This window comes from Rhipicephalus microplus, unplaced genomic scaffold (genome assembly GCF_043290135.1).
Source record: "Rhipicephalus microplus isolate Deutch F79 unplaced genomic scaffold, USDA_Rmic scaffold_19, whole genome shotgun sequence".
In the NCBI taxonomy this organism is placed as follows: domain Eukaryota; kingdom Metazoa; phylum Arthropoda; class Arachnida; order Ixodida; family Ixodidae; genus Rhipicephalus; species Rhipicephalus microplus.
In genome coordinates, this window is record NW_027464592.1 from 2337338 (window position 1) to 2409426 (window position 72089).

Here is a 72089-nt window from a genome sequence, read left to right on the forward strand (position 1 = left end):
ATGTTATGCTTTCGTAGAACTTTCCCAGACCATTTCTTTCTTTCGACTCAGTCATAATACGGGTAGACAAATGCTTCGGTTGCAAGGCCTTAGCAAGGGCTTTCTTCTTCTTGTGTTTTTCTTTTGTAGGGCGAGGGCTCCTACCTCCTTTTTTGTATGTTCGTGCACGTGTTCGCATGTGTGCGTGTGTATAGGCGAATACCAATTTCATTAAGTTGAACATTTTTGGGGAAGAGGGGGGGGTGATGTTACTGTAGTAGTTTAATTCTGCGTTACCTTAATATAACCAGTGAGCTTGGAAATGGCTTGTGTCAGAGAAGCTTTCGCTTATGGCTGCGTTCTGTGTAACGTCTAGCATGCTCTAAACCACTGGCAAATATGCGCACGAAATGTTTTCGAAGTAGCCATGCTCACGCTACGTGGACTCAAGGGAACACCCGCAGTAATGTGTATGCTTTTTATAATAGAATGCCAACATTATATCATGAAGTCGTTTTGATAATCACATGTTCTGAAAACCGATGGCAACGCAGACTATCATTCAGTATCACTGCGGTATTACATTTTGCATTGTGAAGCCTGTATACAGGACCCGTGTTTGTTAAGCATGAAAGTTCTTTCCAAGCAGAGGAAGCTATTTCAACTGTATTTCCGAGCAGGCGCGTGTCTGTGTGTTGAAACACCAGCTTGCTACGCAAGCGTCCTGGGTTCGATCGTTACTCGTATTCGGATAGTTTTACTGTTTATTCCTTTAGTTTTTTTCTAGATATCTCGGTCACACACAAACTGGTGTTTTTTCGCTCGCAACTAATGATGCCGAAGCTGAAACAAGTGTCAATGCTAAAATTTCTGCCAATGCTTGTTTGGCAGAATTTTTTTTTGTGCTAGTGCACAAATAGTGCGTAAATACAGCCAGAGTGTTCGCTTGATGATTCACAGGAAATGTAACAAGCCGGCACGTGAGATATGAAGTAGTGTTAACAAAACTTGCCTAATTCTTCAACTGAAGCGTTTTTTTTTGTTTTGGCCATAACGAGGGCATGAAAAGACACGCTTGTATCGTTTGCAAGTCAGGCCATTGTCGTAACAATATTCTGCTCAGTTAGAAACGTAGTCTTAGCAATTGTCATGATTCAGCCATCTGGTCTACTTCTGATACGAACGACTCGGTGCCGATAATGGTGAGCTGTATGTGGTGGCTACATAAATTTATACTACCAGGACCATGACGCGCCTCTCCATTCTGGCGAATCGCGTATATGAGAAATGCAATCATAGTGATTTAACCCAAATGGAGCTTTCACTCCACGAAACACACTTGCACACTAACAACAGCGTTGTGAAACAAGAAAGAATTAGGAATAGTATTGCACTTCATTTTACGATGTTTTACATCAAAAAGGCAGGGCCAGCGTCCCGGTACACCCATCTCTCTTTGTGCCATGGCCAGCTATGAACCAAGCGTCACAACTGACACGGGAGCTAGAATAAACTTGTGCAGCGTGCTTTGCAGCAGCACAGATATTGCGGGTCATTCATCAAGCCGTCACCTGGTCTCCTGCTGCACATATTTCACGTTTCGCTGTCAAGCGGAACATGCTAGGCCCTTGTCGTTATTGTTGATGCTTGCTGGCGCCCTGCTTTCACTCGACGTCACTTTGCCATGCTTCATCGTCGGGTGAGTCCCATGTAAGCTTTACGTTTTCTGGTAGCTGATATGACATGCTTCTTGTTTCTGCAGTGCGCTAGAGCAGCTACGCTTTTCCGATCTCCTGGCATGATTGTGTATTGTCTTACTCTTCCTGTAATAATATCGAATCTAGCACAAGAATATCTTTCACATATTGTACATTTCAACGTAAAGCGCTGATCTTGATTTTCTCATGTAGAAAAACAAGGGATTTAGCGCAATAAAAAAAGCAAGGTAGTACATCTCTTCCCAAAAACAACAGATTTAGAACACGAGTTGAAAAGTGCCAGGAAAGAAAAAAAAACATACAGACAAACTTTTTTCTCGGAGCTATTTTTTTTTACCTCTAATGTCGGTAGTGATTCAAAGCCGTTCAATACACTCGCGTTTCGCGCACTGCCTCTGCATAGTCACGCAGTGTCTCTATTATTGAGCATTAACGGTTTTTGAAAAAGAAGAGCATCATTTACGCATTCATGATAGGTATTGGTGCAATGGCAGAAATAATGGCGGCAGATTGTTATTTTGAGATATAAACACACAAAAAATAGGAAGAGCAGGCATTGAAGAGAAAGGCATGAAAAATGTTTCGTTCGTCTCGCCTATGTAGAAAAAATAAAAACCTTGCCAGTAACTTTGTTCACGGCAATAGCTATCATAAAAACTGCATCTTGAGATGCTCTTTTTTATGTGTTCTCTACTCTAAATTTTATTGTGCTTCAGTAAGCATTACCTATGCATATAATAGCAATATATAATCTATACATGGTAGAGAAATGATTGCAATAGACGACACAAAAGTGGTCATGTTTAGGCATTATTTTATTGTTCAATTTGTATATTTCACACACTGGGTATTCATTTGTAATGTCGTCTAAGGAATGCTTTGTGTGTGTCCGCGTTCTCGAAAATCAGCTTCATTACAATAGGAGACCACATCTACACTGCAGTAGGAGCAACTCACTTCTTTTTTCTAATTACACCATTCTGATGAACTTGCCGTCATGAGTCGAGTCCCGACTGCAGACGTAGCATGCGTCCGTTGCTCGGGACTGTGAAAACTCCTCGTCTACTTAGTACATTTAATCCACGAAAACCCCACATGGACAAGATGATTTTAGATGTTTCTCAATCTACGTCTTGCCTCATAGTTAGATTCTGCATAAAAGGCACCTGAAATCTGTGAGTGGCGTTATCGGTCAATGACAGTCATGAAATTTTCATTGTTCGTGCTCATCACGTCCAAAAGGTTGATTGATTGATTGATTGATTGATATGTGGGGTTTAACGTCCCAAAACCACCATATGATTATGAGAGATGCTGTAGTGAAGGGCTCCGAAATTTTGACCACCTAGGGTTCTTTAACGTGCACCCAAATCTGAGCACACGGGCCTACATTATTTCCGCCTCTGCCGGAAATGCAGTCACCGCAGCCAAGATTCGATCCCGCGACCTGCGGGTTAGCAGTCGAGTATCTCAGCCACTAGACCACCGCGGCGGGACATTACGTCCAAAAGAGGAAACGTGCTCGAAAATGACATCTATTTCTTGTCTCTGCGCAATTTATGCACGCCTAGATATAAAACGCGCTCTTAATTGCTAGCGCAATAGAAAACGGCACTAAGATGACCATGCGACAAGCCGAAGATGCTCCAGCACCTAGCACCTGGACTGCTGGTGCTTATCATGCAAAAGAAAAAAAAAGAACGGTGCAGACGTCAAGATTCATTAAAAATGGTGACTAATCAATCTGAGAGCAGCCTCTGAAGACGCCATATGTGGTATCAATTCTAAATTAATAAGCGCTTGACTAGACATTAAAACCAAAATGGGTATTGGTACTTGAACAGCTTAAAAAACCCGGGATATACAGTTAATAATATTGACGCGTAGGTACTGGTGGACCGAAACGACGATAAGGGGATTTGGCGGACACCAGGTAGTGGAGCTCTGGCTGATCGAAGGTAATGAAGGTGATCTTGCTGTTCGACTGCTGAGAGTCGCTGTGTCAACGTTTATCTGCCTTTGGTTCGCGCTGTACCGCGACACTGGCGGAGGAGCCGGAGTTATTCGGTCTGCTACTCCTTCGCCATCAAACTGTACAGCGGCTGCCACAGAAACAAGCGTGCATGACCGAGGAGAGACAACCACATCGTCATCAGTTAGACGCTATTGGTTTGGTCATGCCTGTGTACAATTAGGTGCGCCCGAACTGTTGCAGAATTAATCAAACTGTCTGGGATATTGATGACGGCACCATACTCTCATAAGAAGTTCATACCAATAATTAGATCTTTGCAGCATGCGGCGAGAACGACGAACGACGCAACGAAAGAAGAACCTCCTATGTCGATTCTCGCTGTGCATCTTCCAGAGGGCATCAATAACTGACCACCTGCCGTCCTTATTTGAGGGCCTGTCCACGGCGTCTTCACTTTCTTGAGGTGGATGGCAAGGTCCTGACTGATAATAGAAAAGTCGGCACCGGTGTCGACTAAGGCTGTTATTTTCTGGCCGTCAAGAAAAACACTCAGGTCGGTGGTCACAATTTCGTCGCTCTCAGGTTTTGTCGGATGTACAGCGTCGTGTAATGGGGGCATTTCGTCGTCATCCTCAAGGCCTGCAACCTTACCCTCGGAGGTCGCCGCCCTCAGTTTTCCCGGCGCGGGCTGGGTGACCTTCTTGCGTGAAGGTCCGCGGAAGTACGTCGGTGTGACGAAGGTGAATGAGCGGGAGAAGGAGAGCGGGATTGACGTCCCAAACCTGGCTGGCGGGTAGGTATTACCTCCTTGTCAGAAGTATGGTATTCGTAAAAGTGAGAACGGGCTCCATGGAAAGAGGCATCCTCCCGGCGTGTTATGTATTCTTCGTTCGCACGTCGATCGCCAGACCATGTTCGAAGAGGGCGGAACGAATCACTGCGGTGCCAGCAATAACGGGCAATATGACCTGCACCTCCGCAGTTAAAGCATAGTGGACGTCGATCAATTCTGCGCCATGCGTCTGTTCTTCGCAGCGGTGGACGTCTGAGCCTTTCTTCTTGCGACGATGTCCACGGTGCTGCTGTGGACGCCTGGTGGTACGTCGGTTCGCTTGGTGGTCGGCTCAGAGTCTGCTCTTGCGGTGGTGACCATGGGGCCGTCGGCACTGGGTGATATGGCAGCGATGTACCAGATGGTGAATTTCGCAGAGCATCGGCATAGCTAACGGGACGGTGCTCGCCACCAGGACCAGTGGTAGAAAATACGTGGCATCAGGTATGGCGGCAGCATTGATTGTGGTGCTGCTAGACATTCGATGATACTGCCTGCATTGTGGATGGAGGGCCCTCTCGATAGCAGTAGCCTCCTTGATAAAGTCAACTAGGGTCCTTGGAGGGTGGCGCAGTAGCCCGGCGAAAAGTTGCTCCTTAACGCCGCGCATGAGTTAGCTCAACTTCCTATCTTCACTCATCTTCGGGTCAGCTCAACGAAAAAGACGAGTCATATCTTCAGCAAACATATTAACGCTTTCATTGGGTTTTTGAACCCGTAGCTCCAACAACTGCTGCGCACGGTCGCGTCGATCGACATTGGTGAACGTACCGACAAGCTGTTGTCGGAAGTCGCCCCAAGTTAGCAGACTGGCTTCTCTGTTCTCATACCAAATTTTCGCACCACCGTAAAGGTAGAAATAGGCGCTTGAGAGCTTTTCTTGTTCAGGCCACAGATTAATCTTGGCGACACGCTCATAGTGCTCAAGCCAGTCGTCCACGTCTTCATGGGCACCGCCACTAAAGTGATCGGGAACCAGCGGTTGAAAGATGGTTACCTGTGAAGGGTGTGTTGGCGGGGGGCCTTGGGACGCCGGTCGTGGACTGGCGTTGGCCATTTGGAGAGGAAATCGGGACTTGCGAGGTTCCGTGGAAGGTGTGAACTCTGGAGCGAGGCCTATCAGCCGCCGACTGAACCGGTGCACGGGAGTTGCATTGGGTGACAATGCTCCCGAGCTAGATGAACGGCTCCCAGTTGGAGTATGGAGCATTAGGTACGGTTGCGCCCCAGCGCTTCCACCAGTGTCACGCGCGTTATTTGTGAAATATTCCTAAATATTTAAAGAAAATTTGATAAGAATCTTTAGATATGTGGTAATTACACAATGCTACAGATAAGGAGCACGAATGCTTCGTGTGTTTTTTTTTTCAAATTTTGTAGACTGGGTAATAAAAGAGATTGCTTCCGACAAGCAGAGATGTGGAGGATTGTTATTTTTTGTGTAGCACACTGATCTTCACAGACTCATGATGACTACGCATGCCGCGGGGTTTAACCCCTGCAACACCCATTGCTTCGTTGAAATATCGCGACCAGTGAAGCAACAGTTTTAAAGAAAAGTTTAAAAATAGCTTGGCTGTAGGTCACATGACGAAAGAAAGTGCTGATGTACTATTCCAAAACTGGAGCCTCACATTCATCGTTTTGGCTAATCGTTTCACGGCTGTTGTTCTACAGGCTGCCGCCGTTTTCAATGTTCTCATTAAAAGGCAGAATATTCATCCAAACTAAGAACACCGTTCATGCGTTTTTGCCAATTTTAATGATCATATTGGAAATGAAGCAGTCCTATGGTCAGTAGTTTGAATTTGATGCCATATTCTTATTGTAGCGGTCAGTCTACGCATTCTGATTTCACCAGGATGCAAGTAAGGAGTTTACAGCGAGAGGAAGTTATTCGACAAACAAACACGCAAAGAATGCTTCACCGTATTTCTTGAGGCCCTAGTCATGCACTGTGATAGAAAGGCTTCCAACGCAAACAAAACGAAGCTGCAAACACGTAAAAAATATAGATAGCAGGCGCCACTTGTGCAGAAGAGCTATTTTTCAGCTGTTGCCCCAAAATTGTCCTAAAAGAAGAATTTTTTTCTTTTTACGGCGTTAAATTGCCTCCTGTTTTCTCTTTATTTTGTGAGCGTCTGCAAAAACACTGGATATCAAAGTTCGGAAAAGTTTCGGGTGATTACAAAATAAACCGTGAAGGTCGTGCAGAAACAATCATCAGGGTAAAAGAAAACCCTGGGCTTGCACACGAGGTAGGTTTACGCGGCAGAATGTATCAGCAGAACAAAGAACAAAAATGGCACTGCTTGCACGGAAAACCTCATTACTGGTGAAGTTTAAAGAAAAAATAGAAACGGTAGTTTGGACAAGCATTCGCCTATGAAGCAACAAAAAGTGGTACTTGCCACGGGCGTTGGTAATGGCGTTGATCGCTAAATGATGAGATCTAAAGTCACTACCCGGAACAAACCGGAAAATTGTGAGCTATAAACGCTTTCAGGTCTTGAAGTTTGGTAAGTATAAAAAAAAGTATGGCGAAGTTGCAGTAACAATTGTGACTCCCACAACTTTTTGGCTGGCCGTTGGGAATTCGGTCTTCGATTGCAGAACGTTTCAAAGGCGTCATTTATTGTGTCTGTGTCGTTGTGATTTATTTCCGCTACAATGAAGTCACCCTGCTTTTTGTGTTACTTCGTTATTGTCCTAAACATAGAGATACAGAACTCTAAGCGGCGAAAAGTAAGTTACAACAGTGCATCACCAACTGTTGTTTGAATGCCTGCTGTGCCTGCTGTTTCAACATTATTTTTAGTTATTTACCGGGGTAGGTAAATGGCCCTTATTCTAAATAAACATATCCTCCAACACCTTCTGTGTCCAATATACTTCTCAATTTGAACCACAACCATGTATAAAGTTGAAGATCTATTTTTGAACGCACATCGCTTGCATATTCGAGCAAATTGAAGGAGTGGTCACACGGACGCGCTTAGGAAAGCTACGAAGGCGTTGCTCGTCACTCGTACTTATCAAAACGTACACATGCGAAGAGGTATAAGACACCAAATGTTACAGGAAGAGTGACACACAAGCACCCTTACACACGGCACCTCGCACTGACTGGAAGTGATAGATTGAGAAAAATGAAATACAATGTTTTCTCATAAAAGCGAATGAGTTGAAGAAAAAAACTACTTCCCGTATCTGTTTTCTCAACAGAACTGCCACAAAGAGCCCGTGATAAGAGGCAGTTCACGCGCATTGTTGGTTAGATAGAGGACCCACGCGGCCGAGGTGAAAATGTCGGTGTGCATTCCCCAAACCTATCGTACAAGTTGTTTCTATAGAAACGCCACTGAATTTGGCGGTGAATGTCTGGGTGTTTTTCTCGAGCGAGAAACCGTCGCACTTCGCTCGCGTACTTTTATTTTGGCTGTCTCTAAAGGCGAGACAGCCATAAGAAATTGATTAGCTTTTTTTTGCATTTGCACTTTCTCTAGAAGCCACTCATACCTTTGCATGTTTTCTGATTCTAAGAGTTTTTTTTTTTCTTCTCATGACAGATACTGACAAAATATTGCGAGAACCATTGCGTCATGGTCTGTATTATAGAAAATTGATTGGTGTTGGCTGTACTTTTCAACAATTAAGTCACTTCATTATCGTTGGACATCTTTGAGTCAGGAGGCCACCTGCAGCAGTTGCTTATATGCGAGGTATTTTAAGCACGCACAAAGCTTTAGTTTAACGGCAGTTGAGGCGAGGTCAATTTTTAAGTCATAGCACATAACACGGCTCTCTTTTTCTGGTTTGTTATGGGAGCGTTGTTTCGCTTTGAGGGAGTGGGAATAGTACCATAGCTTCTAAAGGTCAATTTAGTTGCACAATTTGATCACTTATTTGGTACAGGCGACATAGAATCTCGGCAATACACGCATTCTGCTCGTATACTCTGGTAGCCTTTTGCACGAAGAAAGTGTAAAAAAGAGTCGTTTTGTGGCCTGTGCAACACTTCCTCATTTCTGTTGTCGCACAGCTGCTCGTTAGCAATGACTTTATTTTATTGTCTCTTTCTCTTCCTAAAGATTTAGATTTCGCAAAGACGGGACTCTTGCTTCAATGGCACCATGCATGCTGAGTACGCCTGCAGCCATAGCGCACATTTAGAGTTGTCAAATTGACCATTTCAGGTAGTGGACTGACGTATGGAGCTGCAAAAGACTATTTGGACTGATTGTAGGAGAGTGTACGCTCGAAGACATGGGGCAAGAAGGGTAGTGCAGCCGACATGTGCTTGTACTGCACACCCTTTTCGTTCGTTTGCTCTTAACACGCTGCTTCACTTAAGCCAACTTCAACCAGCTAAAAACTGCTAAATTTGTAGTGCTGAAATGGACGTGACGTAGAGTAAGATAAAAGTGTGGTGCTTTGGGCTAGCTGTTATGACATGACGGTAATAATAGAGCGTGATCAGAACAATGACATAGGTCTGCTTTTCGCTTCTTTGTCACCATTCTGTTCTCGCACTATAACAACCGTAGCGTAAGACACACGATTCACAGGGCAACTGGCCCAGCTGTAAAGTTTGTTTCAGCCAACTCGCCCTGCTTATCAACTCCGACCAATAGGAGTGTGTTTAGAGAGGTTTTAATGCCCGATAGATCTCCGCAATCACATATTGCTCGACTTGTCACTTTTTATTTTTGCAACGACAATGATCACTGGAAGTTTTGACCTTCCTCGAACTTCCCGCATTGCAAAAACAAATCATTTGCGAAAATTTTTAAATACACATGCCTTGTTCTGGTTTTATTCTCCGAAACTACCACGTTGTGTTTAATGCCACAAATAGTCGAGAAATCGGGATCAACTGGTGTTTTTAACGTGCACCTAAATATTAGTACGCCATCGTCAGTCACTGCGTCTGCATCACGGTGCGACATTCGCTGCCGTGATTTGATCTCACACCCTCCCGCTGAGCAATCAAGCACCGTAGCATTTTAAGAATTACGCAGGCATATATTTATTGACATGCACTATCTGCACAAGTATTTATAGTGAAGTATGAAAAAGACAGGAGTTTAGAGATGGCCAAGACGATGAAGAATGTGTTGGAGATCATCGAAGTCGCGCACCGAGTAGAAAAGTTGAGTTGAACGGAATGATAGAATAGGGAAGAAAAACAGTGCAGTAAAAGGGTTTTCTCGCTAAAGAATGGAGGAGTCCGCTGTGCAAATTCACTGGGAACCGATGTCAGGCGGTTGAAAGCATGCGGCAGTAACATCGCAGCTTGCTTGGCTGCGTTCCCGAGTTGAGGTTTTGTACGTGTTCGTGTCTCCTATGTGCCCGTTGCGCGCACTGTTTGTGGCAGTATACACGAATCAAGGAATGGTTGTTTCTGCGTAGGACTGCCTTGCGAAGGGCGTTGAAACGGGAATATGAAAACTGAAGATGAGCAGAGTCACGATATCAAAATGCCCAGAGGAATTTCCTTTAGAAGCTGCACCCATTGTCGCTGAGGAAACTGTGTACGAGCTCCACCATCGTTTTTTTTTTTGCCTAGAGATTTAGTGATGCCCTCATCTAGGATAACATTTGTTCGAAAGTAATCTTGAAGCAGAGTTCCAGTCACTGAACAAAGTGCTTATATTTCTCTGTCATGTAAAGGAACCCTGCGACACTTTTTCAAGTAGCAATAGAATGAATTGTAAGGCGCACATTGTGTCACAAATTTACCGTTGAAGTAATTTTTAGAATCCGTTCATTACGAGCGCAGTTACAAAAATTTGTCGCACGCTGAAATTACATTCTCTCTTCTCTGGTCTCAACGAAAGCACTGTAAGCCAAGCAGGGAAGAATGACACGGTGCAATAAAATACGTCACGTGCACCTCTTGACCTTAAGCACCTTACGTTTTTCCCCTATCAAATTCGTGGTTAATCAGTCTGATCGTGCGCCCACGCGTGTAAAAGTCATGGTCTGCCACGGCGGCCCCAGTAAGAACCGAATTGGTCATGTCCAAATCATATAATGGCTGATAGATTGGCTGTGACGAGTGACTTTTGAGCTAGTAGCGTCGTCTGTTGAGAGAAGAGAGCAATTTAACTAATTTTGAGATTTTACTGTGTGTGTATTTTTGCGTGCTGTGCTATAATATGTCCATCACATGTTCTCCTGAGCCTCCGCTACCGTTCAGCCACGCTTGCTGATAATGCTGAAACGTGTTGCAGGGCACCTTCAGGAATTATATGTAAAAAAATTCAAAAACAAAGAGTCTATTTTTCTGCGGTATGCATATTAACAATGAACAGAGAACACTAACACACAAAGATTTCAAACAAACAACTCTTAGTAGTATTTGTAATGTATATGTGACGTAATAAAAGTGGACAAAACACAACACTGACTTCGTTGTTTGTTAGTTTTCATTATTATTGCGTGTTAACATTGTGTCAATTGTTCATGCCAGTGTTTCAGGCTTTTCCTTTTTTGTTTCATTTATAGCACAGTAGCAAATCAGATTGGAATCGGGGCAACCTGTCAATTTTGCCATCACTGTCACTTTACTGATGAAGTTGTGCCACACGCTAGGGCCTGAAAGAAAATAAAAAAGTAAGTAGGAGTCACTGAATCTCTGACTTTCAAAGTCTATGTATTCTTCTCTTTTTATTGCGAGAGCAATGTTATGGACGCTCTGTTGGATTTTACCACCGGCGTCACCCTCACTCACCGTATATATATATATATATATATATATATATATATATATATATATATATATATATATATATATATATATATATACATTATTAGCATTTGTTACTTACATCGTCTCTCATCCCTGCATGATCACAATCACTATCATCATCTTGTATCTTTGTCCTCATTGCCACTCTGGGTCATCATCGTCGTCATCGTCTGTGTACTGGCTCTGCCCGTTCGTTTTGCGAGGTCTTTCGTCAAATAAACGCTGACGCAGCCAAGACTACCAAGACTTCATACGTGGTGGAGGTGGATTTTCGGTCCTCTGACATCCCGCAGCCCGCTATACCCCCTGGAGCTTCGTTCAGACCGCCGCTTGCGCCCTGTCAGGCAGCATGTCCCAGACCGAGCCTGCCGGCGCTGATGTCATCAACCAAGCACCGCCGCAAGCTGCCCCTCCTACTTACATACACGGACATCAGCGGGAACTCCCGCTCTTCGCTGGTCTTCGGTGAGAAGACGTAGACGACTGGCTCGATGACTACGACCGCGTAAGTGCCGCTAATACGTGGGACGAGGCGGCCAAACGGTGTTACGTGCCTTCGTGCGAGCTGCAGCCTGAGAATTTTCTAATATATAGTGTTGCCTCGGTGAAAAAATGTGAAATTTGAGCCTACTAGCCATAGCAACATTTTTGCCGCACTCTCCATCTTTCGGTTACTTCGAAACACTGGAAACAATCTTCAAATCTGATAGCTGTGTGTAGATACTGAAGCGCACGTTGTTTTCATACACCACGCAGCCGCATTGCCTCTTTGGAGTTGTGCACCCCTTATGCACCCCTTATGTATTGGTGTTTCAGGGGCTGCACGCAACGACTCGCCAGTGCTGCTGAGTGCAAAACTTCATAGAATTAGGCTCCGAAGTGAGCCCGGGTCAAGTCCCTTCAAAAAAATATTCACCTTTGAGATTTTTTTTCAATTCAAAAGACTGCCACTTGGCATAAGGGACAGACATAAGAACATTAGAAGCTCATCCGACATAAGCAAACAACTTACACTCGTGCAGAAATTTTATCAACGATCGGTGGAATGATTCCTTTATTGTTGCTCCGGAGGGTGACTGGGACGGTAACTGGTTGCTCGGCGATGCCGAAGACACGCTTGGTCTAGGCCCGGGCACGACTAGAGGAAGTGTGTCACATTCACTGCACGTATAGGAGCGTTGGAAAAGGGGCACGTGCATCCGTACGTGGCCTGGTGGTGGTTTGGCCAGTGGGTGATCACGACCCGCTTAAAAGCAACCCAAACTCATAGTCTCGTAAGGGCCACCTCTTCTAAGAGGGTAAGCCCAATTAACTAAATTTTTGCATAGAACCCATGGCAAGAAAATCAGAGATTTTTACTTGTTCACTATTTTGAAATATTCGGGAGACAAATTTCCGTACAAGTGACAGCTTACTGTACTCAGAAACACCTTTTTTATAAGTAATATTTTGTCACTAGCTTGCTTCCTAGAGCTCATATTTGTAGCGAAAATGGCTGAAAATTGTTTCCGCGAACAATCCTACCCCACCTACGTGATCAAAAACCTGCCGCGGATACAGAAAGAAAGCCCGCAGGTACTGTAACGCTATCAAGACGCCGGTGCGTAATATGTAGATTATCACTTTCAGTGTATCTTGTTTTTTAACACGAAGATAAGCCCAAGGAACAGCCCTTTTTTAGGGAGTTGCTGACTAAATTTGGCCACTAGGCAGCCGCTTCCCGCTGCATTAGCGCCACGACGACAGCTTCCACCCACATCGAGAGGTTTTCACCATGGCATGATGTGCAGTGAGGCAGTGTAATCAGCCCAGGTTACCTCTGCGCACTGCACAAATTAGGTTAGCGCAGAGGAAAACGGTGTGGCCTGTAGCGAGGCGACTGTGTCAACACCCAGCCCCTACTAATTTTCCCCCTGATGGAATTAGCTGCTGGAGGCGAATCGAACAATTTGTTGGCCTTGGCTTCGTAGCATCAATTTGATGTGGGCAACGTAATCATGCTTGTAAGAATATAGGGTTAAAGATGCAGAATGTGAAGAATGTATGTAAAGGTCGGCCATATAACAATCTCAACAAAGCCAGTGCTCTCTTTGAATGTCAGCTTCCCTGACAAGTGACGTCTCATGCATTGAAAAAAAAAATGTTTTGGTGTGCTTCAAGATATTTGTGCAGCAAGCAACCAGAGCTGGCATGAAAGTAACAATTACCTACTTGCGTATATTACCATATTTGATGAAAACGTATTACACTTATGAATCGAAATTTCTTACGAAAATCGACAGTATGTGAACTTTTTCGTATTCTTAGTTAGAAATGTGTATTCTAGAAATGTGTATTCTAGAACTTTCTCGTATTCTTGGTTAGAAATGTGTATATTGGTGCGGAGTTTCCACACCAATATACACTGCATGTGGAGTTTCCGTGCAGCGTCCGTTTTGAGGAGCGAAATTGATATTTGATCGCTTTTAGTATGGGCAGAACGGGCAGCTCGATCAGCCCGTTATGGCCAGTTATTCCACATTGACTTGAAAGCCATAGAAAGAATATTTCATGTTCTTTCTCAATGAATTGGTAAGTCTTTTTTCGTAATCTCGAATACCAGCAGTTCGTACGGGCCGTGGTGTAAAGGTAATAGAAGGTATTGCAAAGCCGTCTCTGAGTGACTGAAAATTGTCCATTTTTGTGGCTGTGGATCGCTGATAAGTTGCAATGTGGCACGAAGAGCTGTGAGCTTTGCTCCCGTTGATGTCGTAAGGTGGGAGGTCTTATATTTTTTTATTGTGTCTTTTATTGGTATAAGAAATGATTCCGTTGAAATCTTCTGTGAAACAGAGCCGTTGGTGTATACGTGTATACAGCCTTGATACGTCTCGTATAACCAGAGCAGAGCGAGCTGCCTAAGAACAGGTGACGACATATTTGCTTTTTTCTGGACGCCAGGTAAAGTTAGCCTGATGTTAGCCTGAGTCGGCACCAAGGAACAGTTGAAGGCCCGGTGGCGGGTGTGAAGCATGTTGGCAAAGAATCGCGATACGTGGTTACCATTCCGCAAAATGACGAACGTGGTCTGTCTGCTGGTAAAGAGGCTAGGTGGAGGAAGTGTGTCCGAGCAGTATGAGTGCCTCACCGTCGATATATGTCGTGATGAGGTGGTCACCGGCGATTGCTATAGTAGCCATTGTCGACGTACTACGAGGGAAGCCGAGGCAAATCCGGAGTGCCTGGGACTGAACACTCTGTAGCGTTTGAAGGCTTGTTTTGCTTGCATTGGTGAATGCCGGTAAGCTATACCACAGGAAACCGAGAAAAAGTACCCTGTGAAGCTGCAGCATTGCACTGGGAGGAATTCTCCAAGTCTTCTCTCCAAAGCACTTCAGTATATTTCAGATGTCTAATAACCGTTTCTGTACGAAACGTGATCGCTTCATGATAGATTCCTGTCAATTATGACGCCCAAAAACTTGTGCGATTAAACGTATTGTACAGTTTGACCAGTGATGCTTATGGTGTTTTTATCCATAGGATTTTGTGTAAAAGCTTTGAGGGCGCATTTCTCGGAAGGAATTTCAAAGCCTCGATTTTGGAGGTAACGTGATACTTCAGTGGCCGCTTTTTGAATTCTCTCTCACAACTGCAGGCATGTTACAGTCGATGTCCAAACGCCGATATCATTTGCGTACATTGATAGCCTGACTGTGCTTAGCAGACGCTCAGTGAGAGCAATTTGCATAATATTGAACAGCACAAGGCTGGGTATGCCACCCTGCCGGACGCCGCGGTGGCTGTAATGTGGAGGGGTTTGACCGTCTTCAGTGCTCACAAATAAAGATTGCATCGACAAATAACTACGTATGCAGCGATACATCTGACCACATACTCCTACATCTTCGAAGGGTGAGAACAGCTTCATGCGTAACGTTTTCATACGCCCCTTTGACATTTAGAAACAAAGATGCACAGAGACGCTCACGGCCTTTCTCGTGTTGGACGTAATTGACCAGGTAGACTACGTTGTCAATCGATGATCGACCACGCCGAAATCCTGCCATGGCATCTGGGTAGATGTTGTTGCACTCCAAGTACCACTCCAGGCGCCCCAAGATGATCCTCTCCAAAACTTTGCCTACACAACCAGCCAATGCGATCGGGGGATAATATGAGAGCTCCAACGGTGACTCTCCTGGCTTCAGAAGCGAAACTAGGAGACTTGTCTTCCAGCTTGTCGGGAGCGTTCCATTTTGCCAGGATTTGTTGTACAACTCACGGAGCAAGATTCTTGCGCGTTCACCCAGATGACACAGGGCCTTATAAGAAATTCTATCAGGCCCTGGTGCCGACGTGCGTCCACACAAATCTAGTGCTGCTCTGAGTTCAATGTTAGAAAAAGGCATACCCATGCGGGAATTGAGTGCTTGTGGACAGTTAGTCGAGGGCAACTGGCCATTGGGCCCATCGAGTGGCCCAAATACTCTGGCACGAAAGTCGTCGGTCACGTCAATGTCCCATCTCTGTTCAGAAAGTGCGAGAGCCCTGAATGGTAACCACTAAGTGGGTTTTGTGCGGAGACCTCGTACCGTCTTATACTATTGGGATAAAGGTTTTCGTGGATCAAGCGACTCACAAAAAGCTGTCCAACGTTGAGACACAAGTTCATTTATCCGGCGCTGAGTCTTCTTTTGTATACGTAGAGCAATCCGTAAGTCTTCCATTGCCTCCGTGCGTTGGTATTTTCGTTCAGCACGCCGTCGGATTGGTCGAAGTCGCTCTAACTCGATGACGAATTCCGTTACTTTGGGAGAGCATGTGAGGGTACACGTAGTGTCGTGTATTGCACTTTTCATTATCTCCTCTTTGTCGACGGATCTCTGCTTCACATCGCTCTTCCATGCGAGACTGAAATTTCAATGAATCTACTATCTGAACGATATCGCGCATCTTAGAATGGGAGAATCCTTCGATTTTGACGTAAGTTAGAATGTGGTCACTTTCATGCGTTTCTAAATCTGGAAACCACTCAGCATGCTTGACGAGGTCTCGTGAGACGAAGGCAGTTTAAGGCAGCTACAATACCTTGAAGCACGCAGGGACGTTCGACCACCGGCATTCAGCAAGAAAAGTTTATTGTTGGAGGCGAGGGACACCAACTTTCTCCCTTTAACATTGGTCTTCGAACTTCCCCAGATTGACGGTGAGCATTGAAGTCGCTGATTATAATGCATGGGTGAGGAGTTGCTGACAGGACTCCTTGTAGTCTTGTATGGTCGAAACGGCTTGACGGAGAGAGGTAGGCACCCAAAACCGTCACGGTAAGTCTCTTGTTCACTGTTATATAATAATTGTTGTCGTCGGGTGACACCAGATGATGAATGTAGGTGAGGTCGCGGTAAATAAACATCAGAACTTTGCAATTGTACGCAGTTGTAGACAACATGAATTACTCATAACCAGAAAATCTGATTTCGTTGTGCAAATTTGGCTCGCACATGACAATGATGGGGAACTCAATGGTGTACACGAACCGACAGAAATCGGCGATGCGTTATCTCAGTCCCCAGGCCCCAGTCCCCATTGAAGAATCGCTGCCTTTAGGACCTCTTCTCTGAAAGAGAGTGGCTGGTGAGCCATTATTTACTCAAGCGCTGTGAGTACTGAACTCAAAGCGTCAAGTAATTGCAATGCACTCTTGCTGACGTTGTGTGCATGTGGCTTAACTACAAGCGAATGGCGTTAATTAGGGTCGCAGAAAAACTATCACTTGCTGTTGTGAACAGTGTTCCGCAAGTCCTCCATTGCAGCAGCTTGCTCTGAAGAAGACGGCGTCTGCGGCGGCTCTTCTGCACGTTGTGTACGCGTAAGTGGCAGCCACTCTTCTCTAGACACTGATCTGCACATTTGCTCGTTTCCAACGTCTGTGTTTACCGCGTTTGAAACTGCAGCTGGCAATCTTTCCTGATACGTCGACTTACTGCCTGAAATCGGAGCTGTCCGACGTGATGACTTTTGACAGTGACGTCGTCTACGCCGGATTTTTTCAGCAGCTATTTTGTGGGTTGAGCTACCTCGTACCATTTGCTTCAGAACAGAATGTTCTTTCTTTATACGCGGACATTCTTTGGAAGAAGCTTTGTGAGCACCCCGACAGTTCGGACACTTCAGTGTCAATGCGCTACAGTTGTCTTCAGCTTGTGGTATGGCGCACCGGGGGCACGCTGCGGAGCTCTTGCAAGCACCTTTCACATGGCTGATCTTCTGACAGTTGAAGCATTGCACGGGTTCAAGAATAAAAGGGTCGAACTTGTGGTCGAAAATGGCCAACCTTCACGTGTGTGGAAAGACAGTCACCTTTGAACGTTACTCTCACACAGCATGTGTTACTAAGGTATCCAACGCTGACAATAACGTCTCAAAGTGACTTAAAGGCGGGCTAAAGAATTTCCGGCAGGAAGGGAAAATTTTCAAATAGACGTATGGGGATGGCACTGCCAGTAAGTTGTTGACGTTCATGCAGAGCGGTTTTCAGCGTCCTTTGTTTGATTTTTTAGCTTGCTAGTTTGCTTTTCCTGAACGTTTAGAGAACTGCCGTTAGACTTTGAGACTGAAAACTGAACAGCGATGGTTTGACAACAAAATTAGAAAAATGAATAAAGTGACAATGATAACTATAATAAGTAAATTACATTTATTACGTCTGAGTAATTGATACTACTTAATGAATTCAAAGCAGTACAATACTAATATGAATGAAGTTATGAATGTAAATACACGGTATGGCTTTCAATAGTTAAAACTGTGTATTTTCTACTTAAACTTTTTACGTTCTGTCTATAAACGCACTCGTAATTTGTCTCATATTTTGTTCTATCATTGCTCCCTGAAAAAAGCTGCCATGGCTCACTTCAATAATTATCGGCCTCGCTACTTTTCTTCGTCAAAGGTAGAAAGCTTACAGGACCGTAGTTTGAGAGAAGCCTTGATGAGCTCAAATGGGATGATCAGTTAAGGCTGGTGACGGGGGCCCAAGAAAAGGCAAGGTCTGAGGACCTCCTGTTATATGAATGCTTCTTCTTGGATGCCTCGTAAAAAAGTGTTTGTTATCTCTCGTTTCCGCAGTTTTTGAGAGAAAATGTCACTTTAGTTCGAAGTTATCATAAAACAATATCCAGAATATCCGGGTGGCCTTGTCTTCGCCAGATTTTTTCAGCAGCGTTTTTGTGAGTTGAGCTGTCTCGTACCATTTGCTTCAGAACAGAAAGTTCTTTCTTTATATGCGGACAATCTTTGGAAGAAGCCTTGTGAGCACCCCGGCAGTTCTCACACTTGAGTGTCGTTGCGCTACAGTTGTCTTCCGTGTGTGGTTCGGCGCACCGAAGGCACGCTGTGGAGCTCCTGCAAACGCCTTTCACATGGCCGATCTTCTGACAGTTGAAGCATTGCACGGGTTTAAGAATAAACGGTCGAACTTGTGGACGAAAATGGCCAACCTTCACGTATGCGGAAAGACAGTCACCTTTGAACGTTACTCTCACACAGCGTACGCTACCAAGGCATCCAACGCTGACAAAGACGTTTCTTGACTCGCTGGTTTTATAAGTATTGGAAGGTCAGCGTTTGGGATTTCCGTGTTAATATTTTAATAGACTCCTGATGTGGTCGCACTATCGGCTGGTATGATGGTACTAACTGCAATGTTTTCCTGTTGTGTTACTTGTTGCAGCGTGCTCAGCGCACTCGGGTGCAGCACATCGACAGCCAGGATGTTTCTTCTTGTATTTAGCCGTACGTATTTGATCTCGTTTGGCACAGTGTTATCAAAATGAAGCGAAAGCGCCTGCTCAGAACACACAGACTTTCGGTAGCGTTCTTTGTCACGAACCGGATGTTATGGGGCCATCGCTGGGGCGCCGTTTTAACGGTGGCGGTACTTGACACTGACGATGGATTGACGATTCGCCGCTTGGCCTTGCGGTGCAGAACAGGTTGAAAGCCGTCATCTGAGGACTCGCCGCAAGATGCGGAGTACAGCTCAGTGTATTCGCGCTCGCTGGATGTGTTTCCTCACTTTCTTGATGTAGTGGAAGCGCCGGAACCAGAGTCGGACGTCACCTCGTGAGGTTGTACATCAATTGCCGCAACGTACAGGGCAATACACTCCTCAACTGCAGCGAAAATTCCGGTAAAGCACTGAGACGAGCGAGATGTGCACTACAAAGAATCACTTCGTTTATGAGCTGCCGGGCGATCATCCAATGACGCTGAAAAACCCATTGGTGCAAACCAAGCCGTCCATTGTTGTTTATTGTAACACTTACTGCGTGGTACATGCCGTTTTCTTAAGTTACATAACTTATAAGGAAGCTGCCATCACCATTCACAAAGTGGCATTTCGTGCCAAAATGTATCTTTATATGATGAAGAAGCAAAGAGGCATAGCACAAAGAAATGGCGACCTTTACGTCTTACATTTATTCTGTTTCAGTAAAACTGCATTATGAAGACCTGAAAGACCGCAGTACACACTGGACCACCAAAAGAACACGCAGAAGTATTGATTAGGATATGAGAGAAACTAGATTTCTTTCGCCCGGCTGCTCAAAATAGAACATTTCAGAAACTTCCTTAAGCTTTTTAGTGTAAAATCGGCTCGTCATACCAGCACGGTATCTAGCATGCTGTGGTGTACATTTATCGGCTTCTTCTATACAAGATTACTTGCGGAATTAAATACTATGCTGCTCAGCTGCCATTACATTTCATCGAAAATTGAGAAATATGAATGCAGCGTGCGCTAGAAGAAAAACTAAATGAGCTATCGTATCTGGCACGACAATCTTGGTTCTTTCACTAGAATAAAGACGCGGCAAGGTACGTTGCTCGAATTCTCTGGTGTATTGTTCTTAAACCCAGTTCATCGAAAAAGAAGTCTTCAAATTATACATTGGTGCCCAAGCCAAGGCCGATTTCGACGCCGGACCATAATATGCCTGCCGAACACGGGAGCAGGCATATCGATGGTGACACAATACTAAGATCATCAATGAAGTTGACGAGAGTCTAGTCTCCAAGAAGTTCGACTTTGTGGGGCTTCGCAGAATTTTTCAGCGCCTGGAGAAAAACGTCGACGAGCTCATCACGGCCAACAACCACTGCAAGACGAGAAGGCTGGTGATGATGGTGTGATAGTCAACATGAACTCAGTGCTAGAGTACGAAGACCAACCAGCGTGGAGAGTTGACCTCCTACAACATCCAGGAACAAGATCTCGGAGCTTCAGGGCCATTAAGGTTCAACAGTCAGTCTCCGACAAACTCTTTTGTGTCAATAGAAACAGGTGCCGCAATATAGGCGACTGAAAAACAAAGTGCCTCGTTACAGTAAGCTCGAGGCTGTAACCTTCTGGCGTTGAAAAGTTACCAATATTATTACACATATCTTCGAGTTTACCCTGTCATTTACGCTGACGTCCGCCCAGTGTATAAAAACTTACTTTACATGCAAGGCCATTTCGAGATGTGTTTGCAATATGCTTGTGCTTGTATATATCCACGGGGGTCCGTAAGAGAAGCCTGCTTTTATAAGCCGATGAACCTAGTCAAAAGAATAGCTGCTGCATAGGTGAAGGAACTGATTTAAAAACAATTATATTGAAGGTGCAAAACAGGCTTGGGTCAACAGAACGTCACGTCAGAATAGGCTGTCGTGGCTGGCTGAACACATGAATACGTGCGGCATTATACGAGAAAATGCGGCTTAATCTGTTCGCCTTGTCACGTATCTGACACTGACGGCTTGACGGAAAATATCGAAGAAATTCAGAGGCCTGCTATGCAGAGGGACGCGATAGCGTGCAAGGGGACGTTCCAAACATGGGACGTACTAGCTTGAGGCGCATTAGCAATTCAAATAGGTGCCGAGCATTCCGGGATGTTATACTGCATGTGTATGATACGAGAGAAAGTGACTTAAAGATGGGCTAAAGAATTTCCGGCAGAAAGAGAAAATTATCAAATAGACTTATGGTGATGGCACTGCCAGTAAGTTGTTTACGTTCATGCAGAGTGGTTTCCAGTGTCCTTTGTTTGATTTTTTTGCTAACCAATATTCTTTTCCTGAACTTTTGGAGAACTGACGTTAGAGTTTGAGACTGAAAACTGAACAGCGATGGTTTGACAACATAATTAGAAAAATTAAATAAAGTGACGATGAGAAATATAATGAGTAAATTATATTTCGAACGTCCAGGTAACTCATACTATTCTCAGTGAATTAAAAGCAGGGTCATATTGATATAATAAGTAATGCTTGTAAATACAAGGTATCGCTTATGCTAGCTAAAACTCTATGTATTTCCTACTTCAATTTTTTATGTTAGGTCTATAAATGCACTCATAATCTGGCGCTAACTGTTCCATCATTGCTTCTTGAAAAAAGCTGCCGTGGCTCACTTATAATTATCAGCCTTGCTACCTTTCGATGTCAAAGGTAGAAAGTTTACACTCACGTAGTTTGAGAGAAGCCTTGGTGAGCTCGAACGCGATGATCATTTAAGGCTGGTGATGGGGGCCTGAGACCATCCTCGTTCATGAACGCTTCTTCTTGGCTGCTTCGTAAATAAAAGTGTTCGTTACCTCTTGTTTCCAGTATTTTTGAAATAAACATCAGTTTCGTCCAAAGTTATATTAAAACAATATCCAGAATACCTCCCGGACAACTTTCCTGGGATTATAATAGCTTTTTAAATGGATGCTGGCATAACTCCTCTCTGTAAAATTATGGCCTGTTGTTCGCATTGTTTTTCTTAAAAGAACGTGCCTCCACTGAAAGGCACTTGCAGGAATGAAAGCATCTTGCAGGAATCGTTCATAAGAAATCGTTCAAGTAAACAAAGTGATACAGTGCTGAAAACGTTGCAAATGTCAAGATACATCGTATGGAGAATGGCGGACGTTCGCACTATGAGGAACCATTGCTTCTTTTGTTCTTCAGACAATATTCTTCTGGGATACTTGAACGCAGAAATTTTAGGCTGGCATTCTTTCTGCTTGTTTGCTTTTCCTTGTGTGGAATCAAGACGTAATGGTATAAAGCGTGGTCTCGTATTGTGAATGGGAGCTGAACAAAATTACAACTCAATAATTTTCGGAGTCATTTCTTCAGAAAAGTGTGCCTTAAGGTTATCAGCACACAAACACAACTCACGTCGTTTTTTCATCGTTGTGAATGAGTGTCATATTTTGCTCTTTGATAAAAAGTAGTGATAGCCTTCCACTAGAAAATAGGCCTAAGAGAGCGTCACATTTCGTGCCCTTTACTTGAGTAGCAAACAGAAGAATCACCTAATCGTGATCTTCTATTTGAGGCTGTGAACACGCTGTTAGTGCTTGGAAGTACTGTGGGTGAAGAAAACTGAACGTTATCGCGAATTCGAGCAAAGTTATGTGACCATATACATGGGTGTTATATATTCGGGGCTGCACCATTATTTAGAGAGCACTTTCAAAATATTAGGATCATAGCGTAGTGAAGGGAGTGTCACTCCCTAAGATATGTAATCTGCACCAAGCAGTAATGTTTGCAGGACGTTGGCTGCACCGCAAATATGGGTGTTCGCTCTATCAATTTATTGTGCTTCTAGCCAAGCTGATTTGATTGATTGGTGGGGTTTACCGTTCCAAAACCACTATTTGATTATGAGAGACGCCGTAGTGGAGGGCTCCGGAAATTTTGCCTCTAGCCAAGCTGCTGATTAGTTATGGTGCAATGCAAACTAAGCACTGGGTCAATTTTTTGGAAGTTACGTTTCGAGACAAACCGACAACGTAGATTTATCAACTATTTCGCGTTCCGCAGATATTTGTTCTTGGGTGTACCTCAGCAACTTTTCACAAGATGGATCTGAGATAAGCTCTTCTAACGCTTCAAGCGACGTCATACATTTTCGCTTATGCAGTATAATTAATGCAGTGTCTCTTCAATGTTGAAGGAAAAAATGAAGACCTCTTTATAAAGTACAAAATATTAATGGCCTATATAGACGGCGAACAAAACTGCACATGCGCTGGCCGCTGTTCGTGCATGCATGCGGGTGTGTGTGTCTCTGCGTGTTTGCTTACGATAAGTGCACGATAGTGCATTTTTTATTGTTTTATTCGCTTACGAAATAGGTTCTTAAAGTTTACAGAATATTTCATAGTTTATGACAAAAAAACAACAGTTTGAATGTACGAGCACTGCCAGATCTTGTCTTCCTTGAAATATAAGCTCCCTCTCGTCAGTTTTAGAGTCTTGCGACAAAACACTCTAACATTTTTAAATATAAAAATTTTCCTCATCTACCTTTTACAGCTGAATTTCTCCGTGATATTTCTCATGATTGATACAACGACCTGGATCTAATCTTCTCATGAATCCAGTACCTGAAAATCGATCATTGCGTATGCGTTTCTACCCGAAAGACTTTGTGAACGTGTCTGAGTTATTGTCAAAAATCACCAAATGCATATAATTTAGTATTTTGAAAAGATTATTAACATTCATGATTGGTTATTCTTAGTATTACAACCTGGTGTTCTTATTCTGTTTCGTCTCACAACATAAGAAGCCTGTTTTAAAAAGAAGCTTTACAAAAGTTTAAACCAAAGACTTCAAAACAAACATTATATGCATACCCACGGTTCCAAGGAGGCTTAAAACTACAAAGAAACAAAGAGAACACGTTTTCACCTCTGTGGTGGCTTTTTTTCATGAGTGAATTTGAACTATATGAATCGGATCGCACCCTTCAGGTGATAAACTATCGTCATTATCAAAAAATACTTTCCACAAGAAGGAGTATACTGTAAAGCAGTTTGCACGCTCAAGTGTGTTTTTCGTGTATATAACTAACACCCTACGATATGGTTGTTAGTTATAGATACGCAAAACACCATTAAAAGTACAACTGCATTTACAGAGTACTTTTTACATCAGCCTGCACATTCACCAAAATGCTGTGGTCGGTAAGATCAGATTCAGTGGAACGTTGGTGAACAATAGAGCTAAGCTTTGGTCTACTCAAGTCCAATAAGAAAGTGAAATGTGTAGTATAAGCACAGGTAGTATACATAAGTTTTTAGGCTGCTTCTGAGTAATGATAAAACAAATGTAAAAAAAGGTCATTACCCACTTTTGGTTCCGACGTGAAAGAATTACCATTCCCCGTTCCTCCAAGAAACCAGAATATTATTACAATTATACTTTCACCATAATTCAGATATTTATATTTTGCAGGTGTTTTGTGAGGGTTTTTAATGGTTTCATCAATGTCAAGTCTTTCGAAGAAAATCAAAACAATTGGGGCAATCAAGCTTGAGAATGACACAGATAAAAGATGCCAAGAATGGCATCACTGGGATTATTTTGTTTATGTCGTATTAGGATGTTGGCTGCTGGTGAAAAGAAGAACAATTGTCCAGCACGTAAATCAAATAAACACCTGAATCAATAAGGATCTTACTATAAAGGTGAGGAAGGTACAATAAAGTGGCGTAACAATGGTGGACCTAATAAGGAAGTGGCATTTTATATTGCTTATTGCAAAGACATTATGTTTGTATAGCTAAACAAACGTAGAAAAGAAGAATGGTTCAAAAGACTTAGGATAATTAGCAACAGCTTGTACACACAGATGTTTTTTTTCTGTCTTCTTGTCATTTGCAATAGCAGTTAGTCGACAATAATACTTATTTGTGAATAGTTTTGAGAGTCATTACTGTTTGCATGTCTGAATACATGTCATGACACAGGAGGCACTAATAGGACGCATATATATATATATATATATATATATATATATATATATATATATATATATATATATATATATATATATATATATATATATATATATATATGTATATATATATATATTTTAATCAATACAAGACTGCCTTTCTCATGACCATGTATATTTGTTTATGTTTCATATTCTCGGCACATACTGCTAATATCTATGACTGTTAACCAGTTAAATTAAAGTCGTAGTAACCAACGTCCTCTACGCAACAAGGGTCGCTATGTTGTTTTGAGAGATCCTAAGATGTTTCTGGTTTACTTCAGAAAAGGTATAAAAGATGCTGCCCACGCTTTTCCACGTGCCATGGCATCCTAATGATATATCTGCTCATTGTGAAAGTTAAGTCTAGGGAATGAGTAACACGTCTCTTCATGACAACTCATGTCAATAAGCTCCTAACTGACAAGCATGCGTGGCGGTAGACGCTTCTCTGTTTGATTAGGCGTGTCAAACACATTAACAGGCAGCCATGTTTCATGGCGTTGTCAACGTAGAACGCTGACATTACTGTTTACAGGAGTGGTGTCTGTAGCAATGAATTTAAGAGAAAGGCTTGGGCTTGTGCGGTGTCTTTGACAGTTTAACCTTGATTGACGTTTCAACGGACATTGAAAGACTAAATATTAAAGGGAATTGAGCAGAAAGAGGGTGCTGTAAGCTGAGCAAGCTGACACTTAGCTGTGAGCGAACTTTCTGGCTTTTTCTTCTTGTGCTGAAGAATTACATGTATCTGCTGAAGTTTCTGAGGAAATGAACATCAAGAAACGAAAGTTTTCAATAAGGTAAATAAGGGAGAATGAAACATATTAGCAATACGGCACCTAGCTAAACAGCTGTGTCATTATTTTGTTGTTGTGTATCTGTTTCCGACATCAAAAAAAGCTGGTCCTTTTATCTGTGGTAGAAAAGATTGTCCTGCTCAAGAGCAAAGGGGAAAGCTTAGCGCCTCGAATGGCTGCACTGAAATTACGGCTCAATAAATTTGTGGACCGTTCACGTCGGGAAAATTTAATATTTTACGGCATAGCTGACACCGCTTCTGAAATTTGGGCACAATCGGAAAAAAGTTGGCACATCATTAAATTCAGCATTAGGCCTGAGCTTAAACAACAGTGATGACCGGGTTTTTTGGGCCCACAAACTTGGCCGTTTTGTCACTAAAATTCGAGAGCTATTATTGTTCGGTTTTCATCTTGTAAAGTAAGAAAAGCGATTCTGTCTTCTCAAAGTAAGCTGAAAGCAATTGGTGTTTCCGTAAGCGAATATTTTTGTAAGGCTACCAGAATTGTCAGGACAAAGCTATACAATTTTGGCAAGAAAAGCGGCGAATTTTTTTCTGTGCGGTACAAGTTATACATCAACAAAAAGTGTTACGTCTACTCCCCCGACACAGACAGTGCCTGTGAATTGAATTTTGACAATGCTTTAAGTAACACGCAACGATCGTCTGCTGCTGCTAACTGCCGTTCTGGTGGTTCTTTTACTTGACAAAGTTAGACATCAGTCACGAAGACAGTATTCCGAAGGCTTTTCCTTTTTGTTGTCAAATGTACGCAGTATCACCAATAAACGTCTTGCTCTAGCCCCTATTCTTGATTCATGTGCCACTGACGTAATTGCATTGACAGAGACCTGGTCGACCGATAAACTTTTGAGTGCGGAGTTGTTTCAGTGCGAGAAGAATTATGTTGTGTACTGTCAAGACCGTGATAAGAACTGGGTGGTGGCGAACTGATTGCCGTCGCCCATATTATAGTGTCTGCTAGGATTGCATTTACCACATCCTTAGAATTATTATGCGTACGTGCTGTCTTAAATCAACAAAGCCTATTGCTCGATGCTTGTTATTGTCCGCCAAATGCACCAACTGCTTTATGCGATGAACTTCATGATTGATGATTGATATGTGGAGTTTAACGTCCCAAAACCACCATACGATTATGAGAGACGCCGTAGTGGAGGGCTCCGGAAATTTCGACCACCTGGGATTCTTTAACGTGCACCCAAATCTGAGTACACGGGCCTACAACATTTCCGCCTCCATCGGAAATGCAGCCGCCGCAGCCGGGAATCGAACCCGCGACGTGCGGGTCAGCAGCCGAGTACCTTAGCCGCTAGACAACCACGGTGGGGCAATGGTGAACTTCATGGGGTTATTATTTTCTTGTCTTGGAAATTCCCCACTCTCCTTTGCTTCTGCTGGGTGATTTTGATTTCCCTAAAATAAATTGTGCTTCACAATATCCCTCTGTTGTTGGCTCTTCTACTGAAAGCGACAATTTTATTAATTTGTGCTCAAATTTTAATCTTACGCAACTTGTTTCTAGGCCTACTCGAACTAGCACTAATTCGTCGAATACTCTCGACCTCGTACTTGTCAACAACGCTAACTTAGTACACTTGATAACGTATTTACCCAGAATAAGCGATCACTGTCTTTTACATTTTGCCCCGCCGCGGTTGTCTAGTGGCTAAGGTACTCGGCTGCTGACCCGCAGGTCGCAGGACCAAGTCCCAGCTACAGCGGCAGCATTTCGGATGGAGGGAGAAATGTAGTGGGCCCGTGTGCTCAGATTTGGGTGCACGTTAAAGAACGCCAGGTGGTCGAAACTTCCGGAACCCTCCACTACGGCGTCTTTCATAGTCATATGGTGGTTTGGGACGTTAAACCCCACATATCAATCAATCTTTCACATTTTTTTTTGTAAAGGGCCACGTCACACGCCAGCAAAGCACTCCAAAATTAATCAGAAATTATGCGAGAGGTGATTACACAGCAATTAATAGTGAGCTTGCACTGTTCATTCAAGAGTGAATGCCAGATTTTTTCAGGCGCACCATAAATTAGAATTGGATTTCATTTAAAACAGAAGCCACGCTACTTGTTGCTATATATTCCACTGCGCAAGCGTCTCGAAAAGAAATGTTCACCGTTGTTTTCAACAACACTAAAAAGATTATCAAACAATAAAAAACGGCTGTTTCGCCTTGCGGAACGCATTCAAACATCTATTCGTTGGATTGCTTATTTTCACGCACTGCATGCATATCACATCGCGTTAGCAGAGGCAAAAGCCGTATTTTTTATACTTATTTACCATCAATTCTTTATAATAATCCATCGAAATTGTGGAGCACTATTCAAATCAAAAAGAAAACTAGCATATCTTTTACAGCTTCTGATGGCTGCGCTATGAGCAATGAACTTTATTTTTTAATACTTTATTTCTTTGCGTAGGTGTTGGGGGGTTAGCTTTTGCTAATAAACATGCTATTGAAGTACGACCAAAACTGTTATAAATAAACCTAACAGCTCTTTTTTGAATTTTTTCCAATTCGCTGATATTTTTTTCGGGTGTAAGGGTACCAAATTATGGATGCATAATCTAAAGTAGGTTGAACAATTGCATTAAATGCAACAAGGCGATTGGCAGCAGTGGAGTGCATAAGAGCTCGTCTAAGATAAAATAATTTGTAATTGCACGAGCTTATTAGAGCGTTAATATGTCTCGTCCAGTTAAGGTCATTCGAAATCCAAAGACCAAGGTACTTGTAGTGCTGTACCTCCTGCAAAAAAACATAATTGGCTTAATATGCAAAATGAAGAGCTTTACGTATGTGAGAAATTTTCATGAAAACAGTCTTTTTAAAGTTAACTGACATCTGCCATTTATCGCACCAACGAATGAACTTTTGAAATGCATCGTTTAAATGAATTTGATCAGTATGGTTTTTTATTTCCGAGTACAGGTTGCAATCATACGCATATAACCTAACTTTTAAAGGTATATTATGTGATATATCAATTATAAACAATAAAAAGAAGAGGGGTCCGAGCAAAGAGCCTTGGGGAACAACCGAGTCAACCGGTACTCTACGAGAACGATGGTCATTGAAAAAGACGTACTGTTTTCGAGTCGAAAGATAACCGGAATTTCAATTTAGAAGCTGAGTATTCTTAAGGTATAAATCCAATTCGAAGAGTAATTTATTGTGAGAGACCGTATCGAAAGCTTTAGCAAAATCCATAAAAAATGCATCTACCTGTTTTCCGGAATTCATAGATAGTGCGAAATCATGAACTGTAGTTACCAGCTGAGTACAAGTAGAAAATCTTTTCCTGAATTCCTGTTGTGAACCAGACAAAATATTGTGCTTATCTAGGAATTCTGAAATATGCTTATGCATGATATGCTCAAGTAGTGTACAGGAAGTTGAAATTATTGAGATCGGCCGATAGTTAATACCAGAATGGGGGTTTCCACTCCTATGTAGGGGCTTGACTTTAGCAGTTACCCAGTCATCCGGAACTTGACGGTCTTTTAGAGATTTAGAAAAAAGAATGATTAGGTACTTTGAAACCCATTGTGCATAGCGTTTCAAGAACTCATTCGGTATTCCATCAGGGCCTGAAATTTTTTTACCATCAAGCTTCAAAAGTAAATTAAGAAGTCCCTCTTCACTTATGACAATATCCGATAGGGGTGGGCCTGCCACATCAAATGTTTCCAGGACTCTATTATTCTTCTTGTAGTTGATTTGCGGGTATTTTAAAATAATTCATGGTTTCAAACTCTCGTCTTCCTGTGACGCGGAGGAAATTAATTCCAAGTTCTTGAAAAAAGCTGCTGTGCACTTTTCTGTATTTCTTATGTACCTTTTCACCCAGTTCATTGAGTGCTCGTTTGTGCCTGCAGATAGGAAAGTGGGAAAGCTGGTGCCTCTGTTTAAATCAGGTGATCCACATTCTCCTATCAATTACAGACCCATCTCGCTCACTAGCATTCCTTGCAAAATCTTCGAGCACGTCATATTTACTAACCTCGTTTTATTTCTTGAATCCAACGCATTGTTCACTTCATTTCAGCATGGGTTTTGCAAGAACTATTCCTGTGAAACACAACTTGTATCGTTCATGCATAACATTTCATCCTTCCAAGATAAAGGACAGATTATTGACTGTATATTTTAGATTTTGCTAAAGCTTTTGACAAGGTGTCTCCCTGTTTACTACTTTCTAAAGTCAGTACTTTTAATATTGACTCTAACTTCTTGAAGTGGTTAGAATGTTTTCTAATTAACCGTACTCAATTTGTAACTGCTATTGATGGCGTATCGTCCTACTGTGACGTAAAGTCTGGCATCCTTCAAAGCTCTGTTTTGTGTCTCTTGCTTTTTCTAATATATACTAATGACTTACCTTAGGTTATTAATAGTTCCATTGAACTTTTCGCTGATGACTGTGTTGTATACCGTGAAATAACTAGTCTGCATGATAACCTCAATATTTAGTCCAATGTAGATAACTTATCAAAGTGATGCTACCAATGGCTACTGTTAATAAATCCGACGAAATGCAAGAATAGGACTGTTTCACGTTGCTCTGATGCATCCATTCCTCTCAGCTATGCTATCAATAGCATCAACCTTGAATACATAACGTCGAATAAGTATCTCGGCATTCACATAACGAATAACCTTTCTTGGCATACACACATTCATTACATCACTAACACTGCCTATAAATAACTCAGTACATACAAAAAAATTGCTACTTTTCAAAACACTCATAGCACCAAATTTCGAGTATGCGTTTTCTGTTGCGACCCCAGTCTAAAAACATCAAAAATCATTATTGAGTCCATTCAAAGTCGATCAGCACGTTTCATTATGTCAAACTATTCCCTCTCAGCTAGCGTTTCATTAATAAAATCTGATCTCGGACTACTTGAATTGGAGCTTAGAAGAAAAATTTCTCGTTTATGCCTTTTTCCAAAAATTCTTCGCTCAAACAACTCAATTAAACAGGAGCTCATATCACAAACGTCATACATATCGTCACGTCTAGATCATGAGCATGAAGTTTTCACTCCTCTCTGTCGCACTAGTGTTTTTTCCGACTCCTTTCTGCCAAAAACCAGTGCCGAGTGGAACCACCTTCCCTCCTTCATCACCTGCATTGAAGACGCATCATCATTCAAAACTGCATTGACATATTGCCACAGAGACTGTTTACAATATCCGACATTATTAAGAATCGGCGTCCACAGTCTTGTGCGCACTCTTGCTTAAGGCCGCACGACTCATGCCTCTTGTTCACAGGCACGAGCCAGTGTGGGTTGGAGATGCGAAGAAGAAGAAGGTGCGTTGGCAGATAAACAGTTTTTGTTTTGGAACACTCTAGCGGACTCTTCCATCTTTTCGCACATAATTTTCAGGGCACAAGTTCACCCATAACAAACTAGTTTTTTACTTTTATTTTCTTGCACCCGTTACATTCTGTTGGAGGTGCTGGGTATAATTAGAAGCCCCCTCGGCGCAAGAGAGCGAAGCCCCGATCCTCAAAGAATGGAACCTGGCAAACTGATACCGGTACACCAGCGTTCAAGCCGCCGCCTCTGAGGAGAGCCGCCTGAAATCGCACCCCTCCCCAGTGCTCCAGCAACACAAGCAGCGTCCACAGACAACGGAACGATGGCTTACCAGGTGACATCATCGGAACTTATTCTGTCCCCACCGTGCTTGCCTGAGCCCTTCCACGGCGACACGTTCGAGGATGTGGAGGATCGGTTAGAACACTTCGAGCGGGTTGCGAAAACCAATGGCTGGGATGAAGCAAGGAAACTGCGTCGCGTGTACTTTGCATGGAGGATGCAGCGAGGACGTGGTATGAAAACCACGAAGCGCTCATACCGACATGGGAAGAATTCCGACGACGAATAGTAGCTACATATGTCAGCACCGATCGTCGGGAGAAGGCGGAGAACGCTCTACAGTCCAGAAACCAGCGCACGAACGAAAGCGTTGGCATGTATATTGAGGACATGTCCCGCCTTTTCAAATGCACTGACCGGAACATGAACGAAGAGAAAAAGCTGCGTCCCTTGATGCGAGGTGTCAAACAGGAGTTATTTGCCGGTTTTGTACGCAACCAACCTCGTACAGGTGCTGAATTCCTCAACGAAGCCACCTCCATAGAGCAGTCATTGCAGCAGCGCTCCCGTCACTACAATCATGACACGAGTAGTGTTCCTGCGGATGTCCTCTCAGCAAACCAGGAAGCATCAGCGAAGCATTGAGGGAAATTGTGCGATCCATTGTGAAGGAAGAGCTCCAGAAGCTGCTGCCCCGACAAGTCGCAACGCTAGTTTCGTCTATGACTAACATGATCAGAGATGAAGTTCGCCACGCCATTCTTCAAGCCGAACCCGAGGCGCAACCTGTTCGACTTGAACAGCAATGGCAGAAACGCCCCGTACCAACTTACGCCGATGCCGTACGCCAGCCCGCCGTGCATACTGCTTCGTTTGCAGCTTCCAGTGGATACCGACTGGCTTCGCGTGGCTCAAACTATCCAGCTAACTCGAGGCCACGAAAAAGCGACGTGTGGCGCACACCCGACGGGGCGCCTCTCTGTTTTCACTGCGGCGAAGCTGGACACCTGTACAGATTGTGCCCATATCGACGAGTTGGTCTCCGTGGGTTTTCTCCAAACGCGCCATGCCCCCGAAACGGCGAAAGACCCGTTGAAATTGAAGATTACTTGTCCGGCCATCTGTTTCCAACTGCCGGTTTCCAGCGTCAGCCTAGATCACCAGCGCCTGCTCGCTATCGATCGCCAAGTCCTCGACGATTTAGTTCACCTTCTCCACCTTTAACATCAACACACCGTCGTTCAAGCAGTCCCCATCAGGAAAACTGAAGCCAGTGACCTATGGAGGCAAGGCCGCTGATGTCCGACCAACTGAAGATCCTCCGTCAAGGTCCCAGTGCAGCAACAACGAGCGGAACACTACAACTAGGTTAGGTAAAGACAAAATTTCTTCAGACTTACGCGTTACCGTAGGCGGGTGTGAATTTACCGTTTTAGTTGACACAGGTGCTGATTATTCGGTTGTCAGTTACGCTGCCGCAAAGCATTTAAAGAGAGTCCTGACGCCTTGGAGTGGACCCCAGATACGCACGGCTGGGGGTCATCTCATCACACCTGTGGGAAGATGTACCGCATGAATCAGAATTCAAGGTGCTACTTACGTTGCTGACTTTGTCGTACTTCTGGAATGCTCTAGAGATTTAATCCTCGGAATTGATTTTCTGCTAGCAAACGGAGCTATAATCGACCTGCAGAATTCTAGTGTCTCTTTTTCGACCAAACTAGCCTTAGACACAAATGAGCCAGAATACACTGCATTCCGTGTTATGGATTGTGATGTTACCGTGCCGCGAGAATGCAGCGTAATAGTCGGTGTATGAAATGAGGCATTCGTTGACTCTGAAGGTATAGCGGATGCAAACATCAAACTACTGCTCAAGAAAGGCATTTGTGTAGCTCGAGGCATTATTCAATTACGTGGTGGATGTGCCGATGTATTGCTCACGAATTTCGGAAACGAAATTCAGCACGTTGCAAAGGACACTGCTATCGCCTTCCTGCACGGTTTTCAAACAGTGACGGACTTATATGGTCTGGTGTCAGGGCCACCTACTTTGGAACCTGCGCCCGATATTGTGGCAAGAGTGGCGATCAGCCAAAATCTATCCCCAGCCGAGAGCAAAATCATTCAAGACCTCCTAAGAGACTTCACCGGATGTTTCTCTACCTCGTCAAAAGTACGGCGGACCCAGGTTGTTAAACACCGAATAATAACAGATGAAGCTTCAAGGCCGGTACACAAAACCCGTACAGAGTATCACCGAAGGAACGTGAGATCATAAAAAGCCAAGTCAAAGAGATACTGGAGGATGATGTCATACAGCCATCCAATAGTCCGTGGGCATCGCTTGTAGTCCTTGTGAGGAAAAAGCACAACACGTTGAGATTCTGCGTTGATTACAGAAAGCTGAACAGTGTGATCAAGCGGGATGTCTACCCTTTGCCACGTATTGATGATACGTTGGATCGGCTACGGCACGCAAGGTATTTCTCTTCATTGGATTTAAAAAGCGGTTATTGGCAAATTGAAGTGGACGAAAGGGACCGTGAAAAGACAGCTTTCGCAACCCCGGATGGTCTATATGAGTTTAAAGCACTCCCATTCGGCCTCTGTTGTGCGCCGGCAACATTCCAGCGCATGATGGACAGCGTCTTTTCAGGCCTCAAATTGCAGTCGTGCTTAGTCTACCTGGACGACGTTATGGTGTTTTCAGCAACGTTTGAACAGCATGTAGAGGGACTACGTTCGGTACTTCAGGCTATCCAGTCAGCCAGCTTGACGGTTAAACCAGAAAAAATGCCAGTTTGAATTCGAGAAGCTTTGTTTCCTCGGTCATGTAATCAGCGTTCAAGGTGTTGGCCGGACCCGGAGAAGACTGTGGCCGTGGGGCTGTTTCCCAAGCCAAAAGACAAGAAAGAAGGATGTACGCCAATTTTTGGGTTTATGTGCTTATTAGAGGCGGTTTGTGAAAAATTTCGCGAAAATTGCCGAACCTCTAACAAGACTCACAAAAGAGGACGTGCAATTTATTTGATGCACCGAACAAGAGAGTGCATTCAACGAACTAAATAAACGTTTGCAAGCCCCACCTATCCTGGCCCACTTTGACAAAACCGCAGATACGGAAGTTCGTACAGATGCCAGCAATCTTGGCCTAGGTGCGGTCCTGGTGCAATGGCAAAATATGAAAGAGAAAGTGATAGCATATGCTAGCCGCTCCTTCTCAAATGCGGAAAGAAACTACTCTGCAACCGAAAAAAAGTGCTTGGCAGTCATATGGGCGATCAGCAAGTTCAGGCCATACCTCTACGGCAGGCCGTTCCGCGCTGTCAGCGACCACCACTCACTTTGTTGGCTGGCGAGCTTAAAAGATCCATCGGGACGGCTTGCGAGATGGAGTCTCAGGCTCCAAGAGTATGACGTTACGGTCGTGTATAGGTCTGGAAGAAAGCATGATGATGCTGACTGCTTATCACGTTCACCAGTCCACTCGACTCTTTCAGAAGAAGAGGACTTCCCACTCATTTGTGTGATAAAAACCTCAGAAATTGCCGAACATCAGCGGGCTGACATGGTACTGCTCCCATTAATAAAGTATCTTGAAGGGCACGACGAACAAGTTCCTCGCGTATTTAAGAGATGGTTATTCTCATTATTCCTGCGAGATAATGCACTTTACAAGAGGAATTTTGAACACAACAAGGATAAATTCTTACTCGTTGTACCATCAGCCATGAGGCATGAAGTGTTAGAAGCCTGTCATGATGAACCGTCTGTGGGTCACTTGGGCGCGAGCCGAACTTTCGCCAAAATTCATCAGAAATACTTCTGGCCCAAGTTGCTAGCGTCCGTGAATCATTACGTCAAGACATGTCGCGAGTGTCAAAGGCGAAAAACACCACCCTTCAAGATGGCCGGCCTTCTCAAGCCTATTGAGCCACTTGCGACTTCATTACAACAGGTTGGAATGAACCTGCTCAGACCATTTCCAATGTCGGCATCAGAAAAAAGGTGGATAATAGTTGCGACTGACTATTTCAGATGATACGCTGAAACAGGCTGCCTTGAGCGAGGAAAGGCAACGGAAGTCCCGAAGTTTTTCATTCAGAATATTGTTCTTCGCCATAGAGCCACACCCATCATGATTACCGATCGAGGAGCAGCGTTCACGGCTGATTTGGTGCTGTCCTTAATGACAATGACTAACACCAGACATAGGAAGACCACTGCATACCATCCCCAAACCAACGGGTTGACAGAACGCCTGAACCGCACCATCGCTAAAATGCTGTCGATGTACGTTGACATTGAGCATAAATTGTGGGACGAAATCTTGCCATACGCAAGTTTCGCCTACAATACGGCAGTGCAGGAGACCATCCGCGTCACAGCATTTCAGCTGGTGGTCTACGGTCGCACTGTCACTACGACACTCGATGCCATGTTGCCAGTGAACAACGACAATTACGAGCCATCTGAAATTTACGACTTTCTGCAAAAGGCTGAAGAAGCATGCCAGTCGGCACGACATCGACTACATCAACCGCAAAAGCAGGACGCAAGCCACTACAACCTGCGCAGCAGAAAAGTTCAGTACAACCCCGGAAAGCCAGTGTGGATATGGACACCACTCCGACGCCGCGGCCTATCAGAAAAACTTCTTTGTCGATACTGTGGCCCTTATAAGGTTCTCCGATGAATTAGTGACCTAAACTACGAAGTTATCGCCGATGGACACATCTGTTTCAAGTGGCAAAACAGCGCAGAAGTCATACACGTCATTCGTATGAAGCCCTATTATGAGAGGGAATGAAAGTGCTCCCTTTTTCTGTTTGCCTCCCTCCATCGCTCATCGGACGGCGCGTATTTTGAAGGGGGACTAATGCCACAGAGACTGTTTACAATATCCGACATTATGAAGAATCAGCGTCCACAGTCTTGTGCGCACTCTTGCTTGGGGCCGCACGACTCATGCCTCTTGTTCACAGGCACGAGCCAGTGTGGGTTGGAGCTGCGAAGAAGAAGAAGGTGCGTGGGCAGAGGAACAGTTTTTGTTTTTGGAACGCTCTAGCAGACTCTTCCATCTTTTCGCACATAATTTTCAGGGCACAAGTTCGCCCATAATAAACTAGTTTTTGGCTTTTCCTCTCTTGCACCCGTTACATTCTGGTGGACGGTGCTGGGTATGATTGGAAGCCCCCTTGGCGCAAGAGAGCGAAGCCCCGATCCTCAACGATTGGAACCTGGCGAACTGACTCCGGTACACCAGCGTTCAAGCCGCCGCCTCTGAGGAGAGCCGCCTGAATTCGCACCCCTCCACAGTGCTCCAGCAACACAAGCAGCGTCCACAGACAAAGGAACTATGGCTTACCAGGTGACATCATCGTAACTTATTCTGTCCCTACTGTGCTTGCTGAGCCCTTCCACGGTGACACGTTTGAGGATGTGGAGGATTGGTTAGAACACTTCGAGCGGGTTAGAACGCTTCGAGATTTTACCACCGGCGTCACCCTCACTCACCATATATGTGTACGTATATATATATATATATATATATATATATATATATATATATATATATATATATATATTGTGGGCATTTGTTACATCGTCCTCATCTCTGCATGATCACAATCCCTATCATCCACTTGTCTATTTGTCCTCATTGCCACTCTGGGTGATCATCATCGTCATCGTCTGTGTACTGGCTCTGCCCGTTCTTTTTGCGAGGTCTTTCCTCAAATAAACACTGACGCAGCCAATACTACCAAGACTTCATACGTGGTGGAGATGTATTCTCGGTCCTCTGACCTCCCGCAGCCCGCTCTACCCCCTGGAGCTTCGTTCAGGCGGCCGCTTGCGCCCACAGTCAGGCAGCATGTCCCAGACCGAGCCTGCTGGCGCTGATGTCATCAACCACGCACCGCCGCAAGCTGCCCCTCCTACATACACGGACATCAGTGGGAACCCCCGCTCTTCGCTGGTCTTCGGGGAGAAGACGTAGAAGGCTGGCTGGATGACTACGACCGCGTAAGTGCCGCTAATAGGTGGGACGAGGCCGCTAAACGGCGTTACGTGCCTTTTTGTCTGACAGGAGTCACAAAGACATGGTATTTTAACCACGTGGTTGACTTACCCGACTGGGCTACCTTCCAGCAGCATCTGCGACACGTCTTTGGGACACTGGACATTCGGTCCACCGTCGCGAAGAGGACACTCGATACTCGCCGACAACATCCCGGGGAATCGTACACTTCATACATCGAGGATGTCCTCGCACTGTGCCGGCTTGTCAATCAATCCATGCCGGAATCGGACAAAGTGCGCCATATATTGAAAGGCATTGGGCCTGTTGCCTTGAATGCCCTCGCTGTGCAAAACCCAGCTACCATCGCTGATGTCGTGACGACATGCCAGCGCCTTGATGCGCTGGACTTCGTTCGCCTCCAACCGGACATTGGCGACCCCCGCTCCACGTCACATGGCCATATGCGTCACCTCATCCGGGACATTATACGTGAAGAATTGCGGTCCATCGGCTTCACACCTCCTACACCGCGTCCAACTCAGCCTACGGGAGTGCCCTTACGTGACATCATCAGGGAGGAACTTACATCCTGGCCCGCTCTGCGCCCGTACAGCCACCTTTTTCTCGCCCTATATCCACGTACACTCATGTTGCTGCCATGCCTCCCAGCAACGCCCACGCGACTTTGCCGCGTCCATCCTACGCGTCAGGTGCTGCCACTCCCCCGGTGAGCTACCATTTCATGCCCCCTGACACATCGGCCCACCTGACCGCACTATCTCAGGCGCCCCGAATGTCTTCTATTCCCTACCGTGGCGCTCGTTTCGCTCTGTCTGCTACTACTGCGGCTATCGCGGCCACATATCTTGTTTCTGCCGAAAGTGCCAGCAAGATGAGCGTCGGAACGACGTGCGCGAACGGGATTTGTACACTGGGGCGTCTTATCAAGTTCGGCGTTATTCGTCTCCCCCGCACCAGTCTCCATCTCCTCCGGCATCGACTGCACCGCGAAACAGCCGAAACACGAGACGCCGCTCGCTTTCGCCTTTCCGCCGTTCCACTTCTCCGCTTCGGCCCGTCTCATTCTCATCAGATATTCATTCGGAAAACTAAGTGATGCAGTTTGTGGAGGAAAAACTGCATTCGGAATTTGAACTGAAATTCCTCCATCAGGTCCGTGTAACATGGTTTCTGTGGAAGTGGAATGAGTGCGAGTCGATGCTTTGGTGGATAAAGGTGCGACATTGTCTTTGATTGCTGATGATTTGTGTGAACATTTAAGGAAAGTAATGACGCCTTACGATGGCCCTCCGTTAGTTGCTGCCCAGGGGAACGTCATTCGCCCTTCCGCGTTTTGTACTCTGCGTGTTTTCATCGACGGCATCCGCCATCATGTCCAGTTTGCTGTCCTGTCCCACTGCTCTCACCAACTAATTTTAGGGTGGGATTTTCTATCATCTGCTTCCGCGGCGATTTGTTGTGGACAACGCGTCGTTCACCTCGCTGACACCGACTACATGCTTGACGACGACAATCAGAAGCCACTTCGTCTAGTCGCTGCGAAAGACACCGAACTGCCGCCACTACAACAGCAAATTGTCAGCATTACGTCCAACGACATCTGTCACGGTGATCTATTGGTCTCACCGTCACCACTTTGCGTTCGTAAAAGTATATTTCTTCCGTCCGGCGTCGTTCGTTCTTGTAATGGCTCTGCACTTGTCACCGCTGTTAACTCTACACCGTAGAAGATCCCACTGCCACAGCGCACTACTGTGGCCCGTGTTGCCGACTTCGAGGCTGTAATGGTAGCGCCACTTCAGGCCATCGCATCCAAAGACCCTTCCTTTGGTGAACATGTTTCTTCCTCCGCCTTTACCACCACTATCAGCAGCGAATTGACATATTCACAGAGGCAGCAGCTGCTCGCATTGTAACAGAAACATGCAACTTATTTTGATATTTGCTCGTCTAAGCTGGGCCGCACTAATACTACAGCACATCGAATTCGAACTGTTGGGACATCTATCGTACACCGCCGACCATACCGCGTGTCTCTAGCTGAAAGAAAAATTATAGAAAAAAAGTTGCTGGCATGCTTAAACGGGAAGTCATCCGTCTCTCATCAAGCCCTTTGTCGTCTTTTATTGTTTTGGTACGTAAAAAAGATGGCTCTGTACGTTTTTGCGTGGACTACCGGGCGCTCGATGTCCACCAATCATGTACCAACAATTGATTTCGAGAGTGCTTGTTTGCACGAGAGTGTTCAAGTTCTATCAATATATCTATGAAAAAAAGAGATTGTGCTCAGAGCTGAGGAAATAGTGTACTGTAAGAGCACCACAAAAGATGTACCAACAACAAAATTGTACAATGCATGACTAAAGCTTATTTTCATAGAATCGGGCCTTTTCGATCTGTAAGCACACACCAAATAAGTGTTTCTTTAGCATATATGTTCGCTGCATACTCAGCAGAGCGGTCATCACCCGCGACGAGAAATTCTAGCTGTAGTAACTGTGTAACTTAACTCTAACAATAAATGTAGCAAGCCTGAAATATTTTAGGCCCATCACGTAAATAAATATTACCTATAATATGGGGTGATGGCTGAGGATTAAAAGTAGTGCCTATCCTGTCGACAGGACACGAAAGTACTCAATGCATTGCAGAGTGAAAAAAAATCATAAGTGCACGCATACGCAATCGCTTATTTAACAAATTTAGCAAAACTACATTGCTCTCACTGCGGGAGCTCTCTTTCTGCAATGTAGAAGTATACTTCCCGATTCCATATCATGCATTCACTTCACTTCGAGGTCAGCACTTCAGGGCGAGTGCCGCATCTGACGGCAGAATCGGATCCTTGTCCTGAAGCCACGCTATTGAAATCGAGCGCCGCAACCCAATGAGAGCGACGTTCATTAAGCGATCTTGATGTTCAGTTATATGCATATGCTTGTTAGCTTTCAAGAGTCTTTACGCATGGGTTGAAAGCTGTCGATATGTACAAGTGACTTGTATTGTTCGGACCTGACCGTATACATTGATTGTACCGGCTTGCACAATTGAAATAAACGATGCAAACCTTACTTGATTGACGTTGTTTTTTTTTTCAGTCGAGGCCAGCTAGGTTACCTGGGGATAACTATAGACGCGAAGCGCGGTTTAGCAACGAAAAAAAGAAAACCAGAGGAAGCCAGCAGCGCGAACCAGTGGCGGGCCCCCCACCTGCAGCAAAAATTGCTTCTGTTTATTGATGATGATAGTACTACCAGCGCCATCTCGCCCTGCGGTATTGCAGTTTAGTACGCCGATGCTACATATTTGCATGTTATTTTGATACAACAGCCCAAAGATACACTTTCCGTTCTCTAAACTGGTAGGTGTTCTGTGGTATGGCCTTGGTTTCGGCGTAGCGGGTGATGTAGTCAGTAGCTACCCCGATCCATTTGTTTCCAAAATAGGACTTCGGAAAAGAACTCAGTAGGTCCATCTCGATTTGAGTAAACGCTTGGCGAGTAGGTTCGATGTCTTAAACAACTGAAGCGCAAGAAGGTGTTAACAAACTAAAGAAACAACGGACTAAGGTGGGTCGATTGTCTGAAAAAAGCCTGCTGGCCTTGTCAGCGTTGCCTTGCATCGCTGACAGTCTCAGCAGGCTTTGACTAAGTGGCTTAGGTCAGCAGTGAGGCGGAGCCAGTAGTGCTTTTCTTGTATTGTCGCCAGCGTGCGGGAAAACCCAAGGTGCTCAGTTGCCGGGTCATTATGGAGAGCATGAAAAATTTCTGTACGTAACGGCAAATTACAATTATAAGGTAGTTTGCCGATGGGGCGAGAAGTTTTCTTGACGAGGATGCCGTCCTCCCCCAAAAAGAACAATGACAGTCCTGGCTTTAATACATGGCACTACGGCAGCTTTGCCCCTGAGGTATTCCACAACGCCCTTGGTTTCAGGGTCGGCTCTTTGTGGTTCAGCAAAGTCATCAACGCTAAGGTTTCCAAGAAGTAGTCAGTGTCTTCGTCATTCTGTGGTGGTGGTTCAACGGGGTCGGTCGGTCGGTCGGTCGGTTGGTCGGTCGGTCGGTCAGTCGGTCGGTTTTTCCAAAGACCCGAAGTGAAGTGTGCCTCGCAATCATAATGTGGTTCCAGCTCATAGAACCCCCGCAATAATTTTAATTACAAAAAATTACCAAAACAATTCCTTCTGAATGAGTGGGCTAGACTCTTTTGCTGCTTCGGAATTCCTTGCTAAGTTTCTGTAAACACCGCGGCAGCTGATGACATAAGATGTCACAGCTAGACTTTTGGACGACTGCCCCATTTCAGCTGACAGCCGTGGTTACGAGAGCACCTGAGGGGAAATGCAGAAACATTGGTTTACTTTATATTAGGTAGATGTTAAAGAACCATGAATGGTCAAGCTCTTGCAATGCAGCACCAATATTTTAACACTGTGGTTGCTGCTGCAGGCGGTGCCGTCGCCTGCAAACTTTTTTTAAATACTGCCGGTGTGGCTGCCTTATTTTGGCGAACAAGCTGATAACACAGTTGCGGACAGTTTGCCCACGCAAGTTCACTCAGTGTCCTGACTTTATCTCTCTAAATCGAGGTTGGAGGTCGTCATTGAAAGAGCCGTCATGCTCGCTGTTCTCGTCAACACTGTAATTGCTGAAACTGTCAAAGCCTACGTCACCTTAAAAACAAAGGTTGTGCACCACTGCGCATGCAGCAAAAAATACTGGATGAACGTTCCGGTGAGTAGGGGGGGGATGTACGGTGCCGCTGAATGCAGCGACAACGGCTCTTCAGTAGCCCAATACAATGCTCCACTACGGAACGCAACGACGCATTTGCAGAGTTGTGTTGACCTCTGCACAGTCCGTGTGAGGACGACCATTTATCAGGGCCATAAGCCAAGGCTCGAGCGGGTAGCTATCGTCACCTCCAAAAAATGAATTGTGCTCTAAATACTGCTAAATTGACCGTGATCTCTTGAGGCTAGTTGGCCCTAGGATACAAACAACTGAATCCGTGGTACCTGTCTAGCCTGACATGCAAAACATAGCTGCTACGATGAGGTTGTCGTGACATAGCGCATCACTTAAAGGGCCACTCACCAGGTTTGACAATTTTGGGCTGACAAGCGCAATGCGTAGACGAGGTGTTCATTATCACGTCTGCTAAACTTTGCAACGCTACACGGCTTGGAAATGGGTAAAATTTCAAGATGAAAGCTGCTCCCTCTTCCCTCTGCCGGCGCACGCGTAGAGAATGAGGGCATGACGTAGGCGTAGGATAGCCCTACGTAGAAGGCAACGCAGTGACGTTGGTCCTGTACGTAGACGAGTCTGCTCTCACGTTGTCAACATTATACGACGTGGCATGGCAAAAAGTATTTAACACAACATGCGTAGTTTATGTATTTGTTGCTTTAAGAGATGAATAAAACTGGAAATAAATAATGAGGTGCAATAAAATATTGTGCTTGTTTTTTTTCATTTTTTCCCGTGAAATGCTGCGAGATGCGGGGCTAATGTGCCAGCGTTGCGCAAGCGTTCGTGTCCCCGCGGTGAGCGCATCGAGCAGACGACAGCCGTGGAAGCGAATGGAACGCTCCTACGCGTTCGCGCACTCATTTTGCTCATCTACTCTACCGCGTCTAAGCCAGCGTTTCCATACAGTTTTGCAGAAACAGGCAGAAGACCAGAAAAATAACGCTGGTCAACAAAGCAACGCTGTTCGTGTGCACGGGGGCTGGGCTTGTTCGGGCACGTCATGCGCATGTCACCTCATGGTCGAATGCCAGAGAGGGTGGGGAAGATATTTGGCTTGTGAAGGCTACCAACGCCGACTGAATTTAGTCGGCATTGAGGCTACGCGCAGGAGCGGCAAGGGTTTCGAGCTCGCCTCCTCTCACCCTTGTTTCGCGCCGCTTCAAAAAACCTGTTTTCTCCGCTCGTAATGAAACGATTCGAAAAACTTTTGTGGCACAACGTTCCTCATCGGACACCCAACAACTTCCACTGTCTAACTAAAATTCGATATGGGGCCTGGTGAGTGGCCCTTTAACAATACTGCAGCATTAAGCCACAGCTGAGAGATTGTGCACCGGTGGCATGCGACATAATGCCACTTGTCAGTGCGCTAAAGTTTTATCAATACCGCGAGAATATATTTGGATGTACAAGAAACTTGCATCAAACGTAAAAAGAAGAGGATATATCTACTTCTCACTGAAAAAGGTACTCGCCAAACAGATTCACGAACCCACGCAGATGTGACTTTCGTCGTCCAATACTGGTCGCAGTTCGTCCACGGTGAGGATCGGCATGATCGGCATACAGTAGTTAAGGAGTCTGTTTCGGAGCTTGGAGTTGTAAATGAAAAAGGAAAAAAAGAAAGTTTACGGTGCCTTCAAAGATTTGCTTTAAAGGTTGTCCATCTCGCGAAGAAGAATATTTTCAGCGCATCGTCTCATAGTCTTTTATAGTTAGTGTGTTTTTGTGCGCCACAAGTTTTGAGGACGTTTTACCACCAAGAATTTTCACATCCCTTCAAGAAAACTTTCTGGACTGTCAGAACGGCGCATGCTCGATCTCAGCCATGATGGTGCTAGTTAAACCGCTAACCTTTCATATGCGTCCGTAAACTCTCCATGGTCACCCGAGCACTTTCAAAATCGGGTATGTGCTCCCGACACTTTTTTTTTTCAAGTCAAGTCAAGTTTATTTCTAACAACTTCAAGTCGGTGGTCCTTAGGCGAAAAGATGTCCGGGACATCTTGAGAGAGCCCAAGAACCCTTCAAGAGCAGCAGGCCTTTTGCAAAAATATCGCGTAATTCGCTGTACATGCATAAGCAAAATAAAAGATTAGTTGTTTTTCCTTTTAGTGAACAAACTAAACACACAATTTCACATATGTCACAAATCTTGTACGCACATGCGCAAAAACAACAATTTTTATACAAAGAAGAAAACGTGAAAAAATATAATAACATAAGAGCGCTAGTGCTATTTGAGCAGTTTCCATATCTGTAGCAACATCACGCAGGTTTCTTGAATTTACGTTCAGGCAGTTCGAAGTCAATACCAGTTAAAAACTTGTTCAATACTGTTGGTATCTGATGGTGTAGAAGGCATTCTCCGTAACGTGCGCGAGAAAAGGGAACTGGTCTTAGTTGATTTCGGAGAGTACATGTATCGGCATGAGCTGTCAACTAAATGCCGATGAAGTTTGTTTTTCTGAGTATAAAGTATTAGTTTATATGCGTAAAGGTCACGTGCTCTAATGAGATCATGATTTATAAAGACTGATGAGTACGCAGTTCACCTGGAAGCCCATAAAAATTTTCGAATATTTTAAGAACTTTTTTCTGTAACATCTCTAGTTTGTTGAGGTTCTGAGCAGACGTTTTTGCCCATACTAGGGCGCAGTAAGATAACCGAGAATAGAAATGGGCGTAGTATATAGCCTTTTTAAGCCATAATGGTACAAGGCCTGATAGATTACACATGCAACCTACAGTTTTGCCTAATTCAGAGACCAGTTTTTACACATGCGTATTGCACGTCATGTTTTCCTCAAACCATACTCCTAGAAATTTTTGCGTTCTAACACATTCCACCGTGGTGCTCTGAAAGGAGAACTTCAGAATAATGCATGGCTTATTAGGAGGCCTAAATATAACATATTTGTTTTACTTGCGTTTAAGTCAAGCTTGTTTTCATGGAGCCAATGTTCCAGGTGTCTTAAATAATTAGATCGGCCATTGTATCAGCACTGTAAAAGGCATTCGTGTCATCTGCGTACACGACTAGTTTTTCTGTGTAAGGAATATTACCTATATCATCTATATAAAGTATAAATCACAAGGGTCCTAAGATAAAACCTTTTGAACGCCTTGCTTAAGTTCTGTTGCTGCTGACGCTAAGCTACCGAGTTTAACATATTGTTTTCTATCAGATAACTAATTCATAATTAGTTTAGAAGCAGCGCCCCGCAGTCCGTAGTTAAATAATTTTCCTTCTAGAATGTCGTGTTTTATGCTATCGAAAGCCTTTCTCAGGTCAAGAAACAGTCCAACTGTATATAGTCTTTTTTCAAAATTGTTTAGTATCACCTCTTTTACGTTCAATAGGGCTAATTCAGCGGACTTCACTTTCTGGAAACCATACTGAGCAGTGTTTTTTATTCAATACTTTGAAAGAAAGTTCCTTTGTATACAATTTATGGCACTCTCAAATACCTTCGATAGCACTGGTAAAACAGAAATGGGCCTATTATCTGAAATGTCCTTCAAAGCACCGCCTTTGTGCACAGGACATACGCGCGCAAGCTTGCATTTAGAGGGGAAAATACCAGAAACTAAGATGCAATTAATAATATGAGCCCAGGTCTCCAATATAAGGTCCGCAACGTGCTTCAAGGCGCTGCGCCTAATTCATCAGCGTCTGTTGCTACATTGTTTCATAGTCTAATTATCAAGCTGTGAACTTCAGAAGGTGTTACTGGACTTAGACTGATTGTGTTAGGCTCTCTCGTTCTGCGGGTAATCCTTTCTTGCGTACAATGTCCTGAAGGAGGCACATAATCACCAGAATGGGCAAAATATTCGTTCATAGCCGTAATAGCTGCATAGTCGTTCATATCTTGGGAGAGGGCTTTTACATTATTACGCATTTTACTTTCGGTAAATTGGCCCAGATTATTCACTTCGTTCCACAGTTTACGAGGATCATTATAAATTTTCGCGAAAAGGCATTCATAATAAATCTTCTTAGCTTTGCGTATGTCGGCATTTAGCTTATTTCGATACGTTTTGAATTTTTTCAGCACCTCTAGGTCAAATGTTTGAACAAACTTATGATACATTTTGTTTTTCGTTTTCATTCTTTTGTGAAGATTAGTGTTGATCCATGGTTTACAAATTTTCTTTTTCTTTACTGTGTGCGTCACCATGGGAAAACTGTTATCATAACATTCTTTGAAATAGCGCGAGAAAGCGCTATATGCGCGATCTGAATCTTGCTCTGCGTTCACAAAAGACCAGTCCGTAAGGGCTATTTCTGAGTAAAATTTTTCAAGGGTGAGCTGTTTTATGACGCGGTACGTTGTTTTTTCATTGTACCCAGGCTTATTCGTTGCAGTAGAAAAAAGAGCAAAAACGGGTAAGTGGTCACTAAGGTCAAGTGAAAGTAAGCCTGTAAAAATCTTATTCGTCGGCACGTTTGTGATACAGACGTCCAGAAGAGTGGCGCTATGGTCCGTGATTCGGCTTGGTAGACCGATAGTGTTCACACAACAATGGGTGGACAGAATAGTTTCAAATTGCATCCTGGCAACGTCATCGCTTAGCATGTTGATATTTACGTCACCCATCAGAAAAAATGGCAAGTGGAACAAGTGAAGCTTAGATGTAATGGTTTCAAAAGTAGCAAGAAAATCAGACTTGCTGCTTGCGGGTGGCCGATACACTACAGTAACTAGAACATTTGGTAACCGGATTGTAATACATTCAATGGTAGTGGTCACAAAGATTAGCTCATCAATAATATCATGAGCAATAAAGTCCTTCACGTACAAAGCAACACCTCCGCCACGACTATTAGTCCTGGTAACACAATTGTATTTGTAAGACTGTAGTTGTGGAGGACTGTCTTTAGGAGCGAGCCATCTTTCGGAAAGCAAAAGCACACCGAATTTTATAGCTAAGGAATCAAGGAACATGCTGAGATCAGAAACCTTATTTTGAATACTGCGCACTTTCAAATGTAAAGCACTGAAGTGTCTTCCAATATGCGTGACCGATCTGATCAGGCAGGTGTACAATATAATCGCGGTTTACATAACTTGCACTTCAAAGTAACTTTCTTGAGACTTTAGTATATTTGAAGACTTAAAAAAATGGTGCGGCAGTTTGTTCCAGTCTGTTATTGTGCGAGGGAAAAAAGAGTACTTGAAGTGTTCAGTGCGCGCAAAGGCAGGTGTGAATTTGTAAGAATGGCATCCTTTAGTAGGACGAGAAAATAAGGAAGTGAGGACGGGAGAAAGGTCTATGATAGTGTTTTTTTAGATAGGTGAAAAAGAAATTTAGGTCCAGCTAGTTTCCTTCGGGATTTGAACATTCAAATATTGTTAATAATTATTAGTTCTGTTGGGGAGTCAGACTGGCGGAAGCTATTGTAAAAAAACCGAACAGCTAATCTTTGGACTTTCTCAAGATTTTTATATTGTAGTGGAGCATACGCACCAACGCGTATGCGCCTTCGGAAGACAACAAAAAGCCCGTGCTCTGCTTGCGCGAGAGTTTGTGCCGCCTCTGCCAGACTTGCCGTACGCCCACTTTCCGTTGCGACCTCGCTGCGACTTCTCGGCTCGAATAAACGTCATCACATTTGGTGGAGGGTGCTGAGATCCCCAAGAAGACCTGGAGCTCCGCTCTCGCAAGTTGCCTGAAAGACTACCGCGAAACATGACTGACGCAGTCGCCAACCAGCCCGTCCCAGCCCAGCCAGCACCATCGGCTGCCCCGTCGACCTGCCCCGGTGCTACCCGTCAGCGGGACCCACCAATCTTCAGCGGCAGTGGTGAGCAAGACGTCGAAGACTGGCTCTCCTTGTACGAACGCGTGAGTGCCAGCAACAAATGGGACAACGACTCCAAGCTTGCCTATGTCATCTTTTACTTGGCTGACGTCGCCAAGCTATGGTTCACCAACCGCGAAACCGCCATCGCCAGCTGGTCCACCTTCAAGACCCTCGTGACCGAAGCGTTCGGCCGACCAGAGGTCCGCAAGCTCCGCGCTGACCAGCGTCTGCGCCACCGAGCCCAGCAACCTGGTGAGACCTTTACTAGCTATATTGAGGATGTGCTCGACCTCTGCAGGCGTGTTAACTCATCCATGCCTGAAGAAGAGAAAATTCGACATATTCTCAAAGGCATCGAGGATGGCGCATTCCAGATGTTGCTGGCGAAGAGCCCGACCACGGTGGCGGTCCTCGTAAGCCTGTGCCAGAGCTTCGATGAATTGCGTCGTCAGCGTTCCATCGCCCGACAGAGTGTTCCATCACCAGATTCCATCTCGGCCGTCGCACTCGCCAATGGCAACGTTCACCAAGGAACTCTGTCGAACCAGATTAAAGACTTCATCAGGGAGGAAGTCGCCCGACAGCTTTCCCTGCTGCCGCATAGTGACGCGCCCACGACAAGCCTCCCTTCGAATATGCAGCAGGCCATACGCACTGAAATTTGCAATGCACTCCCTACAGTTCCGGCCTCTTACCCGTGCACTTCGGTGCCATCTGATCTCTCAACTGCTGGCTACGCACCAACTGCGCCGCCTTCACCTCTCAGCTACGCAGCTGTGGTCGCGCGGCCCCCACCGCATCCAGTCGTCTTATCGGCTCCAACTCCTCCGGCAGCGCCACCGGTTTACAGGCCCTCACCTCCCTTTTTCCGTCAATCTAATGAGTGGCACACCCATGACAACCGTCCTATCTGCTTCGCGTGTGGCATCGCTGGCCACATTGCACGCTACTGCCGCCGCCGTCCCACACCTGCGTACGCCTCCTTTGGAACTCCTACCTATGCGTCGCAGCAGGCCACCTCGTCTGCATACGAACAGAGGCACTCTGACTCGGATCGTCGCCCATCAACTTCTCGTTTCTCATCTCCTCGTCGCCGATCACCATCTCCTATGCGTCGTAGACCACCTCCTGAGGAGGGAAACTAATCAGTGCAGTTCCAGAGGCAAGAACTGCAACTTCTGCGCAATTATCAAGGCCTCCATTTTCGCCGCGAAATGTTGTTGATGTCAATGTTGAGGGAGTCGCCACACAAGCGTTAATTGATACTGGGGCCGCCGTTTCTGTGATGAACGCAAAATTTTGTCGCAAACTGAAGAAAGTGACCACATCTCTCTGTGGCATCGTGCTGTCCACGGCTAGCGCGCAACGCATTCAGCCCTCGTCTGTGTGTACGGCGCGCGTCGTCATCCAAGACGTTTTGTACATCGTCCAATTTTTCGTACTACCATCTTGCTCTCATGACCTCATCCTGGGTTGGGATTTCTTATCAGGTCATGAAGCTATCATCGATTGTTGCCGTGCGGAAGTGTCCCTAGTGCCAAATTGTGAGTTTCCATCGCCCGACCATTCACCACTGCTCTGCAAACTCATCGCTGACGACGACATCACCTTGCCTCCGGAAGCTTCAGTCCCTATTAGCCTTTCATGTGTGGCGCAACCTGACGCCACGGTGGTATTTACGCCATCCCCTGTTTTTACTGAACGCAAGGGCATCGTGCTCCCATTTGCCGTTCTTACGATTGCGTCTGGTTTAACCGTAATGCTGGTTACCAACCACTGCAACTACCCCATTGGCTTGCTTCGTGGTGAAACATTAGGATATGTGCAACCTGTCGACCATATCAATGATATTATTCTTCCCGACGAAACGCCATCTCAGATTGCCGCAATCACTCAGGCGTCTGAGCCATCAAGCTCACCAGCCTTCGACGATGCTATTGACGCAGACCTTCCCCCCTCGCATCGCAGCCAACTTGTTGCTCTCCTTAACAAGTTTCGCTCTTCTTTCGACTTTCAGAAACCTGCTTTGGGCCGCACCACGACTGTCACTCATACTATTGACACCGGCTCACATTCGCCTCTGCGACAGCGTCCTTACCGCGTTTCTGCCGAAGAGCGCCGCGTCATTACGGAGCAAGTAGATGACATGCTTAAACGTGGAGTCATACAGCCTTCTCAAAGCGCTTGGTCGTCACCCGTGGTTCTGGTAAAGAAAAAAGATGGCACCGTTCGATTTTGCGTGGACTATCGCCGCTTAAACAAGATTACAAAGAAAGACGTCTACCCGCTACCACGAATAGACGATGCTCTTGACTGTTTACAAGGCGCCGAGTACTTCACATCCTTGGATCTGCGTTCTGGGTATTGGCAGGTGCCAATGGCTGAATGTGATCGCCCTAAAACAGCCTTTGTAACGCCAGATGGCCTGTATGAGTTCAAAGTCATGCCATTTGGGCTCTGCAACGCGCCTGCGACGTTTGAACGCATGATAGATACCATATTGCGGGCCCACAATTGGAAAACTTGCTTGTGTTACCTAGATGACATCGTAGTCTTTTCAGCTGATTTCCCGACACATCTTCGTCGTCTCCACGAGGTTCTGGCGTGTCTAGCTTCTGCAGGCCTACAACTTAACACCAAGAAGTGCCACTTCGCAGCCCGCAAACTAACCATCTTGGGACATGTCATCACAAGAGACGGTGTTCTTCCGGACCCCGATAAGCTTCGAGCTGTCGCTGACTTCCCCATGCCCACATCACTGAAAGCCCTAAGAAGTTTCGTTGGTCTTTGCTCTTACTTTCGTCGCTTCGTGCGCAACTTCGCGTCCATCATTGCACCTCTGACTAGTCTGCTTTCCAACAGCAAAGGTATATCTGCATGGTCACCTGCATGTGACGACGCATTTCACCAGCTGCGCCGCCTGCTGACCTCGCCACCTATTCTTCGCCACTACGACCCCACTGCTGCCACAGAAGTTCACACTGATGCAAGTGGCGTTGGTCTTGGCGCAGTTTTGGCACAACGGAAAGGTACCCAAACCGAATACGTAGTCGCTTATGCAAGTCGCGCTCTTAAGAAGGCTGAATTGAATTACTCCGTGACAGAGAAGGAGTGTTTGGCCATAATCTGGGCGCTTACGAAGTTTCGCCCGTACCTTTACGGCCGTCCTTTCGATGTGGTCACAGACCACCACGCTCTATGTTGGCTGTCCACCTTGAAAGACCCGTCCGGACGTCTGGGCCGTTGGGCACTTCGATTGCAGGAATACGACATCCGTGTCGTATATCGTTCCGGTCGCAAGCATGCGGACGCCGATGCACTTTCCCGATCGCCATTAACACCAGATGTGGCTTCTCTGTCACCCCCTTTTACCACCTTGTCACCACTCGACAGCACTGACATGCTTTCGGAGCAGCGTAAAGACCCATACCTTGCCTTGTTAGTCGACTACCTTACCGATCCATCTTCTGTCCCTTCCACGAGAGCGGTACGCCGGCAAGCAGCCCACTTTTCCTTACGTGACAACATTCTGTACCGCCGCAACTACACGCCTGGTGGTCGGAAGTGGCTCCTTGCTGTCCCAACTCATATGCGCTCTGACATCTGCATGAATTTCCATGCAGATCCCCAAAGTGCTCACGCAGGTGTCCTGAAAACCTACGAACGGCTGCGCCAACGCTATTACTGGCGAGGAATGTATCGTTTTGTGCAGAAATACATTCAGTCTTGCACCACTTGCCAACAGAACAAAACACCTCCGCGGCACCTTACCGGCATGTTACAGCCGCTGCCGTGCCCGGCTCGCCCATTCGACCGCGTGGGTATAGACCTCTATGGCCCACTCCCATATAGTAGCTCTGGAAACCGGTGGATTATTGTCGGAGTCGATCATCTGACACGCTACGCTGAGACTGCAGCTCTACCGGCAGCGACCGCCCACGAAGTTGCACTCTTCATTCTCCGCAGCTTCATTCTACGCCATGGTGCTCCGCGGGAATTACTCAGTGATAGGGGTCGAGTGTTCCTGTCGGAGGTCATCCAAGCTTTCCTCGCTGAATGCAACATTATCCACCGGAAATCTACCGCATACCATCCACAGACAAATGGTCTTACTGAGCGGTTCAACCGCACACTTGGCGACATGCTGAGGATGTACACCTCCTCCGACCACACTAACTGGGACGCTGTATTGCCCTTTGTTACCTTCGCTTATAACACCGCGACGCAAGCGACTACCGGTTTTTCTCCGTTCTTTCTATTGTACGGCCGCGAACCTTCCCACCCCCTCGACACTATACTACCGTACCGCCCTGATGCATCTGAGTGCTCCCCGCTTTCGGAAGTCGCCAGATACGCGGAAGACTGCCGTCAGTTGGCTCGGTCTCTGACAAGTGAGGCTCAAGGTCTACAAAAGACTCGACACGACGACGCTCACCGCATAGCTCCTACATTTCGTGCTGGCTCCCTTGTGTGGCTTTGGGTGCCCCCGCACGTTCCTGGCCTATCTTCCAAACTTCTGGCCCGGTACCATGGTCCGTACCGTATCATTGACGCGACCTCCCCGGTGAATTACATCATCGAGCCGTTAACACAATCACCAGATTTGCGCCGTCGAGGACGCGAGACCGTACACGTCGACCGTCTCAAGCCCTACTACGACCCCATCATTGTGCCTACTCCCTGAGTCGCCAGGATGGCTACCCTTCATCCCGGGGGTATTGTAGTGGAGCATACGCACCAACGCGTATGCGCCTTCGGAAGACAACAAAAAGCCCGTGCTCTGCTTGCGCGAGAGTTTGTGCCGCCTCTGCCAGACTTGCCGTACGCCCACTTTCCGTTGCGACCTCGCTGCGACTTCTCGGCTCGAATAAACGTCATCACAATATCTTTTTAGTGTGTGGATCCCAGATTTCAGACGCGTACTATAAGCAAGGCCGGACTATTGTGTTTAAGCTAGAAGTTTAGTTTTAAGAGGAGAGCTCTTGGGGGTGTGCCTTAGTAACCCTAATTTTCTACGGGCAGATGAGCAAATCTATTCAGTGTTGCAGGACCAAGTTAAGTTCTTGGTGATTGTGACGCCAAGATATTTATAACTTTGTGTAAGTAAAATTGGAGTTTCTTTAATACTGTGCAAGTAAATTAGGGGTTGTTTTTGTTAGTAATGCGCATACATACAGTTTTCTCTGGGTTTATGTGCATGTCGCAGCAGCACTCACACCAGGTATTAACTGCATCAACACATTGGTTCAATAACACTTGGTCATTTGTGTATTTCACTGAACTAAACAGAAGACAATGATCAGCAAACAGCCGCATTTCAACACCATATTTAGCACAGAATGTAATATAACTGATATAGATTTAATGTAGTGACGTCTCAACGCTACCCTGGGGAACTCCGGAGTTAACGGGAAGAGGATTGGAGTAGGTACCGTTGATATCAACAAACTGTGTGCGAAAAGACAGATGCGATGTTACCAATTTACCAATGGTCAAGGCAGAACCAAGGAAGTTAAGTTTGTGAATTAACTTGGAGTGGGGTATTTTATGAAATGCTTTCGTGAAGTCAAGAAAGATGACGTTAGTTTGACCAGATTTATCTTGGACTGAGGAGAAAGAATGTATACAGGAAACTACTTGGGTTGTCGTGGATAGACCTTTACGGTAACTGTGTTGGAATGGTGATAGTATGTTGTGCTCGTTCAGGAAATTAATCATATAGTTGGAAAATTTGTGGTCTAGAAGTTTACGACAAGTGCTAGTTTGTGACATTGGTCTGTGTTTAGAAAAAAAGTGTTGTTTTTTTTTGAGTACCGGAATTATTCGAGGGATGCGCCAGTCTAAGGGAGCAGTGCCTTGCGATAATGATAAACGAAAGATTACTGCTAGAAAGCGGAAAAGTGATTCAGCGTAATGACGTAAAAAAGTATTTGGCAGGTTCTCCGGACCACAAGAATGTATTGTTTTAAGGTTCAAAAGCATGGAAAAGACTCCTTCAAACGTTATGAAGTCAGGAACAATTTCTACTGAATTACTGCAACTGGCACTTTTAAATGAGCATGGATTGAAAAAAAAACAGAGTGAAAGTAACGGTTAAATTCTGTGGCCACTTGTTTCTCATCTTGGATAATTTAATCATCAAGCACAATGCAATCTGTAGTTTTGTGTTGATTAACCTTGATGTGGCGCCAAAACTTGGCCGCATCACTCTTAAGTAACTGGGATAATTTAACAGAATAAATACATGTTTGCGTTCTTTTTAATTTCTGAGCGTTCTATTTAATTTCTGAAACGGCAATCCTTTTGAGTTACGCTTTCTCATACGCTTTACTTTTCGTGCAATTTGAATTATTTCTCTAGTTATCCATGGATTGTTGGGATGTTGCTTTTTAGTTTTGTCTAGAATAAAATTGCCGAGGCAATAGCTACAAAGTGATCGGAAGGTATTCCACAGATAGTTTACATCATCACCAGAAAAGCGATCAAAGTCTACATAGAGGTAATCTAGAACTGTCTCGTCAAGGGCTCTAAAAAATTTTTGAACACTTTTTGTTTCCCGTGCATTTTGTCACATTTGTGCATACTGCCAATTTGTGATCAGACCGACCATCATTACCAGACACATGTACGTCAGAAAGGAATTAGCTGTGAAACACAAGATCTAATATTGATGATGTATCAACCTGCACCCTTGTCGGCACATTCACAGCTTGTTCCATATCGCATGCCAGCATTAAATCAAAAACAACCTGGCCGTTGAGGATGAAGAGCATAGTTTAGACCAACTATTATTGGGTAAACTAAAATTCCTTGTTAGTATAAGGTGGCTTCCAAATTATTCAACACAGAAATCATAAATTTTAGACAAGAATTCATCATCTGAGGTCGGAGAGCGGTGGGCCGCTACTAAAATAATGGAATTGTCGAACACGTTTAGTTTCAAATATAAGCTTTCATGGCCATCTATTTGTTTCAAAGGTGTAAGTATCACATGAGAGCTCAAAATACCGGTGACACCTCCGCCATGCGATAGTCTGTGCCTTACATACAATTTAAAGTTGTGAGGAACAATTTCAGCATCACTGACACCTTCGTGCAGCCAAGTTTCAGTCAAGACCGTGATGTGGGGAGAGTATGCTAACAATGTGCTCTCTAGTTCAGCGACTTTGTTGATAATGCTTCGTGCGTTGACATTAAGAAGACGCAAGGTTTGATTACGCGAAGGTGCGGTTTGTCAGGCATTTTCCGGGGCTTTAATTGCCCGTGATAGACTGGGACGGTTAGTAGTTGGAACTTTTACTCGGCAATTGCTGCTGTCATCCCACACGAACGTGTCGTCATCGATACAGAGCTTATCGTGCAAGAGATAGGGTTGCTTGCCGTTAGGCTTATCAATTTTAGCGCTGTTCCACAGCAGTTTACGCCTGTGGAGCATGAAGCGGGAGTAATCATTATGAATAAAAATGGCCGTGCCTTTAAGCTTCTTGGCGTTCATTATTATTTCACTTCTTTCTTTGTAATCCTGTAGCTACAGATTTATGGGAATTTTTCCAGTTTTCCTTCCAAGTCTGTGTATATGTCCAATTGTTTTGCACTGAACGCCAAGCTTTAGCCAAATAGTTTCTTAACGACTTCATTTTTTAGGTGAACTTCTGTTTCATCCACTTTTTCTACAAGACCATATATGACTAAGTTTGAACGGCGGCTGCGGTCTTCTATATCAATAATCTTTTCTGATGTTCCTACTACAGAAGCCTCTATTTCTTTTGAGCTTCACTCAACCAGAATGATCTTGCTTGTTCAGTCTTTTGTTTCGGTGACCATTTTTTCTACCAAAGAAATTTTTGCAGCCATAACCGCAAGAGAAGATTTTTGGATAGCCTGTTCGCTTTTCAAATCGATTAGGCTTTTCAAAATTTCAACTTGTTGCGCCAGAACTTCAGTGAGCATCTGTTCTATTTGAGAACCGGGATTCAGCTCTACATCTCCACAAAGCATAGGTTTTCAAGCATGAAAACAATCATACACAATACAGATGCACGTTTGTGGGCGTGGCACAACAATCATAAACCCATTACAAGAACGTATGCAGCTGTGTTTGCTACTAACCTGAATAGCAAAGGGAACAGACATGGTCAGCATTCCTATTTTAATCACTTCGTCATGCCCACTAAAGCGAAAGCGTTGCAGGCCAGGCTTTATAGTCCGCGCTCAGGTTGACCTCATAGGCAGGAGCCCCTTAGAACAGTCGACGTGCAGGAGACTATACAGCACGTGTCTTAATACAGGCATGCGCATTGGTGCGGTAGGCGATGACGAGCAGGCGAGGGCAGGAATATGGGCTTCTGATGACAGACGGACTCGAAGAAAGCGCTGCCAAGCAGGATTGACTGGATAGCACAGGGAACAGACATGGTCAGTATTGTTTTTTCGCTCACTTCGCCATGTCCACTGAAGAGAAAGCATTGCAGGCCAGGCTTTATAATCCACGCATGCATCGAGTGCTGTAACGCTCGCCCACACACGATCGTTCCTTAAATGAAAAAAAGTGTCGCTTACTTGTAAATACAAGGCAAAAGTGGAGGCTTCTCCGGTTTATACTTTGTTGTTTGTTACTTGTAAGAAAAAAGCGAATAAATATATCGTGGTAGCAGTATGTTAGGCTTTGTTTATTCAACTTATGACAAGAATGTCACGATTCATCTTTGTTCTTTGCAGCTTGCCATATCCTTCAGCGACGAAAATACTCAACAGTAACCACAATTACTTTCTTCTCGCAAACATATATGCTACATAATTCAGAACGCGGCTCGCAGAGACGAGCAGCTGTTTTTTTTTACACACAGTGGCAATTATTTGACTTGAATGCGAAAACGACTAACATGTTGCTTCAACTCTTAAAACAGAAAAGCTTATCAATTACTTTTAGCAATACAACTCATTCATGTCAGCGCTAGAAGCCTCTAAAACAAATTTCGTATAATTTACTTTGGATGTTTTTTTGTTACATGCTCGCGAATAAAATAAATACAATATATGACCCATTTACGGCTCTCAGCCAGAAAGTCACTAAGGTCCTTATTTTTCCTCTTGAATATACCCAGAATATACTGGATTTTCCACTCCCGTGAAAAATAAATTGAATATACTGCCCTTTTACAACTTTTGCCAGAAAGTTGCTGAAGTCCTTAAACTTTTCTCCTCAGTATACCCAGAAAATATTAGGAAATAGATGGAAAAACACTTATTACATAGAAAAAATAAATAATGGTTAGAAACAGGTGGGCGGGGCCCCTAGTCCAGTGCTCCACTGGCCTCAGGCGCCCGCCGCGCCTGGTCCAGAAGCACTACTTGGGCCTCCTTTTCTTCATTGGCGAGCAAGGTCTCCCAGAGCTCCATGGTAAATTTCTTCGCCGAAACCTGAGGCGTAATAATTTTAGCTGGCCTTAATTTACACTACCATGCAATGTGAGCAAATGTTGGCTGTCCTCCACGCCACGGGCAAGAACCCGCTTATGCAGCTGGGTGCAGCGAATGTTTTAAACGCAGGTGCGAATATGTATTTGTCTGCAGGCAGCCCCACTCATGCTACTCTTTTATAGTCAGCCGAGAATGAGGTGGTGAGTATCGCAGTCATTGTCGACGCTGGTGTTCTAAGATATCTCGTGGGGTGTGGGAAGCCTGGAGTAGCAAACGGGTACTATACGAGGGACGGCTGTTCGGTGAATAATAGCTCGAGCTGTACTGTCTGCTCTATCGTTACCCGTTTCCACTACATGTCCGGTGCACCATATGATCCAGTGTTCTTGGTCTAGTGTTGCACCTAGGTGGCGGGCGACGCACGCAGGTACACGGCCGTTAGTGAAATATCGACATGCTATTTGAGGGTCCGTGAGGATATAAGATTGCTGTTCCATAACGTGTTTGGTTTTGTTGGCTTGTGCTACTGCGAGGGCTTCTGCCGTGTCCGCTGAGTTTGTATTAGCTGAAGCACATGTGAATAAACCCGGGATGCGCACCAAACCAACAGCGGCCAATGAAAAGCCATGGATACCTCAGCGGGCTGCGTCTGTATAGAAGATACTAGGGATTTTCCGTAAACTAGGCCAACTGCCGTGCTTGTCTTGTTTACACACTATGGGCGGTAACGAGCGCTTTTTATTCGCCAAATTCGAAAAATGCAGTAGCTTCTGGCGTGGGCAGCACCTCAAGTATGACGTAACAAGGTGTCACAGAACGAGCGCTAAAAAAGAGCGCGCCGCCAAATCCTTGCGACAACGGGCGGCAGAAACGCCGCGAGGTAAAAAGAAAAACAAAGAAAGTAAACAACCAGAGCTCCCGGGCGCGCGCTCTCCCCGCAGAAGCACGGCTTCGCAGACGATCCTCCTCACCCCACATCGGCGGCCCAGCAAGGCCGCGATTTTTCTAGAACGAAGGAGGCGGGGTCAGACCGAGTGAATCATCCTCCGGAGAGGGCAGTCGAACCGTCTCGTGCCTCTCCCCAGCCTTCGCTGCGCATCGCGCCGACGAAATGAGGAGAACGTTCTGGAAGGTGGCGCGGAAAGTATTTAATCGAGCGGCCGAGACGAGAAATCAGGAGAAGACGGAAAGTTAGCGCCGGAGCGCGTAGGAATTCCGCCGTGTAGTCGGCGAAGGTTCTGCCCGTAGTGACAGAGCAGGAGGAGACGGAAGTGAGCGCCAGAGTGCGTAGAGAGTCCGCCGTGTAGTCGGCGAAGTTTTTGGTCCGTAGGGACGGCTCGAGCTACAGGCAAGAGCGTGGGTTTACCGCTATCGAGCGAAGACGCGGGCAACAGCTGCGTGTGTGAAGCCGACGGATTTCCGGCGGAGAAGTTTGAAGCTTGGAGAGTGGCCATTTGAGGACGCGAGGTTTCCTGGAAGAGAAACTTCGAGAGCTACGGAACGACAACAACGCTGGACTTTGAGTGAGGGATTCTCGGAAGAGTATCATTCAGACTTTGTTCCAAGGACTTTGGACTGAATAGGTTTTCTATCTCTTTAGTCCTTAAGTGTCTTGGTTGTTCAACGCTTGCGACTGCATTGTAGTGCGTATTGTTGTCTGTGTCCGTTGTTTTGAGTGTGGCTCATTGTATTGTGTAGTACGTTGATTGATTGGTTTGATTGGTGACATATTGTATGCAACTATTGTGGAGTGTGCATTTTTGTGTATTGTTTTCGATCTGCCATTATTGAGAATATAATTTGTTTGTTTATCAACTCTCGGCTCTGACTTGTTCTTTGGGCCACAGCCGGCGTCCGCTGGCGCGCCAAAAAGGACCACTTCTAAATTGTCCACGCTTTCGTGGTGCGGTTCGTGGGGCCGATACATCGGCTCTTGGAATTAGCCCGGCGATTGCCTCCCTAATTAACGGGACAGGTGTGACAATTAATCTGGCGTCCGCGATACAGGACCTTTTGGTGCACAGTGTGTCCAAAGTAGTGAGAAAGAGCCTCGAGTTGTTGATAGTGCTATCGGAACGATTTTGTGTGTTGTTTAGTGTTCTCGTTAGCGAGTGCAGGAGAGTGTTCCGATAGACTGATTTAGGCAGATACTTTTTGCACGCGGCAAGGTTTTAGTAGCGAGTTGCGAGACATAATGGATCTCGAAAAGTTAGTTGCTCTTGGTGAAAAGATGGGTCTTTCTGGCGCCTAACTACGGAAGTGGGTTACCCAGAAGGAAAAATAAGAAAAAGAGAGAGCCAAAGAAGAAAAAGCAGCCGAGCTGGAAAGAGAGAGGTTGGCGGCAGAGAGGGCGAAGGAAGAAAGAGAGCAACAATTGAAGTTGGAGTTAGAGAGAGAAAAGCTTGCAGCTGAAAGGGCGAAAGAAGAAAGAGAGCAGCAAGTGAAGTTGGAGCTGGAGAGAGAAAAGTTGGCAGCCGAAAGGGCGAGAGAAGAAAGAGAAGCGGAGATGGCTGAAAGGGAACGGCAGCGGCAGCACGAGATGGAACTCGAGCGGCTCCGTTTGCAACAGCGAAGCGAAACTCCCGTCCAAGCTAGAGTTGAAAGCAGCGAACGGGAAGATCACGGCTTCTGCTTGAACCCAAGCAAGCTGCTTGTAGCGTTCGATGAAAGGAAGGACGACCTTGACGCCTACCTTCACCGATTTGAGACGATTGCGAAGAGCCAGAATTGGCCGGAACAGCAATGGGCAACTGCTTTGAGTACTTGCTTGAGTGGTGAAGCGCTCAGTGTGTACGGTAGGCTGACGCCGACCGATGCAGCCAACTACGCAAAGGTGAAAGCTGCTTTGTTGAAGCGATTTAGATTCACTGTGGAAGGATTCCGGGACAGATTTCGGACAGGAAAGCCAGCTGATGGTGAGACAGCTACGCAGTATGCCGCCCGACTTTGCCATTATTTCGACAGATGGATTGAACTTTCAGGGACAGCACAGGAGTACGATGAACTTAGAGAGCTGCTAATTAAAGAACAATTTCTTACTAGTTGCCACCCAAGCCTGTCGTTGTATTTGAAAGAGAGGAAGGCGGAGTCATTTGAAGGAATGCTTGAATTGGCTGATCAATTCTTAGAAGCGCAAGGAGGAACTAATTTGGCCAAGGTCAAGAAGGATTGTCCCGATGATTCGAAGAAATTGGCTCCTGAATAAAAGAAGCGTGCACCAGAGAGCATGCAGCGATGTTTTCTGTGTAACCGAGTGGGTCATCGCGCGAAAAACTGTCGAACGATCTTTACGAGCCCTACGGTAGTGAAATGTTTTAAGTGTGGTCAGACTGGGCACAAAGCAGATGCATGTCGGAACGGAGTGAGTCAAACTCACCAGGTATCCTGTGTGCAAGCAGCACCGAAATCCGATAATAATGCCGTCACCGACGGATTCGTAGAATTGAAGAATGGGGCGAAAATTCCTATTGTGGGTGCTGTAATGTCAAAACAGCCAACCGGTGTTACGAAAGGAATGCCAACGCTGCCTGGAAAAGTTGCGGGCAAAAAGATTACAGTGTTAAGAGATACCGGCAGTTCCACGGTTATCGTGAGGAGAAATTTGGTACGGGAAAGAGAGTTGACAGGCAGAACGAAACCGGTTTGCCTAATTGACCGTACAGTCCGGATGCTTCCCGAAGCAGAAATTGAGGTTGAAACCCCGTACTTCAGCGGGAAGGTTACTGCGTTATGCATGACGACCCCCCTGTATGACCTTGTCATCGGAAACATCGACGGGGCGCGAGGGCCAAGTGATCCAGAATGTTTGGGAGAAGACCCGAAGATAGAGCCCTCGCTAACACAGCGGCCGCGAGATACAGTGGAGGAACATCCCGTGACGAATCTCACTAGAGCCCAAGGTGAAGCTGCGGCGCAAGAGACAGCGAAGGAGAAGACGATCGTGTCGAATAAGTTCACAGGCCGAGCAACTGGATGTACGTCGGCACGACCTCGACCGACTGACAGTGTAAAGGAGACGGAGTTGGCCAGCCGGGCAAAAAGTAGAGGCATTATCAAGCGGGTAAATAAACAGACAGGACCCGTCGAATGTAATGACGCATTAACGGTGTCGGAAGAGACAACGATGGCTGAGACGACGCCTCAGATATCGTCGTTGGAAAGGGCTCGCCGAAAAAGAACGTGGAAGCACAAGAAGAGATCGAGCGAGCACCGCAAAAAGGGGCGCAAGCGCTGTTCGAAGTATTCAGGATAAGTGCTGAGGTCGAATCAGAATGTGTTGGGCAGTGCTGAGTGCCATATGTTGTGTTAATGTTCTTGTTATCCTGTGTCTCAAGTGTATGTCGAGCGAGTCAAAGTGTTCTGTGCGATGATGTGATGTATAGTGTTGTATAATTGTTGTATAAAGAGAACTTTGTACATTTGTATCGTTGGGAATGTGTGGTGGAGTGTTGTACTCATGTGCTTGTGGTTGTGTTTTCCCGTGTTGTGTAATTGAATTACAATGTCCAATCGTATTGAGTGATATATTGTGAATGTGACGTGTCACGAGCGACGGATTGTGTTACACTCTGTGAGAATGTGTGGTGACTGTTCGCGCTCGTTTGTGTGGTTTGAATATTATGAGATAATATTCTTAAAGTGGGGGCCAGTGTCACAGAACGAGCGCTAAAAAAGAGCGCGCCGCCAAATCCTTGCGACAACGGGCGGCAGAAACGCCGCGAGGTAAAAAGAAAAAAAAAGAAAGCAAACATCCAGGGCTCCCGGGCGCGCGCTCTCCCCGCAGAAGCACGGCTTCGCAGACGATCCTCCTCACCCCACATCGGCGACCCAGCAAGGCCGCGATTTTTCTAGAACGAAGGAGGTGGGGTCAGACCGAGTGAATCATCCTCCGGAGAGGGCAGTCGAACCGTCTCGTGCCTCTCCCCAGCCTTCGCTGCGCATCGCGCCGACGAAATGAGGAGAACGTTCTGGAAGGTGGCGCGGAAAGTATTTAATCGAGCGGCCGAGACGAGAAATCAGGAGAAGACGGAAAGTTAACGCCGGAGCGCGTAGGAATTCCGCCGTGTAGTCGGCGAAGGTTCTGCCCGTAGTGACAGAGCAGGAGGAGACGGAAGTGAGCGCCAGAGTGCGTAGAGAGTCCGCCGTGTAGTCGGCGAAGTTTTTGGTCCGTAGGGACGGCTCGAGCTACAGGCAAGAGCGTGGGTTTACCGCTATCGAGCGAAGACGCGGGCAACAGCTGCGTGTGTGAAGCCGACGGATTTCCGGCGGAGAAGTTTGAAGCTTGGAGAGTGGCCATTTGAGGACGCGAGGTTTCCTGGAAGAGAAACTTCGAGAGCTACGGAACGACAACAACGCTGGACTTTGAGTGAGTGATTCTCGGAAGAGTATCATTCAGACTTTTGTTCCAAGGACTTTGGACTGAATAGGTTTTCTATCTCTTTAGTCCTTAAGTGTCTTGGTCGTTCAATGCATGCGACTGCATTGTAGTGCGTATTGTTGTCTGTGTCCGTTGTTTTGAGTGTGGCTCATTGTATTGTGTAGTACGTTGATTGATTGGTTTGATTGGTGACATATTGTATGCAACTATTGTGGAGTGTGCATTTTTGTGTATTGTTTTTGATCTGCCATTATTGAGAATATAATTTGTTTGTTTATCAACTCTCGGCTCTGACTTGTTCTTTGGGCCACAGCCGGCGTCCGCTGGCGCGCCAAAAAGGACCACTTCTAAATTGTCCACGCTTTCGTGGTGCGGTTCGGGGGGCCGATACATCGGCTCTTGGAATTAGCCCGGCGATTGCCTCCCTAATTAACGGGACAGGTGTGACACAAGGAAAACGGAATGCAGAATAGAAGTACGTTATAAACCCACTGGTAGCTCCTCCGGGGTGGTCTAAAGGCTAAGGTACTCGGCTGCTGACCCGCAGGTAGCGGGTTCAAATCCCGGCTGTGGCGGCTGCATTTCCGATGCAGGCGGAAATGTTGTAGGCCCGTGTGCTCAGATTTGGGTGCACGTTGAAGAACCCCAGGTTGTCTAAATTTCCGGAGCCCTCCACTACGGCGTCTCTCATAATCATGTGGTGGTTTTGCGACGTTAAATCCCACAAATCGAACCCACTGGTATGAACAATAAGGAGTTTCGCATCATTTCAAAATGATACATGCTTCGAAATGTGGTAAGGCTACAGGGACTGCGTTGCGCACGGCTGGCGTCACTGGTTGGACGGTGCTAACACGAATGCTGCTGTTAGGGCTCCAAGATACGTTTGAAGTGATGGCTGTTGGCTATTGTGGCTGAAGCTACGTTGGAGGAACTCTCGTCGGAAGCGGGCGTGGTTCCCGGTGTTGCTGGCGGCTTTGCGGATGGCTCTGCACAATGTTGTCAATCCCAATCGCGATCGGCTGTGCTTACCTTCACACGGCGCTAGTGACGGCCGGGTTAGGCAAAATTGCTTCAGTGCACGTTTCAACGGGCGAAGGAGCTTCGCAAGCCGGCGTCCTCGCTATGTCAAATAAACGATCTGTACCAGTGTTCATTTGATGTGCGCATGAACGTTGCGAGTGGTGAGCCGAGTAAAGTCGAGTCGAAGAAGCTTTATTGCAATGAAATTTAGGACTTCCCTGGCCCCCTGGGTTCCCGCGTGACCACACCACACTTAAACGTTCATGTTTATTAGGTTCATGACGCTGGCAGCCCGGTTGGCGGCGATCTTCTGCCTTGCTGGGTCCCAGGAGCGTTGCGAGGTCTCCCAGTCCTCTAAGGCTCGAAGTGGCACCGGCACGACGGGAGAAGACTGACAGGCAAGGAGAACGTGAGTTATGTTTGCCCTCGGTGTCACTGCACAGAGGGCAAGAAGATGGGATGGGTTGGTAGTGGGAGAGGAGGGAGGGGGTCGAGAAGGTCTGCATTTGAAGACGTCGCCATATGTGCTGTTTCCTGGTGAAAAGGAAAGGGAGAGGGGGTATATCTGCCTTTCAGCACGAGCGTTCACAGTGAGCTCAGCAAAGGTGCACGCACGCTCCTTCTAGACAAACCCCCTAAAGGTCTGCATGTGCCAGGTTTCTCAACCCTCGGGCTAAAAAATTGGCGGCCTCATTGCGAGGGTTTCTTGAATGCGCGAGTACCCATATGAGCGGGCACCCAGGTCAAACATCGAGCAGTAGATTAGTGATACCAAAGAGGACGTCATAAGTACCACCAAGAAGATTAGTACTGGCCTTTCGGTTGAAAAATTGGACAGCCACCTTGCCCACCTGCTCGAGGCCAAGCAGCCGCTTCTCGCCCACTGGAAAGGCCAGCGCCTCAATCGCAGGTTGCTCAGGAAGATTTCCGACCTTAACAAGACCATTGAGGGGCACTGTCGCGTCCTCTCTAAGCAGCAGAGAAACGAGGTGTGCCACTTGGTAGACGTCCAGATGCGTACTGGCAAAACTTGGAACCTGTTCATGCACCGACTCAACGACACTAACACCAAATTTAACCAGCGGAGCGTACTACCAAACGCCGCGCACGAAGTCATGCAGTCCTATTCAGAAGAGGAGATTTTGAAGCAGCTGGTGCAAAAGTACCTCCCTGTCGACTCGAACCTCGCAACAACGTACCTCGAATACTCCGAATCGGCCAACACTGAACCGGCTAACACTGGCTGCTATTATGATATATTTACTTCGCTTTTGTTCTTACAAGTAACAAACAACAAAGTATAAACCGAAGAAGCCTCCACTTTTGCCTTGTGTACAAGTAAGCGACACTTTTTTTCATTTTAAGGAACGATCGTGCGTGGGCGACCGTCGTTACAGCGCACGATGCATGCGTGGCATATAAAGCCTGGCCTGCAATGCTTTCACTTAAGTGGGCATGGCGAAGTGAGCGAAATAGCAATGCTGACCATGTCTGTTCCCTTTGCTATCCAGACAATCCTGCTTGGCAGCGCTTTCTTCGAGTCCGTCTGTCATCAGAAGCCCATATTCCTGCCCTCGCCTGCTCGTCATCGCCTACCGCACCACTGCGCATGCCTGAACCAAGGCACATGTTGTATAGTCTCCGGCACGTCGACTGTTCTATGGCGCTCCTGCCTGTGACGTCAGCCACAGCGCGGACTATAAAACCTGGCCTGCAACGCTTTCATTCCAGTGGGTGTGGCGAAGTCACCGAAACAGCAATGCTGACCATGTCTGTTCTCTTTGCTATTCAGGTTAGTAGCAAACACAGCTGCGTACGTTCTTGCAATAGGTTTTTGATTGTTGTACCATGCCCACAAACGTGCATCTGTATTGTGTATGATTGTTTTCATGCATGCAAACTTATGGTTTGTGGAGATGTAGAGCTCAATGCCGGTTCTCAAATAGAAAAGATGCTCACTGAAGTCCTGGCGCAACAAGGTGAAATTCTGAAAAACGTAATCAATTTGAAAAGCGAACAGGCTGTCCAAAAATCTTCTCTTGCGTTTATGGCTGAAAAAATTTCTTTGGTAGAAAAAATGGTCACCGAAACAAAAGACTGAACAAGCAAGATCAATCTTTTTGAGTGAAAGCTAAAAGAAATGGAGGCTTTCGTAGTAGGAACATCAGAAAAGATTGTTGATATAGAAGACCGCAGCCGCCGTTCAAACTTGGTCATATACGGTCTTGTAGAAAAAGTGGATGAAACGGAAGTTCACCTAAAAAATGAAGTCGTTAAGGAACTATTTGGCTAAAGATTCCCGTTCACTGCTAAACGATTGGACATATACACAGACTTGGAAGGAAAACTGGAAATCGTCCCATAAATCTGTAGCTAGTGGATTACAACGAAAGAAGAAAGATATTATTGAACGCCAAGAAGGTTAAAGGCACGGAAATTTTTATCCAAAATAATTACTCCCACTACACGTGCCGCAGGCGTGAACTGCTGTGAGACAGTGCTGAAATTGATAAGTCTAACGGCAGGAAACCCGATCTCTTGCACGATAAGCTATGTATCGATGACGACACATTCATGTGGGATGACAGCAGCAATTGCCGAGTAAAAGTTCCAACTACTACCCGTCCAAGTCTATCACCGGCACTTAAGGCTTCAGAAAATGCCTGACAAACCCACCTTCGCGTAATCAAACCTTGCGTCTTCTTAATATCAACGCACGAAGCAATATCAACAAAGTCGCTGAACTACAGAGCACATTGTCAGCATACTCTCCTCACATCACGGTCTTGACTGAAACTTGGGTGCACGAAGGTGTCAGTGATGCTGAAATTGTTCCTCATAACTTTAAAGTGTATAGAAGGGACCGGCCATCGCATGGTGGAGGTGTCGCCGTTATTTTGAGCTCTGATGTGATAGTTACACCTTTGAAACAAATAGATGGCCATGAAAGCTTATATTTGAAACTAAACGTGTTCGGAAATTCTATTATTTTAGTAGCGGCCTACCGCTGTCCGACCTCAGATGAAGAATTCTTGACTAAAATTTATGATTTATGTGTTGAATAATTTGGAAGCCACCTAATACTAACAGGGAATTTTACTTTACCCAATAATAGTGTGTCTAAACTATGCTCTTCATCCTCAACGACCAGGTAGTTTTTGATTTAAGGCTGGCATGCGATCTGGAACAAGCTGTGAATGTGCCCACAAGGGTGCAGGATGATACATTCTCAATATTAGATCTTGTGTTTTATAGCAAATTCCTTTCTGACGTACATGTGTCTGTTAATGATGGTCTGTCTGATCACAAATTGACAATATTCACAAATCTGACAATATGCACGGGAAACAGAAAGTGTTCAAAAAATGTTTCAGAGCCCTTGACGAGCCAGTTCTAAATTACCTCGATGTAGCCTTTCATCGCTTTTCTGGTGATGATGTAAACTATCTGTGGAATACCTTCCGATCACTTTGTAGCTATTGCCTCGGCAATTTTATTCTAAACAAAACTAAAAAGCAACATCCCAACAATCCATGGATAAATAGAGAAATAAGTCAAATTGCACGAAAAGTGAAGCGTATGAGAAAGCGTAACTCAAAAGGATTGCCGTTTCAGAAATTAAATAGAACGCTCAGAAATTAAAAAGAACGCAAACATGTATTTTATTCTGTTAAATTATCCCAGTTCCTTAAGAGTGATGCGGCCAAGTTTTGGCGCCACATCAAAGTTAATCAACACAAATTTACAGATTGCATTGTGCTTGGGGATTGAATTATCCAAGACGAGAAACAAGTGGCCACAGAATTTACCCGTTACTTTCACTCTCTTTTTTTTTTCAAGCCATGCTCATTTAGTAGTACCAGTTGCAGTAATTCAGTAGAAATATTTCCTTACTTCATAACGTTTGAAGCTGTCTTTTGCATGCTTTTGAACCTTGAAACAATATGTTCTTGTGGTCCGCAGAACCTGCCAAATACTTTTTCACGTCATTACGCTGAATCACTTTTCCGGTTTCTTGCAGTAATCTTTCGTTTATCATTATCTCAAGGCACTGTTCCCTTAGACTGGCGCATCGCTCGAATAATGCCGGTACTTAAAAATATAACACTTTTTTTCTAACTACAGACCAATATCACTCACTAGCACTTGTCGTAAACTTCTAGAACACAAAATTTCCAACTATATGATTAATTTCCTAAACGAGCACAACGTACTATAACCATTCCAACACGGTTTCCGTAAGGGTCTATCCACGACAACCCAATTAGTTTCCGTTATACATTCTTTCTCCTCAGTCCAAGATAAATCTGGTCAAACTAACGTCCTCTTCCTTGACTTCAGCAAAGCATTTGATAAAATACCCCATTCCAAATTAATTCACAAACTTATCTTCCTTGGTCCTCCCTCGACCATTGGTAAATGGGCAACATCGCATCTGTCTTCTCGCACACAATTTGTTGATATTGCTACATGCATGTATATTAATATTCTAGGGAGCGACGCACGTGTGGGCCTGACGAGGAGGACGAAGAATTGTCTCTGCTCGATTTCTGGTGACCCGGGCACGCCATTACCGCTGGTTTTGAATATATCTAATCCCCAGCCTCGTAGTTACGGCGTATCTTCTTTTCCGTAACATATTTGGAGGAGGTGGAACGTTTTCCGTCTTCACCACGAAGCTTCGCAGTGGCCGCACCATTCAGTTTCCGCCCATGTCTACCAATGACAACAGCCTGTCAGCGTCTCCATCTTTAGCTCCAGCCACTACATACCTGACGATGCCCACCCCCCGTGATCCAGGTACATTCTCCGCACAACCTGGGCTCGACGTCGACTACTGGCTCCGTATGTACGAGCGTGTTAGCCACACACACCGATGGGACCCTACCATGATATGATGCTCGCCAACGTAGTATTTTACTTGGACGGCACCCCACGGGTCTGGTTTGACACCAATGAGACCGAGCTCACCAGCTGAGATAATTTCAAGGAGCGACTACGCGACATCATTGGGGACCCGTCCGGTCACCAAATGGAAGCGCGAAAAGAACTCGCCACTCGTGTGCAGTCGTCAACAGAGTCGTATGTCTCGTACATACAGGATGTGCTCGCGTTGTGCCGAAAAGTCGACGAGCAAATGACAGAGAGTGACAAGGTGGGCCACATACCTAAGGTAATCGCGGACGACGCCTTCAATTTGCTCGTCTACAATAACGTCACGACCGTAGATATGACTATCAAGGAATGCCTTCGCTTCGAAATGGCCAAAAGCCGCCGTGTTCTGCCTCAGTTTACGCGGCTATCAAACACGGCTGTTACATACACATGCACCGATCTCGGTGCCGCACCACCCATGCAGGACAGCGTGACACAAATAGTTCGACGGGAGCTTGAGGCGTCAAGTCCGGCACCATTACCTCTACATCCGCTCGACCATGGCGCCACACAAACACCTCCGCCGGTCTCCATTATTCAAGCCGTCGTCAGGCAGGAAATTGCAAATCTTGGTTTTCCTGTGGCCTGCTCTGTCTCTCGGCCCGTCTCCAGACCAATGACAACAAATGCACCACGCCATGACTTTTACTTTATTCCGCGATCCCGCAATCTAACGGAATGGAGAACTGCAGACGACAAGCCGATCTGCTTCCGCTGCCACCGAGTTGGCCACATCTCCCGCTACTGCCGCAGCACTTGGACGCCCTCAAACTGGAGCCAATTTTCCTCTAATCGACCATACGAGGACTCCCGTCAGTATTCGCCCAGTCGTGTGTACCCTTCTTCCGACATCCCCAACAGCCGCTCCACTGCTTGTTCGCCGCCACCTCAGCGCCGCCATTCCCCATCGCCCCAACGACGCCGCTATCCGTCGCCGGTCAACTGTGGATCCTCTCGGACGGAAAACTAGATCATGCAGCTCCGGGAGGTAGTGCTGCATCGCTTGCGAATGATACAAATCCTCCATTGACACTCCCCACTGATACGAACTTGATTGAGGTGTATGTGGACGGTATTACTTTGACGGCGTTTGTCGATACCGGAGCTCAAGTGTCCATGATGAGTGCTCATTTGTGTCGCCTGCTCAAAAAAGTCCTCACGCCTGCAGCAACTAAAGCCCTCCGTGTCGCTGATATTGGAACTGTGGCCATCACTGGAATGTGTAACGTTCGTGTTAGTATTGCCGGCCGCCATGTTTCCGTTTTATTTACGGTGCTTGAAAATTGCCCCCACGACCTAATCTTCGGCATGGACTTCCTATCGACGCATTCTGCCCTCATTGTTGGTGCCGCCGGTACACTCTGCCTAGAACTTCCTCTTCTTCCGGATTCTCACCCTGAACTCCCGAACAGCTTGTGCACCACTGACTTCTTCCGGATACCGCCTAAAACTCACATTCATCGAATTGGCAACACCCTCTCCCATGCTCGACGGTGATTATATCGTGATTCCGATTACTGATGTTCTCCTGGCGCGCGACATTACTGTCCCACACTCTGTCATAAGCATGGCCTCCAACCGAACATATTTACCTGTTATCAATTTCGGTTTCATAAAACAAGTGCTACCCCAAGGAATTTCGGTCGCCACTCTAAGGCCCTTTGTTACAAGCTGCCACTCTCGCGTCGCCAGCACGAAGTCGGCGACGAGAATGACAGCAGGTTGGTTCGTTCCGTACGCAAGCAGAGACAGTGAAGAGATCAGAGACGTGAGAAAACAAAACAAACTTTACTCTAGTGATATCGCAGCACACGGGATCTAGTAGAACACTTCAATACAACTAACAAAATACATCAACACTTGATACAACTAAAACATATAAAAACAATAACTCAGCTTACGCGAGAGAACTATAACAAACTACACAAACTAACAACAATGGACTACGGAGGAGAAAGTTCGAAGATATAAACAGGTGAAGGCATACGTGTGATGACGGGCAGCGTTGCGTCCCCGACGATCGGATGCGAGAAGTCGAAGACAGTTGTGGCACGACTTCGATGTCGGCGGTGTTGCAACGCTGGTGGCTCCAGGAGGCTAGTGCTTGCAGGTGACTTCGGGCAGGTTGAGCTAACTCGAGGCGAAGTCCCGAGGTCTACGTTGCAGACGTTTAGGTGGCCAGGCGATACTGAGACACAACTAAAAACTTCTAGAAGAGATGCTTGCTGATCTGTTTCTACACCACGTTGGCCAGCGACTAGTCTGCCTGCGCAAAACCCTGCGCTTAAATCCCCATCGTGTCTCCTCGCTCTCTTCCTTGGGGACAAAAGACCTCTACATGGGTCCAATCATGCGCGTTTAATTGATGAAAACTCCACCCCAAAATTTTTTGACCCCACTCCTTTTTAATTGGGAGTGGGCCCTCAACTCGCTAGAGTGACAACCTGTTGGGTTGTTATCATACGGCTTGGACACCAGAGGGTTTCCCACGCTTTTTGCTTTGGGAAACGGTCAGACTGTTTGGCTCTCAGCCGGTGCGTCCCGTAGCCTAATCCTTGTTCGGGGTACATCGCGGCCTTCCACGACCTTGCAGACGCCGCCACAGTTACAAAAAGATCAATCGTCGACGGCGACGTTCCAAGAAGAGCACCCCATTCTGCACTGCTCGGCTCCCTTTCATGCGCCCGCCGTTCCCACGGTCAGTGGGGAAGTACGGCACCCGTTAATTGCCGTGACGCGGGACCGCCAAAAATGGCCGTCCGTGACGTTACCCCCCACTTTCAGAATGTTGTTCATAACATTGGCTCACATGGAGGGGAATTTTTCGGCAACAAGGAACAAAACACCACCAACAAGGGAGACATGAGGACTGTCCCTCTCATACACAACATAAATAGGAAGAGTGCATCAAAGTAACAACAAAAAGAAAAAAGAAACAATTGTTAGAGTACCAGCTTCAGTTACACGCAACAATATCAATGCGCTATGCAAACAAGAAAAAGAAATAGCCGTGTACGGCAGCCATCAATACAGAATACAATGCACGAATGTATACTACGAACAAAACGGAACAGGTGCGCTCCTCTACTGTAGTGAAATCCTTCAATGTGTATTACAACATGTAAAAACAACCAATGCACCAAGCAAAAAGAAAATAACTCAAAATACACTTCTTGTGCAATGAAATATGCAC